The following is a 70,074-nucleotide window of genomic DNA, read 5'->3' as shown; positions in this document are numbered from 1 at the left end:
CCCGGCGGGGACAACCCTTTGTGGGGAGGGAAAATAGGTTTTGCTCCTGCTCTGAAAAGCGTGGGCAGGATCCGGCCCCCTCGAGCAGCGGGCTCCCAGCATCTTCAAACGGCGTCCATCGCACAACCTAGGGGTAGAGGGGGGACTTTTTCCCCCTAAGTCTCTTTCAAGCTGAATTTATGTTTGTGTGATGAAATGCCCCTCTGTGTTTAACATTCCCAATGATCATTTGTTTCCTTAGCTCCATTACTCCTTTATGAGAGCGCCTTTCGCCTGGGCATGTTTAATCATAACCGCTTACGCAATATTTTCTTTGGGATAGATTCACTCAACCTTATTACATATCAATTATTTCCTTACAACTTCGTTCCACACCAGCTGCTTTGTTATCTGGGCCTGCCACCCCCTACCGCCCCCCAACCCCCCGCGTGTGATGGGAAGGGAGGGAGACGTTTGTTTTTCCTAGGATAAAATACTGCTAATAATAATGCAGATTGAGTGGGGGGACGGGGTGGGGGACGAAGCCCCGCAGCCGGCCCGAGCTGCGTGCACGGTGCCGCCGGGGCTGCCGGTGGCACTTTTGGGACCGAGGAAGGGCGCACGGGGCCGCAGCCCCCTTCGTAGCTCCCGGACACCGCACTCGAGGTGGGCTGGGGGGGGTCTCCCATTCTCCTGCCTTCGCGCGAAGCTCCAAGGCGCTGCGCCGTGCTTCGCGCCCGATTTTGGAGCCGTTCCGCGCTGCCTTGCGCCTCCCAGGCTTCGTGCTGGCGAGCAGGAGAGACTTGCAGCTTTACAGCTCCCCAGAGTACTTTTATCCGTTCTCCTCCGACCGTCCTGCAGCCACGCGCCTGCAAAGGACATTTCGAGTCCATTTGAGCTCTCTTCCCACTCCCTTCTTGGGTTTGAAATATTTTCAGTGTAAGTTTTATCATGATTTTACATCGTAAACACACCGCCAGACTTGGCTTCTCTCTTGCTCCTCTTTCGCTGATTCGGAGCTCGTTGGCTTTCCACAAGCTCTGCCTTGGGGGATCCCCGGCCCGGCCCGGCTGTCCCCAGGGATGTGCAGAGGCTCCGGCCCCGGGGGGGGAGTCTTTCCTTCCGTGTCTGGTGGGGGGGGCACGAGGGAATATTCCCCACAGGGGGCACGGGCAGGGCTCAGTCCCTCATCTTCCACCACGACACCCATCCCCAGCAGCTCTCATCCCCCCCTCCTCTCTCTCCAACCCAAAATTCAAGGGGCAGCGTTTAGTTTGTCATCTATAGAATCTGCAACAAAATTTAGATTTTTTTTTCTCCTGTTTTTTTTTTTTTTTTTTTTTTTATCACTCTTTTTTTTCTTTTTTCAACCTCTCTCTGCTGCCAAAGAGCTCAAGACTCTTCGGTTAAGCAGTGCCTTTATAGGGGAAATATATATATTCCTTTACGTGAGCCATAAAGCTGTGATCAGGGCAGCACAAGGGGCCTGTGTGTGTCCAGCCATGAGCAAAGTGGGGGATACAGGGGTCTGGAACACGGCAGTATCCAGGGCCACGCAAGAGATGTTGGGGACCTGGGGGGTCAGCGCCACGTTTCCTGGCTCTGCAGGATGGTCTCTCCATCATCTTTACATACACACATGCATTTGTGAACAGATGACTTGGCACTGGCGAAAAACAATTAAAATAATGCCTCTGACTCTGGCCAGGCCTGTGTAAATATCTCACTCTCCCACATGCCCCCGTAGCTTTTCCTGATGCTGCGTTACTTGATCACAAATACATAATTTGTGAGAGTGTGTGTATACACAGAGCTGCTTTGATCTCTGCACAGGAGTGCCCCCCCCGTGCATTTGGAGGGACTGCTGCCCCGAGAACAAAAGCAGAGAATAAAAATGGTCAAATAACACATTTTCAAATGGGAAGCGTGTGTCGGTTTCCTCGAGTGGTTCTGGCATTTGGGGTTGGGGAGGGGAGGAAAAAAAAAAAAAAAAAAAAGAGGGACTTTATTGAACATATAAATTTAAATGTAGTTACTGCTAGCAGTTGCCTTATAAAAGGGGTCCATATAATCCACATCCATTTTTTTCCTGCAGTCCCCCGGCGCGTTTCCCAGCGCACCCGATCTCTTGGCAGGGCTGGCTGCGAGGAGAGGGATCGGCTGCGGCTGTGCAGGGGGAGATGTTTATTTTTCAGTCATTGTTGGCTCCCTCCCCTGGATTATTTTACTGCTGCAGATTTAAGCCCTCTACTTATTTTTGATTCTCTGGCAGCACTTTCTACGAGCGCTCCCAGCTCTGCGCTTTCTCCCTTTGCCGTGTCTCAGGGTGGTGAAATTACAGGGTATGAGGGAAATGTGTAAATTATAGGGTTTATTAAAATGTAGGCGAGCGCGGCTCTCTAGGCGAAACAGATGCAGGATGGCTTGAAGTCAGCCGGCCTGACAAACTGCAGAGCAGGGGAATCATTAGAGGGGCATTTCCCGCAGGGAGAGAGGAAGCGGCCCTGGGGTGGGGGGGAGGCTCTCCATAAGGGAGCCAGGTCCCCAAAGTGGGGCTGCACCCAGGTTTCTACCAACCGGTTGGATGGGGCCTCTGGGTGTGCATTCGCGGTGCCAGCACCCCGTGTCACCCCACTGCCAGTCCCACGGGGTCCCAGCAGTGCCTTCCCCCTCTTCTCCCCACCCGGCCTCATAGGCGATGATTTATTTAGGCTAATTCTCAGTTTAAATTTTGGCTTCTCCGATATTAACCTCAGCCACTTTTATGTTAGTTCTGAGGCTGATGAAGAGACTTCGGGAGGGCAGCAGAAAGCTCTCTGAAAGATCTCAGGGGCTTGGGTGCTGAGAAACCCTCTCCTGCAAACTGACAAGGAACGAGGCTGCAGTGACAGTAAAAAACGGTGAGAAAATCTACTGGGTGAGGTGGCTTTTGTGCTGCCCCAATTGCTTGAAGCCATTGCCATCCTGTGGAGGGCACAAAAGCCCATGGCAGGAGCGGGTCCATACTGTCACCATTCGGACCATCCTTCTCCTGCATCTTCAAAGCCCCACAGTGTAACAGGAAGGTGTCGTGGAGGTGACTTCTCAGCCTTGAGAACTGCTTCCTTCCATGCCTGAGGCTGCAGTGTCCCCATAGCAGTGTTTGCTTTCACAGAAAGCCATTAGGGGAGCAGGCTGTGTTGTGCTAGCTGCCCAGATTACGGTTTGGCATATGGCAGCAAGGATTAAAAGCAGGTAGCAAGCCAGGCTCAGGCTGCCGGGACATCCTCTGTGGATCCCCAATGGGCCAAGGTAAACAGTTGGAGCACTGCTAGCTGCATTATGCTGCACTCTCTCCTGGGTTTTACCTGCCCTGCCATGCTGAAGAAGCAGCACGTAGCCTCTGAGCTGCAGAAAATCAGACCAAACTGCGCATGGAAGGGTCTTGTCTGACTCCCACAGTGTCGATCTCTGTTGTAAAAGATCCGTATTGGGAATTTTGGAGATGCTGTCTCATCCTGATCTGATGTTTGATGCAATCGAGTCTTTTCACACCGTTCTTTTTTCAGTACATTTCAGGGCTGATGAGGTCTTTATTTGTTCATTTATTTTGTTTGTTTTGGAGGATGTCTGGTCTTGGCAAAGCAGCAAAAGCTGACAGAAAGGTTAACAAAGGAAAGCATTATTTCCTAATCCCTTCACACACTCCCGAAGCATCTGAGGCAACTAAAACTTGGTAATAAAATGGTAGTTAGTAGGCGCCCTCCTATAGCTATTCAGTTTGGGGATTTCAAGCAGCCTGTCGTTGGTTTAGCGTGATGTGTCTGACAGTGTGCAAGGTTTCCCTCCTCTCTTTCAGTCCTTCTTGCTGTAGAGCTCCTCCAACATTGCTCTCAGCCTGTAGGCTGAATGCTCTTCTAAATTCCAGCTGCTCTTCTTCCTTCTGCTTGGTTTCCAGGTAGTAGAGTTGTGTAGGATCACACAGCAAGCAGTCCTTCCCCACACTGGGAGTGGAAAAGGAGACAGGTCTGGGTCAGAGAGACTGGGAGAGCAGCTGGATTTTAAATAGCAAGGATGTGAAAGGGCTCAGACCAAATAGTGGGCAAGGGAAAAGAGGGCCCATCCATAGGGAGCAGGGCAGTGCCTCCCTGCCAAGCCCTGGTCCTGCTCTGGGGAAGTCCTCTCTACAGACAGACATAAGAACCATTGAGAGCTTCATGCTCCCATTTGGTGAGCTTCCCTAGCTAACACGCCTGTGAAAGACAAGCAGACTTGCAAATGAAGGACTGTCAGAACCAGCTCCCCAGTTCAGATTTCTCTCTTTTTCAGACTAGGAATGGGAGCAGAGAGAGGCTGGCTGGCGAATGCAGATGTGCCTAATGCGATGTGGAGAGAGTTTATGCACTCAACAGTCATATTCTCAGTGCAAATAGGGGTCTTTTGTGCTGTTTGATATTTCAGCAAAATCTTAAGAGGAAATGAAGCAAACCTGTCTGCATTTCCAGGGGGAAATGCTGCAGTGTGTGCTGGAATATCTCCCCCCTTTCCCTTGGACATCATGCCTCTTTTTACATTACTTTAGATTGTGGTACTGGATTCTCTGATTGCTACTCCTGGGATCCTGTTATCACTCCTAATAGGAATCCTTAATTGCTCTTACTGCTCTTTTTAAATGATTTTTTGAGACAGTGAGGGTGCCTCTCCTGCTTCTGGGGGAAGATCTTTGTGAAAAGTCTGCTCTTTGCCTCTCTGCTCCTCTTGACTGTATGTAACACTCTCAGTGCTCTGATTTCTGATACACACACAACGTGGTGAGCGCAATGCTGCTGCTTGGTGTGGAGAACCAAGGCAATGGAGTGGGTTCATGTGTTTGGAAACATGAGGACAGCAGGGCAGGCAGGAGCTATCATGTGTGAGGGTGATGAACAGAGCAGGGAGAGCAGCAGTACCAGGCTGGGAGGATGGAGGAAGGCAGGTGTCAAGTGCTGGCTCTCAGCTGCACACCGAGCTCGTGTTATTCCATGATCTAATGCCCAGGCCAGTCACCCCCTAGCACTGAGCATGGATGTTCCCCAACTAATGAACTAAACAAAGCAAAGGTGCGAGGTGAAGAGCCGTTGGTTAAAATTGTCCTGGTAGAGCTGTGGCTGCACTCGGAGGACGTGTAGGCAGTATTCCTGACTGATGTGACAGTCGAGAGAGGAGTGCACAGGGCTGGTTGTGTGCAGGAGGTGATGATAAAGCAGGCGAGACTCAGTGGGAGGGGATCCTGCCTTGCTACCGGGCAGGTCTGAGTTGCTGCTGTGGCACTGAAGTGGGCTTGGACAGTTGCCTGAGCTCTGCTTTGGCAGGCTGTTCTTCCTGCTGCAGACCCATCTATCAGGCTTTGTTTCCATCCCTGTTCCAGCTTTGCCCATCTGCATCACGTTCCAAGAGAAGAAGAAGGTCACGTACCCATCTGCGTGTTCTCTCTGATGCTGTCTGTCATGAAATGCATTGCGTCTCAGCTGCCATCCCACCAAGTCCACTTCGCTGCAGCGCTCTGTGGGTTTCAAGTGTCTCAGCAGCAGATCTGCTGTCACAACAGCTTTGTGCTTCTGCAGGACAGAGACAGCTCTGCCCAGCTCTCTTCCACTGGGCTGAGGTGAGCTCTGGGGGTGTGAGGTTTGCTGTCCCAGTGTAGAGCTGACACACGGACTAAGCATGAGTGCTAGATTTACAGCGGTGTGTATGCTGATACAGATATTCACCATATCCTTTCTGCCTAAAAACAACTCAGCCCGTTGTACCAATCCCTTCTGAAACCAGCAAGGTTTCTGCTTACTGCTGTGGCTTCAGTTCCTCTGACAGCCGCTTGGGACTTGATATCTATTTTATAGGCAAAGACAGAAAAGCCTGAAGGATTTTATTGTGTGACACGGGGAGGACGGATTGAGGTGGGAATCCTGAGAATTCCCAGCCAAGGATCGGAGGAGACGTAAATGAAGCGAGACCGGAGCAGGTTGTTTGGGTGGGGGGGCACTGCTGCTGGTGGGATAACAGCAAAAATGGTCCTGGCTTTTCCATTTGAAAGGAAGAGCAAGGATGTGGAAAGGGAAGAGGTATACGAGCCCACTGTGGGAGAGCAGAGGCTGAAAGGAGGCCCCAGCATGAATTCTTCCCTTCCCACTAACTTCGAGCGTTTTCTCTATTCTGTGCAGAACGTGATACTCTCTTAGGAGTGACCCCCCTGACCTCCCGCCTCCTGATAGGATGGCGAGTAAGTGAGTGCAAAATAAATGGCACCAAATAGACCTTTTCAAAGAGAACAGGGGAAATAAATCAGGTTATTCTGGTGCTGCATTGACAGCACGTCAAAACAACTCCCCAAAGCGTGAAACTTGGCTGGGGAATGGTAATTCCACTGCCATGATACTTACATGCCAGATGTATGGCTTATCATCGTGTCTGTCTGACTGTCTACCTGTCTGCCTACCTGCTGTTTCTGCACTATCCATTTTTAGGTGCAAATAAACTGTTTATGATCTTACCTCCGGATCTGGAGCAGTAAGGGGGATCTAAATGGATGAGAATTACCCAAGGAGGAAATTCTGCTAGCTTGCAGCAGTTGGTGAATCAGCAAAGCAAACTAATCTGCTGCTTGGTGCTATGTGGGATCTGTGGCTGAATTTTACTCACAGCAGAAGTTCTCTTCGAGCCATGTAGATGTAAGGGTGGGTAGAAGGTAGTAAAGCCCTAATGGGTGCTGCAAGCCTGAGCTGCTCCAGGCTAGTATCACCCAGAACAACTTCCCACCTTTCTGAAGAGCAGTGACAAGCAGATCTAGAGCTTGTCCTGCCAGAAAATGCATTGCATTGTACTCTGCTGAGACCCAGCCTGCATAACGCACGCCGAAAATCATGGCTCAGTAATTCCGCCAGGAAACGGAGAAATGAAATCCAAACACAGTGAACACCTCCAAAGCCTTCAGCACTGATCTGTGTTGATCAGTAAGAGCTGATGAACGAGGTGTAAGGAATAGGGCCGGGGAGCTCCACGCCCTCTCCTATGTGGTTCTCTGGACATACATGGCTGAACTTGCTGTGTGCAAGAGTTTGTGAGATCGAATGCATTTGTGTGGATTTCATGCTTGTGAGCTTCATGGTTACCCCAGTGTGTGCAGAATAAAGGAGGCTTAGAAATGCTGATGAAGTTAGTTAGTATGCTGGAACATTCCTGTAGATTTCTATAAGTTCAGGAAAAAAAAAAAAAACAAACTGTAAAAAGTTATATGTCCTAGTAATTTCCAGGGCTAACGGCTGAGCTCACTTCCAGTAGTGCAGCTGCTGTAAATTTAGACTAATTAGCAGTAGTCTGAGTAATTTGGGGAGTAGTAAATGTTTTGGCATTTGTATGCTTATTTGTTTTTCTCTTTGGAGGATTAGAGGGAATATATCTGTGCTGCACATTGGGGCTGAGAGAGGGAGACGGGGGCTCTGTTGCTCATTTCGGACCAGATTTCCTGGCTGTGCAGCTCATGTCGGAGGACACGGGGCTTAGAACATGGCCAAGGGCTTGAGTGCACACACCCCCTGGATCCCAGAGGAGTCTCAGCCGTTCTGTCCATCAGGTATTTGGTGTTGCTGAAGGCAGTCCCGAAGCCGTCTGGGCACTCTGTAGGAGTAGAGGTCTTAGGAGAATGATGTGCTATCAGTGAGTAGCAGAAACACCCAGATCAGGCAGGTGTGAGCTTCAACATGAAACTTCATACATAAAAATATTCTCTTTTCATATACTTTATGGAACAGGATTTTTACCTGCTTAAATTTAGACACTGAACGCCAGTTTGCCATGCAGGAAATCTGTCTGTCACCTTCAGCTCTTGGAAAAGACCAGTGCAACAGTAGCACCCGTTCTACTGTATGCCTAGGATTCTGCTGCATGAATACCTTAATGCTATAACCAAGAATGAACCATGTCCCCAAATACACATTGCACAGCAGGAAGCATGGAAGAATGCTTGGTTTCAAAAGTGTTGTGCTTAGCAAGGATGGATGTGCCCTTGTTGCCTGTTCTGTGGGAGCTCTGAAGACCTGCCCAAGCTCAGAACCATGGCAATATGCTCATTGTGTGCATTAGCCAGAGCTGACAGTTCAAAACAACTGGACAGTTCAGGCTGTTAGTCTAGGCTCTGTGTGCTCTATGTGGGTACATATGTAGGGTATGTAGGGTATTCAACTCTACCATTACAGGAAGTGTCTTTACACCCATTCTAGTCTCTCTGATTTGAGAGGGTTAAGCAACGGTCTGAATGTGTATCCAGTGAGGTGTGAAGGAGGGAAGGCCCTGCCCTCAGCCAGTAGCAAGGCAGGAGCAGAGCCCAGCTTTTGTAATTTCCCAGTCCCAGGGCTTCCACCTTGTTTATTATCCTAATGCCCCCCCATCACCTTGGTTTATAAGCACCCCCTTCAAATAAAAGGAAGGAGGGATGTCACATGTGACTGCTCTGTGTGAGACTGCCCTGCAGTTGGATGTCAGAGCCCTGCTACTGGAAGGTGAGGGAGGAGTGACAGCGCAGGGAGGGACCACCTGCCTCAGTGAGCAAAGGCACTCGCAATTACAGGTGACCATGCAATAGCTGCTTAATCCAGAGGGGTCCCCAGAACATCCACTGCGTGCACTACAGGCCATAAAACACTTCCCAACACCCTATAACAAATTTAAGACCGTTAGTACAAAAGACCAAAAGCCACAAAAACTCTAACATGCAGGAGAGATCAAGGGCACTGCCAGTGTCCCAGCTCCCAGCAGTAGCAGGGAAATTGTTAGGTGAAAATGTCCAGATGATCTTAGGAAGTGGACCATAGCCCACCCTATGGAGGAAAGCAAGAAAACCTCACCAGTCCCTGCCAAATCTGACCCGAGGGGAAATTCTTTCCTGAATACAGGCCAAAACTCAAAGTAATTGCACATGTAGTCTTTAAAAATGGATTTTATTTAGGAGAAACACATTGTCATCATCATCCCATAAACTGCGCCAAATGTGTGCTAGGAACTTCCCATAGAAGTAGAAATCGAAAGGTTATTTTATTTCATTTTGTTTTGCACTGCTATGAGTAAGGTGCCTGCCACTGTGACCTGGCTAGAGGTCCCTCTGCAGGCACCTCAGCTATCCGGCATCTCGAGCTGCTTTGTTTCCTTGCCAGGGTCCCTGGACAGCTATGATACATTGGATTTATGGCTTATAATCAGTCTCAGTCTCTTCTTTCCTTTTGAAAGGAAGACAAAGCTTTTTGGAGGGTTTACTTGAGGTCCTGGCCTGAGGAACCCTGCTCAGAGTTGGTACAACTGCTGTGGCTGATTTTGAATAATGCAGCTGCTCTCTGCCATCGCTGAAATGCTCTGTGATGCCCAGGGCTCGTAAAAGTGCTAAGTGCCACTTAAACCCAACTTGCGGATACTGAAGGACTTGTTCTCAGGGCAAATCTGCTTCTGTTTCCTGGAGTTCCAACCCAGTTTCTTTCTTTTCCTTCTCTTTGATATGACTTTCTGGCAGTAATTGCAGGGAGAGCTAGCTAGGCTGAAATTTAATCAGAAGCTGATGGATTTTTGAGCAGTTCCTAGAACATCTTACCCAAATGAGATGCTGCTGAGTCTCCAGCACTACTAATGAAGCCAGCTACGTGGTCTGGAGAGAGTCAAGAGTGAGGTTAGGAAGGGATGGATATATCTCTCTCAATCTTTTAGATCATACCATTTTACAAATGGTCCCACAATTCTTCAAAAAATGGCTCCAAACTTGTTCGATTTTTGAGTTTCCTAGCTCCTGGGCAACTATTTAGGCACAGTGGCCTTTAGCAGGTGTGGGGATCAGGATTGATGCACCCAGCCTTTGCTCAGAGCTCACCAGGGGACCGCCTGAGAGCATGGGGCATGTGCTGGTTCTGTAATAACAACACCTATGCAATAGAAAGTGTGCAGTCACCACCAAACCAGCTCAGGAGCAACCCAACAAGGTGAGCCACATCTCAGGGCTAAGGAAAGCCAGTGGGGACGTAGGAATCTCCACTCAACTGACAAGGAAGTGGACATCTAACTATTGATCCCATCCCATGATTGCATCATGACATCAGTGATATCCATGGGAGATGAATATTTCCAGTGCTGCAGGACACTCCCTGGTACAGCCGTGTAGCAAGAAGTTGTGGTCCCAGCTGGGGACTTCCATAGGATGAGGGTGCAACCTGCAGCTGCAGTGCTTGCCATTGGTGTGTGTCCTTCCTGCTCTGGCTGGTGTCCTCCTCTCTGCTTTGGCTTTGTCCCCAGAATGATGGCTCATGGGCAGTGCTGTCTGCAGTTTGTGATGCAGCATCTGATGCTCCTCCAAAATCTAGTGGCAGAGAGCCTGCTGAGAGCCAGGAGCAGCACAGCTTAGAGCTGGGACAAAGACAAGGACAACAGCGTGCCAGCCCTCCCAGCCCGCATCATCCATCCCTGCTCCCACTGGCTTCTCTCTCACCCAACCGGTTGGCAAAAATAAAAATGACAAGATTTAATGACAGTGAACCCATTACAGCTGAAGAGCCAAGTGTTGCTGAGAGAGTGTTGACATCAGTTTCTTTAATAGGAGAATTTTTTATATGTATGCATTTGGAAGGAACAGGTTAAAAACAAAAGTCAGCGTTAAGTAAAAATGTGTGTGAAAGAAATAAAAATAGCCCAGATTGGACTAGGAGAGGAGACGAGGGTGCACTATTTCCATTAAACGTGACATTTAAATGGAGGGCGAACCTGAAACTTTGACAGGACTGTGCACATCCCCTCAGAGCCATCTCCTGCAGAGTGATGGCTTTGCTCCCAATGGTTGCTTGCTAATTCACATGCTAATTCACAGTGTGGGGAATGTTTGATGGAAAGAGGGATGGTGGGGGTGAAGTTCTCGAACCTGACTCAGCTCATATAAAGAGCTCTGCTGATGGAGACTTGGTTAAAGGACCTTTTGGGAAGATCCACGAAGGCAGAATGAGCAGCAAGGATGGACTTGGAGCATGCTGTGTGTGCCCGCTCAATGTGCGGTATGGCCAGGCCTCCGCCTGTTCCCTTGGGCTTTGGGCTTGGATGTTCCCATAGAGCATCCAAGGGGAACCTGAGCTTCTACCCTCATATCACCTCAGTGAAATCATGCCTACAAAGTCACGGAATGACAAAATGGCAAAAAGCACAAGGACAGAATGTTCTGCACTTACTCGAGGGAAAAAGATGTGTATATAAAATAAGAACAAATAAAACACTCTCCTTCCTCCTTCCTGTGATTCTGAGCAGACAGTCTGAATCAATGTTCGGACTCCAAGGAGTGGGAGCATCCTACTGGTGCTGCTGGAGCGAGGCTGGCCAGGCAGCCCCCTGTGCTTCCAGCATCCCTGAACCAAGAGTGTCTGTAACCCCAACCCACAGGCTGGGCAGGGCCCTCGAGGGCATTAATAACCAGAGGAAAGGGTTCTGCTGCTCTGGCCAGAACAGGCCTCCTCACGCACTGAGCCCCACGCCAGTCGGAGGGGTCAAGCTAATGCTGACACTGGGCCCTTTGATTGTGCTTGATTCATGCGCATACGGCACTGGTAGGTCAGATGGGCCGTTAATCCCTCAGTTCCCTGCCCCCTTCCACAGGAAAGAAAAGGAAAATGAGAAATAAGTTTAGTGGGTGACTTCCCAGCTCACTTCAAGGCTTGTGGTGTGAGCTGCCCGCCAGGTCCGGGTAGGTAGGAATGAGTGCATTTCCTCTGTGCTCTGGGGTTACTGTTTTGTTTTGGGGTTGGTTTTTTTTTTTTTTTTTTTTTTTTTTTTGTTGTTGTTGTTGTTGTTGTTGTTGTTTGTTTTTGTTGGGGTTTTTTTGTTTTGTTTTGTTTTCCTGTTTGTTTTGTTTTGGTGGGTTTTTTTTGTGTGTGTGTTTTTGTTTTTGTAACATGAGAGGAAGAAAGTGGAGCTGCGAGCAGTGAACCAAGGGTGGTGATGCTGCTCTGGGCTGGGTAGCAGCTGTTGAGCCCTGTGGGGGTCCAGGGATGCCCTGGGATGCACAAACAGAAAACAAACTTCTATTAAATGGTCTATTTAATTTTGTATTTGAAGTGTCCGTTTAATTTTCAACTTGAATCTCTATTTCATCACCGCACCCGATCAGTCAGAGGGGATGGGGTCGCGCAAAAACGTGCATCCTTACCCTCTGTCCACACACAAGAGAGATCCTCAGCTCTGCTTGAAAGCGTTGGTTGTCGGGAAGGACCCAGCGAGCAGCTGATGCGCTCCCCCCACCACAGCACGGAGCGGCCTGGGGCTGAGGGGTGACGGTGGGGGAGGCAGCGGGCCGGGAAACTCCTCCGAGCGGGGATGGGAGCGGGGCCGACACCCCTCGGACGGCTGAAAATAGCCGCGCTCCGGGCTGGGAAAGCCTCAGTGGGCAAATGACCAATTAGGGAATCTTTGTCAGATTCGGGAAAGCCGAGATAAGTCTCTTTTATCAGCCTATAAAAATACCACTTTCACTTATCTGCAGCTACCTACGCCGCGCAGCTGCGGGAGGAGGGGAGAGGAGGGGTTACGGCCGGGCTCGGTGGCGAGTGGGGGTTGGAAAACCGTTTTCTGCTCCAGAAGGAGACTTCTTTCCTCCTTCTCCTTCTCCTCCTCCTCCCCACGGAGCGGGACCCGCGCCCGTGGGTCGGGGCCATGGGTCTCTGCCGAGGAGAACAAATCCCTTCCCATCCCCTTCCCGTGTTTCCCATCCCTGTCCTCGGCACGGGATGAACTCTTAGGGCAGGGCTGCGTGGTGCCGTGGCACCCACGGGCACGGGTGGAGACGGTGCGCGAGTGGGGACGCGCACGAATACAGCGATACAGCGTTGACCGGGCCCCACACTGTCGCCCATTTTTTTCTGTGTTTCCTACAAAAATTCAGACTCTGCACCCCGAGGACAAGGAATCACCCCCACCCTCCCCCCGTCTGTTCGGGCTCTCGCAGGATCGGGGCACGGATGACACGAACGCGTTCTGCATCTGTGCGAGATCTGCCCCGAACGCATCTCCGTCTGAATACCCGCACGCAAACAGAGGATCAAGACGTGGAGAGAGTGCTAACATGCATTCCTACTGTGGGAAAACATGCTGCACTTTGATTATTTTCTCTGTGGTTTCCAGTCTATTTGGGCTGTAAGAAAAAGATCAGATCAGCGTGAAGGGGGGAAAAAAAGGTCAGGCAAGTAAAGCCAAATCGATGCTTTCTAGGTTTTTTGGAGGAGAAAGTCGGTGGAGGCAAAATATTGGGGAAAACGCTGGGAAAACGACGGGTTTCACCCAGCCATCCTAAGCGGGCTTGCTCAGGTGGGGCCTCGGGTTGTGGGAGGCTCTCCCTCAGCCTTTGACCATCCGAAGTCGAGACCACACGACAGCCCTTGCTGCTTTTTAAATTCCTTTTAAAGGCAAAATAAGCAGATCTGGCTGGCACGGGCAAGGTGGGAGCCCCTCCACAAAGAACCCCGCGGTCACGAGTGGGGCTGTTTGCTTTAACCTTAACCAGTGGGGCTTGGAGGCAGACTGGGGTGAAGCGCTTCTCTTTGCAAGTGGGTACGCATAACTTGGAACAAAATATGTACATATACATATGTGTGTGTGCGTGTGTGTGTGTCTTCCTGTCCCCTTTCGAGGAATAAATGCCTTCCCCGCTGGTGCGGGACACGGAAGCTGGCAGCGAGGTGAGGCAGTGCGGGCAGTGTGGGGCACGGGGAAGGGCAGCCCTCAGGACAGCCTCTCTGGTCGGGCCGGTACCTTTCGCACAGATTTGCTGGAAAGGCTGGGAAATTCTTTTCCAAATATATCCCTGGAGCGCCCGTCTCCCCCCTCAGTCTCCCCCGGGTGCCCTTCCCCAGCCGCCGGCTCCCCTTGCAGGTGAGGAGGGATGCAGTGGGAGAGGTGACAGATGCAGCATCCCTACCCCGAACCGTACCCCGAAGCCCTGCTTCGACGGGAGGATAGCGCTATCCACGCAAAACACGCGTGGGATCTGCGGTTCCGTGCCCGGTTGCTAGGGGAGCAGCGTGGGGCCGGTTCCAGCGGTACAAGCAGGGAAGTGTTTGGGGTCTTCTGAGTGGGATAACGGGATGTTGTTGTCCCCGTGTTTGAAATTTCGGGTCCTTCTCCCCTGCTTTCACCTCCCGAAGGAGGGCACCATCCCCTCCTGTCCCGCTACCGAGACAGCAAGGAGAATCGAGAGATTCCTCATCTAAGCACTTGGCCTAGCCAAAAACCGGAGAGTTCCACCCAAAATGCCTTGGAGGAAAGAACTATGGTACTGCTGCCGAGAGGAAATGCCCAAAGGAAGCGCTCAGCTTCGGGATTTGGAGGGTCAGAGTTTTGGGGCGCTCGTTTCCCATAGCACTGCTGTCAGCCCGCAGAACTGATCTGGGATCCCTCGGGGTGGGGGCGAGGAGGAACAACGGGACACCTCCGCCGCTGGGGCAGCAGAGCCGGGACGGGGTTGGAACCCCTGCAGGCATCTGGGGTGGGGGTTCGCTCTCTGGGAGCCTTCAAAAGTCATTCTAACAGCGCGATTCGTTGCAATATATACATGTATATATATATATTCATTATGAAAGGCTCCGCCTGGGTTGTTTCTCCCCCATCACGTTTTTACAGTGAGATCAAGGACACGCTCGTTGCGTTGTGGTTGCAGATCCTTGTTTCTTTGGGTGTTTTTATTTCTTTTTAAATCTTTTTTTTTTTTCCCTCTTCTTCTTTTTTCCCCTCTTTTTATTTTATTTTTTTTTTCTGTTCGATTGTTTTATTTTCTCTTTTATTATTCTTTTTTTTTTTTTTTTCTTTTTTTTTTTCTTTTTGTTCTTTCTTTCCTTAACGCACTTCGGGGTAAAGCCGAAAGAAGTTCGCATTTCGCGCGGTGCAATTAAGGGAGAAGGAGCGAGATCTTGATTGCTTCTGCTCGTTGTGATCGCTTCGGAGGTGGGGGGGCGGGCGGGCGGGAATTGATTTTAGATTTCTCTTTTATGTCGGGTCTGGTTTCTGGTGATTAAATTTCTCTCTTATGTGGACTGAACCTACGGATAACTGATTAATAACATGCCACTTGGCGCCAACACGGGGTCTCGAGGCCTTTAATCGGCAAGATGCACAAGAGAACAGAGAGAAACACAGAGCAGGACAAACTCCACCAGCTCTTTCAGCCTGCTGTTCTCTGCCTCGGCGGAGGGTTTTTTTTTTTTTTTTTTTTTCATCTATTCAGTATTTCCTGCTAAACTCGTAAACTTTATTTGATTTACAGCTATTTCATGAACCTGCTTAAACTAACATGTGTTCCGTCTTGTCCAACTGAATCATAAAAAACAATCTTGGATCCAAACGAGATTTTTTTTTTTTTTTCCTTAAAGAAACGAGTTATTAATGACAGAAAATAGGCATTGTCTCAAGCGGCGCTGCTGTGGCCCCGGGTGCGGGTGGGGGGGATCCGGAGCCCGGACCCGCAGGTAACGCCCGGCTCTCTGCTCGGAGGATTTGGCACTGAAGTCGGAGCAGATTATTTTCCCTTAAATAAAATATTCTGTGGAAACGAATGGTTTCCAATCGCGTGGTGCCTAAAATGTGCTCCCGAAGGCAGGAGATCCGCTCCCTCAGCCCGCGGCCGCGCAGCCCAGCAGGTAAAAGCTCGTGTTCGCCTCCCAAAGAAAACAGAGGGGCACGGAACGAGCTCCGAGTGTTCTCTCAAAGCGCGTTTTTCTGTGCACGCAACTACGGCTCCGTTCAGACCGAACGAGACAAGCACGCATCCGTCTCGCTACACGTGGAACGGCTCTAATTCTTACAGCGACGTAGAGGTGCGCGTGCACGTGTCCTTGCGAGACACCAGCTTCACCAAACCCTGTGCCAACCAGAGCGGCTCTTTGCACCCGGATCTTCACCTCTGAAGGGATGAAAGTTCTAGGGAAAGCTCCGAGCATCTCCTCGCCCCGGCAGCAGAGCGCGGCCCGGCCTCACCGCCTGCAGCCCCTGGTTCTGCCCGTCCCAACCCCAACTCCCCTCCGCGCACACAGACGTACAGATACACACGTTTACCACGTTGGTCTCGTCCAACCTTTGCACAAAGGACAAGGGCACAGACCGGGGGGGAGTGCTCTTTTTTGGTGAACGGGAATGCCCCTTCCATCCTGTAGATATCTCTATTATTTTGCGCTTACCGTGAGCTAAAGAAAACAAACCAAACTTTTCAGGAGCAGTTTAGGTGAGACGTATAATGTGCATTTTCACCGTCAGAACAGAGCGTATTTCTAGGATGCCCGGGGCAGCCACATGGAGCCGGGTTACAGCCGCAGTCCGCGCCGCGGGGCTGGGAATGGGGCTGGGAACGGGGATTAAAATGGGGCTGGGAGAGAGACCCGAAATTCGTGAGGTTCTGTTAAGGTGAAGGATGCGTTCGTGACAGCTCTACCAGGCTTGTCTGCGTTTTTGCTTTGCGGGGCAGGGACGGGGGCCGGAGGAAGAAGAGGAACGTGGGAGAGGGGGGGAAAAGAAAAAAAAAAAAAAGAAAGGAAAAACGAGAAAAGGAAGGAAGACGAAGAGAAGGATTGGAAAGGGGGAAAATGAGAAAGAGAAAAAAATAGGAAGGAAGTCAGGGAGAGAGGAAGCGGGGCAGGGGGCTGCGCGGCGCTGGGGGTCGGCTCCTGCGGGCGGTGGTGGGGCCGCCTCGGGGCAAAGGAGGGGACAAATGAAAATCGCAGGTGTCCCTCGGGCAAAGGATGGGAGCAGCCACGCTGCTCGGGCCCCTTTGCCCACCCCGACCGCAGCTCAAGGTCGCTGCAAGATCACTGTCCTGGAAAGGCACGGGGCGCTGAAGACTTTCCCCCTCTTGCCCCCTTAGCTTTCTTCCCAGGGCGAGAGCGAGGCCTTATCTTCTTTTATTTTCTCCTTCGGCCCGAGATAAAGTCCTGATTGACACCCTGTTTGGCAATAGCAGATTAGCGGCTCTATTCTGGCATCAGTAACGCGCCCCGCTCCATCAGGAGCCATCGATTGGGGGCACGGAGCAAATCGTGGGGTACTCTGTGAGAAGGGAGAATGGAAAGGAAACCCAATGGCCCCTCGCCTGGGCAGCGCTGTGCCCAGAGGAAAAGCTGAGGAGGGGGCTTCGCAGCTCTGCCTCTGCCCGCTGCGTTTCCTTCCCGTCACTGCTTTTAAGTCCGCAGTTCGCCTGGGAAATGAATGGGCTGTGTGTGTGTGGGGTGGGGGGATGCGGGGTGTTTTTTAATTGCAAACTTTTTTTTTTTTTAAGTAACGAGAAGGGTGGGAAATAGGACCGAAACCGCAAACTTTTAAAGAAAAATGCTGTTCACCTGCAGCTGAGAAATGTAAAACAAAAAGCTCGACCCGGATATCTACACAGGAGGGGTAGAACTGTACTAAATGCGGGGCTTTAGCTATGGAAATACTGACACGAAGAGAACCGTATTGGCGTTATTTTGAGACAAATATATTTCCGATAAACCCACTGGTCGATACAGGGCGTCATTGCCCCGACTCTTTAAGGGGGGGAAAAAAAATAAAAGTGAATGGATGAAAGTATTTCCAGAGAGGATGATTATTTCATATACTTGGTGCGTATTTCTCCAAAGAGCGTGTGAGGCAAAAAAAAAAAAAAAAAAAAAAAAAAAAAAAAAAAAGAAAAAGAAAGAAAGAAAAAGGAAAAAGAAAAAAAAAAAGTTATATACGTATATTAAAAAAAAAATAGGGAAAAATTAATCGGAGAGAGTGGAAGAAAAATGCCTAAAAATTCAAGGAAAAAAAAAAAAAAAAAGAATATTCTTGCTACGGGGGAGTTAAATCTCTGGGAAGAAAAAAAAAAAAAAAAAAAAAAAGCTCCGGGCGGCGAGCACAGCGCTGCCGGCCCCGGGCGCGGTTTCTCTCCCGAGCAGCAGCGGCCGAACGCGGGGACCGATCGCTGTGCTACCGCCGACCCCAGAAGCGGTGTTTTAAAGGGTGTGTTCAGGGGTGGGGGGAGCGAGTTCACGCTCGACACTATTTCTTATTGCTGACATTTCGACCCCACTGCAAGCCGGCACCCCGGCCATCCCCCTCCCTCCACCTCTCCTGGGTAAAACCCGCAAGGAGAAACCTCCAGGGCAGCGAGCGGGCGGGGGGTTGCGGCCATGCGGCCCCACGGTGCGGGGGTTCCTCCGGGCAGGAAAGCTGGGGATGACCCTGCTGTCCGCATCGCAGCGAGGAGCCGCAGTCGCGCACCCCCCCGCGCACGCAGGTAAGTGGCCGCGGGGCGGGCGCCGCAGGATGCGATGCGGGAGCCTATGGAGTACGTTTGTACGCGGCCGTGCCTTTAGGTGTGCACGGGTTTGCACGCACCCGAGGGAGAGATCGGGCTCTAACGCCGTGTTGAAGGTGAGGGCGGATTTATGCCTGCGCGCACCCAAAATGTGGGCGTAAAGTATGGAGGAGGACGTAAGTAGCCACGGGTGTGTGTAACGGATGGGGCCCGTGTGCTGCTGTGCGAGTGTGCACGACCGTCTCGCTATTTGCACTCTCACGAAGTGCGCGTGTTTGTGATGCGCGCTCTACACGCAGAAGGACACGCCAACATTCACCCACCTCTGCAATTCCGCGCTGAGGCGCGCTCCACGCGCAGGGCACTCACACCGTTTGCACAAGGCATCGCGTGCACGCGCGCTGTTGCAATCTGCACGTGTTCTCACACTCATCTGCGCGCACCCGCCCACACGCACGTGTGTGGATTTCCCCGTGCTGGGTGCGTTCGGCTGCCCCAAAGCAGAGCAAAGAAAGCGTTGCGAAGTGCGCGGTCCTCCTTGGGCTATCGGGGAGCTATTGGGGAGCCACCCCCTAGCAGCATCCCGATGGGATTCGGGGTTTTGTTTTCTGTTTTGTGTGTGTGTGTGTTTTGTTTGTTTGTTTTTGGCTTTGGTTTTGCGGAGTGACATGGGGCTTCTCCTCTCCGCCCCCCCTTTGCCATCCTCGCTGCTGTCTTGTGCCGAGGCCTGGCTGTCTGCAGGGCTGGGAATGGGGCAGGGAGTGGCATGGGGGGAATGGTGGAAGGCAGGCAGCAAGGGGCACCCAGCCGGGCCTGTGCCAGGGGGGAAAGCTGCCCGCAGCCCCTCGGCCGGAGCCGCCTGGGGCCCTGCTGGGAACACTTACCCAGTCCTGCAGCAACTTCTCTCTCTTCCTTAGGTGATGCTCTTTCTTTCTCTCCCTATTTCTCCTCCTCCTCTTCTTCCTCCTCCTCTCTCTTTCTGTTGGAGGAAACAACGGTTGAGCATCTTTGGCGAAAACTCTGCCGCAAAACCCGCGCAGGTTGAGGGAGCGATGGGAGAGGGGAAGAGGGCGGTGGGAGCGGCGGCTCCTCTGCAGCCACTGACTGCACTCGGAGGCATTTGGGGATTTGAGGCTTTTCCTTCTTTCTTTTCTCTTATTTATTTATTTATTTATTTATTTTTAACTTGTCAATCTCGTCTGGCAAATAATGGCTTCGATTTCCTACTTTTTTTTTTTTTTTTTTTTTTTTTCCCCTTAATCAGAGCAAACAATTGGTTCCCGAAGCACACTTGAATCTGTGCAAATAACCAGGTTATCATTTACTATATATAGCCCAGAATGTGGTTGCTTCCAGAGGCGCCTGAGCATTCATTTGACAACTTTCTTTCCAACACTGTCGTTGTTATTATTATTATTATTATTATTAATTGATTTCCTAAAAAATTAAGCTAAGTAGTGTCAGTACCGCTGGATTAAGCGAGCTGCTCCTGGTGAGGCGGGAGCTTTTCTACTCGTTTCCCTCTTTTCCACTCCAAGAGCGGATTTTCCCGGAGTTTCCAGCGACTCCGTGCTCTCTTTGGTGATGCACACTCGTGCAGGACACACACTCCCTCACTCCCACGTATGTACGTGTGCCTGCCTTGTGTGATGGATTCGTGTCTATACGTACACGTGCAGAGGGTGAGCGCAGCCTCGGTGTATTTTGCATAGAGCCGAATGGTTTCTTTGGAGGAAAAAAAAAAAAAAGAAGAAGAAAAGAAAAAAAGAAAAAAGGAAAGGAAAAAAAAAAAAAACGAAAAAAAAACCACAGGAATCTCACTGATAGGGCTTTAAAAGAGGAGAATAATACAAATTAACCTTCCATTACTGCTGCAGTCAACCATGACAGAATAGGCCAGTTGCGTGGTTGGTGACGTCTCCGTGTCCTATAGGAGCAAAGCTCGTGAGATAGCAGCTATCGCCTTGAACTCTCTTTATTTTATTGGAGTATGGCTGGTAATAAACAGTAATATTTAATTTGTCTGAGACCACAAATCGGCTTCTAGCTGGAAGGCTCCCTCGTCTTGACATTACAGTCCTAGGGAGCCTGGGCTCGCGCTCCTTTTCCCAGCTTTTTTTTTTTTTTTTTTTTTTTTTTTTTTTTCCTTCTTCTTCACCCCCCAACCTGCGGACGGAAATAAATTCGATTTATTTGCATCGTTTTCAACTTGTCTTCGAGGTGTTTGCGAGCCTCTTTGGCGCTGCGGAGGTGAGTGCGCGACCCGCGCCAGTAGCGCTGCCCGGGCGACAGCCGCGCTCGAGGGCGATTCCGCAAACTTCGAGATTTCCACTTTTGCCTTCTTTTTGGCGAGGGGAGGGGAGGGTCGCGTTCTTCCTCACTACGAGCTGAGGGCAGCCTTGTTCCTCGATGCAGGCAAGCTTTTACCTCGTTGCTTGGATATATTTTAATGAAACAATAATAATAATTATTAATAATAATTCTCCTCTGGCTTGCTTTCAGCAGGGGAGCGTTCCCAACAGTCGCGTCCCCCCGCTTCGACCCGGCTTTCCCGCAGCCCGGCCGGGCTCTGCTGCTTGTATTCCCCTCTCCGTAGCGGTGGGAGGGCAGCCGGGGCCGTGCCCGCTCTCTCCAAGGCCGAGGCCGGAGCGGCCGCGGCACCGCGCGGAAGCACGGCGCGATTTGTTCGCTCGCTCGTTTGTTTGTGTTTGGAAGGGTTCCTCGGCTCTCTCCCCTCTAAAAATAACGAAAGACGGGACAAGCTTTGTTCTGTTTGTTTAAGTAGCGCTCGCTGGCTAATTCTCCGCGGCTACAAGTGCAGTTATTTTATTATTCTGATTTGCAACAGTTTACCGTTCGCTGTTTCTCCTCGGTAGAGCGCACCGGGGGGGGCCTTGGGAGATGCCAAGCTACACCCACACACACCCCCCCGGCCGCTCACCCCCCGGACTTTTCGCCCGCTGCTTTCTCCTGCAACTCGCAGACGCTGCGGCGTCCTCGAGCCCCTCGGAGCTGAGCAGCGCTGTGGCTCTGCTGAAACTTCCGCGAAATGCAAAAGGAACGGCCGAGAGGCAGAAAAGGGTTGAGGTTTGGGGAGAGTTGGGGGGGGGGGGGGGTTTGAGCAAAGGGGAGGGGGTGGAAGGAGAAGGAAGGTGGGCAGAGCAGATCTAAAACATGCCATTTATTCCGAGTCTTATCAAAAATCCGACTCGCCAATCTGGTTCTCTTCAGACTGCAGAATGCCACAGGAAGGCTGTTTACCCTGCGCTGACCTATTCAACTTTACCCTCAAAATAATACATTAAAAAGAGAGCGAGAAGAGAGAGGAGGAAGACGCAGATAAAGCCACGTCCCCGCTCCTCGCTGACGGTTTGATTATTTGAGCAGAGCGGAGGCTGAGGGGCTGCGTGCCCTGGCCGGGCAGCGAGGCGAGGGGTGGGGGAGAGGATGGAGAGAGGGGCTCGGGGGGACGACATGCACTGCAGGGTCCGCCTTGGTGGGTTCAGTCCCTCTCCGCCGTGTTCCATCCCTTTTCCCTGCTCATACGGAGGGTCCACTTGAAGGGGTCTCCCCCCCCCCCTTCCCCTTCTCCCCCTTCCCATAGATTTGTATTATTATTATTTTTTAAGGCCTATGTAAGCAAAGATAGAGATGGGTTCGCATCCACACCTCTGGGCAGCCTCTGAGGGCGGGGGGGGCTGGGGGGGGCGGGGGTGGTGTGAGGTTAGCGGAGCCAGCGATTTATTTAAAGGGGTGAGGGGGAAGGGGGATATTCCCAGGCGCTGAATTTTCTCTTTGGTTGGGAGAGATGGATGGAGGAGGGAGGGAAGGAGGTAAGGCAGAGGGGGAGGGCTGCTGGGGAGTTTGGCGATTGTCTTTGTGCCTTGTTCTTGTTTGCCGGCCAGAAAAATAGGCTGGAAAAGGAGGTTTGGGGGGGAGGGGGCGGGCGGGAGGGTTGGGTGAGGGAGTCTCTCCGGAGCAGGATCCCAGCTGGTTGGGCAGCGGGTCCCGGCACTTGGCGAGCGGAGCTGGACGGGCCCACGTCCCCTCCGCGCTCCGCTCCGCACCCCGCGCTCGGCTCCGCGCAGCCCCGCGGTAGCACTGCGCTGAGAACCTGCCCTGAGCGGTCGCTGCCAGCCCGCCCGGAACTTTTTTTCCCCATTTTCTTTTCGAAGGGGGTGCTGTTGGCTCTTTAGCCCTCTCCCCTCCCTTTTTTTTTTTTTTTTTTTTTTTTTTAATGATTACTTTTTTTTTATTTTGAGGGGGGAGTAGAAAGATTAGGGTGGGGAAAAGTGCATCTTCCAGATCAGGCTCAGAAAAGGGTGGGGGTGGGGGCTTTATCTTGGTCTCAGGATCCTTTCTGGTGCGTCTGACAACCTGGAAGTGTTTGGAGAGAGCAGGAGAGAGAGAGAGAGAGAGCGAGGCAGGCAGGCGGCTTGCGTTGGATAGAGCTTTTTCTTCCAGGCTGGGTTTTCACATGCTGATCCGCAAATAAATAAATAAAAGGAAATATGCACACGAGAAGCCTGATCCCATTGTAATTTCCATTGCCAAGGGGGAAAATATACACATATATATACATATGGAGATGCATTGATTGCATGGAATTCAACAAGCAAGGTAACAGCTCTTCCATTGCCATGTATGTCCGTCGGTGTCTGTAGTGCGTGTGCGCGTGTGCGACCGAGAGAGAGCGAAAGTGGCTGTCCGGGGTCATTGTTAGACACAAACTGTCTGTGCCGAGGAGCGGCGAGGCCTCGGGAGACGCGGGATGCGGGGGGGCCGCTCCGCAGGGCTCCACGGCGGTGTGCGGGGCCGGGGGGTGGGGGGGCGCGGGGAGCAGCGAGAGCAGCCTGGAACAAAAGGAGAGGGTGGGCTGGGTTTCCTTTTTTTTTTTTTTTTCTTTATATAGATATGTGTATTGCGAACCAGCTCGGTGCTACTTTAGCGAAGCGGGATGCGTTTTTCATACAGCCATCGCGGCCTGGTTCTGTCAAGCTCCATTTCTTCTCAGAAGCTCTTTAAAGGGGAAAAAAAAAATCAGCAGCCGTAGCTCGCCAATTGCTCTTAGTAGTTGGGTTCTTCTTCTTTTTTTTTTTTTTTTTTTTTTTCTTTCCACCGTCACCCCTCGGTTTATTATTATTTTTAATCTGCTTAATTATTCCCTGACCCGCCGACACGGGGAGAGGGGCTCGTCCCCTGCGCTGCCATATCTGGGTCCCTCTTTGTTTTAATAAACGTGCCTTTTCTCCCCCACCCGCCTCCTAACTTTGCCAGCTCAAGGGGAGGAATAGATCCTCGCTGGAGGAAGATCGATTCGAAATTGATAGCGAGGGTTTCCAAGGCTGTAGCAAAAAGGAGAGGGGAGAAGAAAAGGAAATAATAATTATGATAAAAACCTAAACAGCTCGAAAAAAAAGAGGAGGAGGGGAAGAGAAACCCCTTACGGTCTATGGCTCGGCAGCTGCGGGGCTGCACTCGATGTCCGCGGGTTCCCAGCCGCGCATTTTCCGCGCAGTCCCACCGGGCGCGGTTCTCCTGCCCCGCAGTGTGGGAAGGGAGCGCAGGAGAGGGGAGGGGGGGTGGGGACCCGGGGACGGGGGCCTTTCTGTCAATGATCTTTAGCTCCGGAGGTGTAGACCCGCAGTCCCTTTGCTTTTTGTCCTCTTAAATTATATATACGTGTATGTATACGTTACCCACCACTAGCAGGGAAGAGCATTTTCTCCCCCTCCTTTCCACTCCCAATTCTCCTCAGCATTTAAAGGAGAATTGCCTTTTTTATGTTTTCTTTTAAAGGCTTTTAAATATTGTTGCAGGGAGATGGAGGACTCATTTCAAACCGTTCTCGTGTACTTAAGACCAATATTGTCTCCATATGGCTGGCCTTTCAAAACCGAATCCTCTTCTTTGAAACACGCGAGAGAGATTTTTTAAAAGCTATTAAAACTCCTAACTCTTCAAAACAAACGAAAAAAAATACTTACAGATAATTGAACTGCTTTTATCTCTCTCTCTCTTACTTTTTTTTCCTGTTTGGAACTTTTACCAGTCCTGATAGAGCCCTCAAAGCTCCACCAAAACACCGCCTTTAAAACTCCTCTTGGTGCTCGCATCAGATGTAAGCGGCGGATTTCTCAGGCTCTGCCGGTGCAGTTTTCCTCCCGTTAGGGCTCAGCTCACTGCATGTGCAGTCCATGCGCACGTTACTTTGCACCATATCGGACTGATTCGCACTTTTTAGATGTTTTTAAATCGTCTCGTCCGTCCAATCCGACTTGATTTGCGACTATTCGGGACAGCGTTTTGAGTTTGGGGTTTTGGAGGATGGATAAAAGACTCGTTTTATTTTACTTTGGCGGAAAGGTCGCGCTTCACAGGGGTGCACGAAGTTGAATTTTCTTTGGAATTGGGGTTATATAAACGCCGTCACGTGGCGGAGGCATTCGCTTGCTGGAAAGCGGCTCCTACCTCTCGGGGAGGACGGGGGGATCTTTCAGCCTCCCCGGCCCAGAGAGCCCGATATCGGCCCTGGGGATGGGGAGGCCCAGCCCCCCCCCGGGACACCCCCACCTCGCGGCCACGCGTGTGCTGAGCGGCTCGGTCCCGCGGCAAGGTGCCCCGTGCGCGCTGCCGGGCGGACTGCGGGAAGGCGGCTGTTTACCTTGTCCAAAAGATGCATTTAATAATACCGCCTCCCCTCTCCCCATCCCCCACCCCAAATCCTATCATCCCTTGCGGGCTGCGATAATAAATAAAAGTCTTTATTTCTCCCTCTCCAAAAGTTAAAGGGCCTTGTCCTCTCCCCGGGCTGCTGGAAGTGAGTTGCGAGCAGCGCTGCTTCGCCCTCCCGCCCTGCCCAGCGCCGGGCTCAGCGCATGTGTATCGTTAATGTATATATATTTGATTGAGCGTCAGCCTTGACTTATGTGCCTCTTATCTCTGCTCTCTCCTCGATGTGTGCCTGCAGTGGGGGATTCGGCGAAGGAAGCTCGTAACATGGCGGACACCGAGGAAGGCTTCGGGCTCCCGAGCACGCCGGCTGACTCGGAGGCCAAGGAGCTGCAGGCTGAGGCCAAGCAGGACCCCCAGCTGGGGACCACCAGCAAGGCCCCCACCTCTCCGCAGGCAGCCTTCACCCAGCAGGTAAGGATCCGGCAGCAGCTCCCCTTCTCTTTCGTCCCCCTCTCTCCTTTTTTTTTTTTTTTTTTTTTTTTTTTTTTGCCAATTTTCTGCGTTTTCCCCCCGATCCCAGCTGTAGTTCTACTCCTGAGCTGGGCAGGAATGAGTCATTTTAGGCCTCACGGGAAGGAAAGCTCTCACCTGATGGTCAGGGCTGTGGGCTCTTTCCTGCTTTGCTGTTCTTTGCGGTGTGTTTGAGTGCTGGGGGGGCATGCAGGGAAAAATCGCAGTGAATGTCACAGGGAGGGACCCTTTTGTGCAAGGACAGGCACACACAGCCAGTGCTTGAGTGTAGAAATGCACATGCAGATGCAAGCTCAGACAGCTGTGTATTTGCTATGTGCCTGTGTGGATTGGTTTAAGACACGTATGAGCATATATACACATGAAAATGTACACGTGAACACACTGTGCCTGTGTACCCCGGCTACACACTGCTCTGCCCGCCATTGGGCTCCAGGGCACGCTGTGGGTGTCACGCGTGGGCAGCCCGCAGCCACTGGGGGGTTGGGCACAGCCGGGGTCCCCTCGCACATCCCCACCAACCCTCACCCGACGGACCCCCCCGAGTCGCGGTTACACACGTGGGCTCACCGGCAGGCCGCAGCAAACTGCTCTCCCCACGCTGCAGAGGAGGGCAGGGCCGGGCCAAGGAGCCGGGCTGCGGCAGCGCTCAGAGCTGGCCCCGGAGCTCGGTGCCGGGGTGTAGGGCTTCGCCAGGATCCTTAGGCGGCCGCAGGTAAATCCCTGGAAGGAGATCCCACGGCCGATGACTGCTCGGTTTTCGGTTCTGTTATCGTTAGGGGTGTACGTGTCCTCGGTTTGGGGGTTTTGTCAGGCTGTGGGTCTCCCTCCCGCCCCGCTCAGAGCGATGCCTCCGGACCGGGCTAACAAGGCGAGGACCGAAGGGTGCGAGGATTGGGCCCTAGCCTGCAAAAGCGGGTGTAAATCACTCATCAGAAGGATGTGAATCTCCTCCGGCCGCCTCCCGACCGCAGCAGGGGGGATTTCTCCCAGCCGGGCCCGGCCGTCCCGCTCCCGCAGCACCGGGGCCCGCAGGATCCGGCGCTGCCCGGGAAGCGTTCCCCGAACTCCGGCCCCGCCGCCCGGCTGCTTCCCTCTCTGGTTTTTCCTCCTCGGGGCTCGGTGCTCATGGCTCTGCCTTTCTGCTTTGCAGGGCATGGAGGGGATCAAAGTGTTTTTGCACGAGCGGGAGCTGTGGCTGAAATTTCACGAGGTGGGGACGGAGATGATCATAACAAAGGCTGGAAGGTAAGAAGCAGCCCCAGTGCAACGGGGGGAGGCGGCCGCACGCCCTTTGTGTCCGTGGGGCCGAATCCTCCTCCTCCGTCGGTGCTTGCGGGGAGAGTTTTGCACAAATACACACCCTGAGCTTCTCCACGCGTGCTCGTGTGCGTGGGGAGTGCGTGCCCACGGCGCAATGGAGGTGCCCGGCCTCAGCCCCGCTGCTGCCCCGGGTCTCCGTGACACCCCTGCGAGGATGGATTGAGAAGAAATTGTTTCTTCTGGCTCCTTTCTTAACCAGAACAGTTGGATCGTTAATCCCAATTTCAAGGCCTTTGGAAGCTTTCCAGTCAAGAGCCGAATTGCAGCCACTTGGCCAAAAGCTGACCTTGTTTAGAGCCGTTCGCTGGGCGATCTCGTTAATATTAACATTATTTTTAACTAAAGGAGCAGCTCTGTCCTTCCGCGATTTTGGAACGCAGTCCTTTTTTTTTTTTTTCTTTTTTTTTTCTTTTTTTTTTTTTTTTCTTCCAGACCCTTCTAATTTCTTACGCGCTCATTGAGGCCAATATAGGCGGAACACCCACACCATCCCATTTAAAAGTATATGTGGTCTTAAGCTACTGTTTATATACCGATAGCGTAACGGTTTAGATGCATAAATAGACGTGCCCGCAAATAAATAGCATGCGTGTCTAACCGCGTCCAGATACACATTTCTATATGTGTGCTCTCGCCTGCGTGGGTGTGTAGAAAAATATACAGCCTCGCAAATCCAACTTTATTGGGACTGTGCGTAATGGATTCCATGGCCGGCTCAGCAAACCCGATCCACAGATATTTGTGTGTGTACGCGGATGTACTGCAGTGCGTTTGAGGTTATTCAGCTTTATCCTTAATAGTAGCGTCTTTGAGGGCTGCTCATGGGAGATCCAGGGCAATGGTCACCTGCGAACTCGGGGCTCTTTTCGCTACGGTTTGAAACGAACTGCCGTATCTGGCGCTGCCCGAGGCTCGATCTGAAAAGGGAAACCCCTCCAGCAAAGAGAGAATGGCAGCGTTAGGAGGCGAGGGCACAGTAAGCAACGCCAAGTCAGACTTTCATTTTGCTCTGTCATCTGGTATTTGTTGTGGTCTTCCAAAATTTGCCTGGAGAGGGAGGAAAAAAAAAAAAATAGAGCTGGCTGCAGACAGCGCTGCGAGTGGGTCTGTCTCACTGTTCGCCTTGCTCTGCTGCTGGAAAGGGCGACCCTTGCGGGAAATGCGCGGCTGCGGAGCTGCTGGCAGCGTTGTCCTTCCGCCCCCAGACCCTGCGGGGACGCGGGCTGCGCGCTGCCTCCGCTCGGGGACACGGAAACTTCGCGAAGAAAAGCAGATTTTTTCTTTTTTCTTTTTTTTCCCCTCTCAGAAAGCAGCGCAAGGAGGAAGACGGACAAAAACCACCTTGCGGAGATTTCAAACAAATAGAGTAACGCATAGAAACGTCGTCTGGAGAGCTATAAAACCGACATTTATAGAGCGGGGTGTTTAGGGGAGAGCGCACGCAGCACCGGGGCAGGCACAGAATAGTTGTTCTTCATAGAATTCCTTATGCTCATTGCTGCAGAAGCCCGGGGTCGCGCCGTTGCCCATCAGGTGTTTGAGGTGGACGCGCAGATCCGTGTTCGGGTGGAATTTGGTTTCTTCTCCCTCGATCTACCCCCGTAACCCCCCATCAATCACCGGCTTCCCCCCCTTCATCTCTTACCACGTGAATTTACATACCGGCCCAGATGCCCTATCGCACAGATAAGAACCCGAGCCCCGGAGAAGTGCGCAGTATTTTTAGAGGTGTGGGGCTTTTTGTTTATGCGTGTTTTAAGTCAAGGGCTACGTTTTCATCTGCTTTATTTTTAAATATTTGGAAAGCTCAAACTAAAATAACATCAGTGTTTTAAGTCCCTGCCTTGCAGTAATGGAAACTATTTCGAAAAGCCGCTGTCCTCAGTGTGTATCCGCGTGCTTCCAAGTATTTGTCAGGTGTGTTTGCTGATGTCTCTGTATGCACGTCCTCGGTGCTACACCTGAGCGCGTGTGTTCCTTCAGCTTCTGGGAGAGGACAGGTTGATACACACGGGAGCTTTGGAGAAATGTGCACATTTAAAACGCGTATTTTTGCAGAAATATATATTTTTTCCTTTTTTTTTTTTTTTTTTTGGCTTATTTCCCCTGCTCTTCCAACAGTTTAAGCAAACAGGAAAGTCAGTTGCTTCCAAGGGATCTCGCGGCCAGATTTGTTTAATTTTTTTATTTTATTTTTTTTTTTTTTTAAATTGAAGCATTGGTGAAAGAAATGATAACAAATAGGCGAATTGAGGGGTAGGTGAAGAAACCAACCCATTGGGATCGTAACTACTATTCCGCCTCTTCAAGTCCCCAGTCCCCCCAGGTCCCCCTCCAGTCCCCCCCCGTACAGGATGTGCCCCCGCCTGGCTGCAGGGCCCCTCCACTTCTGATAAACCGCACACAACGCACAGATCCACCTTGGGAAACTTTCCCTTCTTCGCTTTTGTATTTAAGCACTTCTTTCTTTTATAGGCGTATGTTTCCCAGTTACAAAGTGAAGGTCACTGGACTCAATCCAAAAACGAAGTACATACTGTTGATGGATATTGTACCAGCGGATGACCACAGATACAAATTTGCAGATAATAAATGGTACGCACTCAGGGGGGGGAGGGAAGGGAGCGCTGATTCGTGTCGGGCTGCCCGATCCCGGGGCGGCATAGGGTGGGAGATGCTGCTGCTGGATGCTGGGCTGTACCTGAGGGTCTCGGGACGCACCTCTGGAGAACAACACAAAAAGAAAACAAACAAAAGAGAGAGCCAAATCTGTTGCAATTAGAGAACAGTGCCTGTAATCCTGCTTAACGGTGAGATCGTTGGCCATCCTGGTGCCAGTAGTTTAATTACCCTTCGGGCAGCAGCGTCTCCGGGCGGGGGAGATGCTGAAGGGTGGATACGCGGTGTTTCCTTTGCTCCTTGTTTGGGTGTCCGCAATTAGGAAGGAGGAAGGATGGGGTTAAATGGGGAAACGGCCACCTTGACGGGAAAAGTGCCAAAGATCTCCATTAATTCTCCGCGCACTGTGTGTGTCCGTAAACGTCTTTTTTTTTTTTTTTTTTTTTTTTTTCCGAAGACCGCCGGGCACCACGGTGCTGGGGGCAGGAGGGGGGACCCCACGGGTGGGAGCTCAGCGCCTCTGTCCCACGCAGGTCCGTGACCGGGAAGGCAGAGCCGGCCATGCCCGGCCGCCTCTACGTGCACCCCGACTCCCCCGCTACCGGAGCCCACTGGATGAGGCAGTTGGTTTCCTTCCAGAAGCTGAAGCTCACCAACAATCACCTCGATCCCTTCGGACATGTGAGTACCGTGCTGGGATAGGGCCGGGAGACGCGGATTTGTGCTTCACAGAGCGACCGTGGGATCCCACGCGCAATCGGGTCCCTACGAGTGGCATCGCATTGCCCGGAGCCACCGAACCTGTAGTCTAAATCCATTATCTGACTGGGGTATTATCTTCCCCCCTGGTAAGACGGGATGAGCCCCAGTGATGACCGCCTCCCCCCCCTCCCCCACCCCCCCCCCCAAAAAAAAAAAAAAGGATACGTAGCCCATGTTTTAAAGATCTATTTCACAGCACTGCGTGGGAATTGATTACAGACCGCAGTGCCTGGCTTCAGTGACACCTCAGCTACCTGGTTTTAACCCGAAGGGGGTCTGAAAGCCTTAAAATCTGCCCGTAGCTTCCATGAATTTGGCTAACAGGTAAAAATCAATCAGGCTTAATTATTGGAGGAAATAGGACCTACAACCACGTGGTTGAAAAGAAAAAAAGTAAAAGCCAAATCTCACCACCAACCATTGTTGGACCCAAGGGGCCGTGAAAACTTGTGTGAATTCTGCAGCCAGAAGCAGCCCACCTTCGGAGGTCTCCAAAGACATGGTTTTTTCTGAGCAAATGTATATATGCGTCTATGAATTATAAATATATATATCTATAAAAATATATATAATTACTTAAGCGAGTATATGAATCCAGATCCCACCATCCTTTTCCAAGAGCCCGTTTTTCTCCAGTCTCATTTCAACACTTCGGTTTCACTTTTTTTCCCCAAGCTTTTTTTTTTTTTTTTTTTTTTTCTTTTTTTCCTTCTTCTTCTTCCTTCTGTTTTCACTTTTTAACACTGAAAACCTCGTGTTCCTAAATCCTGTCCGGTGGGGGCGGGGAGTGGGAGGAAACCAGCCGAGCCCGCAGCGCACCTGAGCGCTGAGCATCGCTGTCCGAGCCGCGCTTTCCCTCTCCAATTCAGGGTTGGTTGGTTTATTTATTTACTATTTATTTTTTTCCTTTGGGACCCGAATTAAGACGCTTTGCAAGCGCTGCTGCTTTCGCTTATTATTATTATTATTTAATATAATTTTGTTTTGGAGGGGGGAGATTTTGGGGGGGGGATCCGGCCGGGTCCCGGGGCCAGGCATCTCCCGCTGCGAGCAGGCGGCTCTGGGGAGAAGTCCCTGCAAGCAGAGTCGGGCTGCTGGGTCAATAGGGACTTCAGAGGCGGAGCTGCACCGGGAGCCTCTCAATTAGAGTCGCGGTAATGAAATTAAAAACCATTAGATCGTTCACCGTTGATGTCTACGGCTTTCCCGGATGTCAAAGCAATTTGCCTAAACCCCCGGGAAGGGGGAGGCGGCGAGGCGGTCGGGGTCTGGCGTTGGGGCGCGCTGCGTCTCGCTGTCGCCAGGGTCCGGTCATTATCGGCGCGGGTCCCCCCCTCCCCCACCGTCCCCATCCCCGCCACTGTCCCCGGAGATTAACCCGGTACGGAGCAGGGGCCGCTTTTTATCTTGAGCGCAGCGCTTCCCTCCCCACCACCCTCCTGCCCCATCCTCTGCGGGTGGCATGGTGGGGGGGGCTGGACACACGAATTCCTCTGCTTCTCATCCCTTGCTTTGTTGGATTGCTGGGAAGATTGAGGTACCCTTGCTGGGGGTGCTGCAAGAGAAAGAGAGCCCCCTCCAGCTTTGGGAAATGTGTTAGGGGCCCTAATGGGCTCCTTGGCTGTGGCGGAATGCTTCTCTGGAGAGGTGTTTCCTCCTCCATCCTTTCTGAGGAGCTCTGATGTGGGAGAATCTTTTGGGGAAGGGACTGCAGTTCCCTCTCTGCCTCCTCTCTCCATGAGAAGGTTGCACGGGTTGGGAATGCACGGAGTTTTGCCCCCTCCATTCCCATGGCCTGTCCTCTCTTTCTCCCCATGCCCAGATCATCCTGAACTCCATGCACAAGTACCAGCCCCGGCTCCACATCGTGAAGGCAGATGAGAACAACGGCTTCGGCTCCAAGAACACAGCCTTCTGCACCCATGTCTTCCCAGAGACCGCCTTCATTGCTGTTACATCCTACCAAAACCACAAGGTGAGAGCTCGGCCGGGCCTTCGCACCAGCAAACTGTGTCTCCTCTTCCTCACTCCCTCCTGACACTGTTTCTTTTCGGGTCCTTCCCACCCCACCATCATCTCTCTCACCTCCCCACTTGCCACAGTCCTGGCTCCCTTCTGTTCCCCACACCCCTCCCCATCCGTCTAGATCTGTTCTGTCCCCATCCCCTCTGTTATTCCTGGCAGTACGCACAAAGTATCCAAAGAAGGGGCTCAAGGCGCGCCAAGGGGGAATGAGCTCAAACAGGATGGCTTGCTCAGAGTGAAGGCGACCAACCGAGGAAGTTGGTTTTATCTTCTTTCCCCACATCGGTCAAAGGCTGTAATCTGGTGCTGGAGAAGGGAGCTGGGCGCTCCCCTCTGTGGCCGGGGCTCTGATAACCCCAGCTGGCTGTGCTCTGTCCCTTTGTTTGGGGACGGCTCCGTCCCCACCAACCGAGGGCAGTGAGACCCTGGCAGGAAGGGAGGCTCTGAGGCTGGAGTCAGCTCCTGCCTGAGCAGAACAAAGCAAAAATGTGTGAAAATGTGTCAATTTAGGCTTCCTTGGGGTGCCCCCGAAAGGGCTCCCCTAATGGCATTGAAAGCAGGGTCTTTGTTTGGACTTGTGGGCAGGTAGAATGCCCCTCTTATGCTCAACTGAGTGAAAGCATTCTGTTATTTTTTCAAATGGAGAAAGGTCAGATAAGACCTTAGTTGAATTCTGGATGCTTTCCTGGAGATGTAACGGGGAAGCTCCTAAATGTGCGTGAAATGGTTGTGCTTCCTTCATCCATTGGTTGGCCAGGGAGCTGCAGAAAGCAGAAGCGGGCTGGAGAAGAAAGAGTGTTTCACCGTAACTAGGGAGAAAAGAAAATACTTCCCTGCCCTTTAAAATAGGAGCTGCTGGCACAGCCAGGACAAGCAGACTGGATCCAAGTTGAGCCCTCGCCAAATTATGCCTTAAATTATAACTCCGTTGTGGATGCTATAAAATCGAGTTTAACTTCTGCTTGATGGATTCGGAGAAAGAATATAATATTAATAGAACAGGGAGTTAATAAAACAGGACATACTGCTTGTTTTAAATGCATTTCCCTGTGAGAAAACAGGCCTGAATTTAATTGCTTTCCTTTGAAGAAAAATAGGACTGTTATGTGGGGGGGGGGGGGAATTACCACGCAAATAAAACAAAGCAAAGCAAAAACATGTAAGTACAGTAGTTTGGGAAAACTGCCATATTAGGAGGAGCGGGGATATTTGATTGTAAATCAACAACATCTGGTTGATAAGGAATGACATCTGCGTATCCGTCTCTGTCAAAACACACACACTGACGAGCGCATGAATCTCTACAGACGCACACGCGCTCGCATCCCTGCAGACACATGCACATGCACACAGACACCACTACATATTTTACACACCCCCTACACATTTTACATGCTCTCACATCCCTCCCCCCCCAGCACATGCATTCCTCTCCTTGCTTGCCTTGAGTCATTGGGGGAACGAGAAAAAGAATGGCTGTAGCCCCAAGATAAAGCCCCAATTGAGAAAGATAGGGCCATAAAAATAAACCAGGGAGTGATCTACCCTAAATGGCATCTCCCTCCAGGGAAGGGAATAAAATCTGCAGCTTGCCCCTGTGTCAAGGAGGCGCAGCACCAGGGTGCAGCTGGTGCTGGCAGTGTGGAATGGTGACGTCCATTGCGTGTAGGGCTGCTCTGTGGGCACAAGCCCCAGTTCTGCTGTCACAGCGGGGTGTTTTTGGGGCCAAGAGTGTTTTTGGGTTATGCTTCCTATTGCCATAAGTGATCGCAGGCTGTGTCTGTGGAGCTCAGCAAGGAGCTTTGATCTGGTTGTCCATCCTCGTGTGTCTCTGCGCACTACCTATTCTTACCCACTTACTGCCACCTCTCTCACTTCCATCCATCAGCCGTAGAGCACCCTTCACACAGATCCTCCTGTCCGTGCAATTACACACCATTATTACGCAGTGATTCCTTTTACATGCACAGTTTCATGCACAGGTGCACACACTAGCCTACACACGTGTGTGCTTTCAAAAACTAAGTCATGCTTGCATGATGTTGCAGCATGTAGTATTCCCTGCACGACTCATCCATAATCGCATGTGACTCGATGCTTACACAGCCCACAGAAATACCTGTCTGATTGCGGATCAGCCCGTTCATTTCAAGAGCACAGCTGCAATCCCAATACAGGCCTTGTGCTTATTTCCCCTGATATTTTAGGCAGCCTGCAAAGATATTTAAGCCCACTGGGCTCTCCCTCTCCCCAGCCTGCTCCCCAAAAGGAGGGCTCAGCTACGAGGAACGTTTTCGTTAATTTTTCAGTGGACTTGTCAGCAGCTGGCTCGGCCACCTCCCCCGTCACTGCAGCCCTGAAAAAAGACCCCAGAAATATCAAGGTGTTAAAATAGGTCACATGCGTATTTCATTTCCTTGCCATTTACACAATGGGTGCTTGCAATCAGGTTGATTCCCAAATATTAACTTCCCCTACAGTTAAGTACCATTTTGCTGTAGCTTAAATCATTGTGTTACTGGTTATTAAGTACTAGGTCTCTACTTAGGACCAGGAAATGAACCCTAATAGACAGAAATAATTAAGGTTCTGCCCTCTTGAGGGTTCTTTCAAAAGCAAGAATTCACAACAATTATTCTCATTAATTTTTACAACCTACTTTCCCTGTTAGCTGGACTTGGGCTTTATATTAGTTTTCTCTCCCTCAGGATATCCGGTTTTATGCTGATTTTTTCCCCCCAAGTTATTCATCATTCTCAGTAGCCCAAATTCCTTTTGGGTAACATAAGCACTAGCTGGGATGCTACAGGCACCACAGTGATGTGGACAACCAGGGAAGGCTCTCTGTTCTTTTGAGGAGGGCAGCTGCTGGGGCTCAGGATGCTTTATTTCAGAGATTGGCTCTCCTGGTTGGATTGCAGGGAACTATATCCATCTCTTCAGGATGCCAGAGGCTATGGATAGGTGGTGGTCCAGCTGGCATCCCATGGAGTGCCTCAATGTAGGGGCTGGGCCCACTCCTGTCCCCCAGCCTGTCCCTGCTCAGCCTGGGGCCCTTGGGGTTGTGCCTTCCCTCTCTGAGGGGACCCTGGGCACTACAGCTCTCCCCACTCTCACCCTCTCCCACCTCCTGACCCACCTCCTCCCCACCCAAGCACTGTGCATGGTCTGTCTCTTCTTCTGTCTTTTGTCCTTGCCTCCCAGTTCAGCCAGCAGCCTCCTCAATGGGCCCCTCTGTCTCATACCAGTAGCTCTGACCAGTCACTGGCTCACAGTCCCTCCTATTTCCTTCACTGCCCTCTGGGTTCAGCATTCTCTCCCCCCTGCCAGCCTTTCCCTTGGGCTCTGAGTCCCCGTTCCCCATCCAGCTGCTCTGCCTGCCCCAGCCAGATGCACACAGCCTCAGCAGCCACCTTGTCTTCATCCAGTCCTTCCATTCACACCACTCTGGTTTGGCTTTCTCCTCCATGCTGAGTTGGTTCCCACCTGGGGTACGTGACAGCACAGAAGAAAAAGGCTCTGTGCTTTCAAGCCTGGAGTCCAACCTCCTGGTTACTCCCAGCACCTGTGGGGATTTTCCAAAGTGTCCGGCTTTGGGATGGCTTTGCAATAGCCTCCAGAAGGTCAGAGCGGTGTGCTTCCCTTTGGCTATGGTGCTCAAAAATATGGGACTGGTTTCATTGATAGGAAAAGAACATAAACAGAAAGGAGACCAGAACGAACTGCTGGTGTGGGACACCTCAGCCCTAACAAAGTTTAACGATTAGAAACAATGGAGAGAAACCTTATCAATACAGAGTGGTAATTTGACCCTTGCTGCTCGTGAATCTAGAGACATAAACCTGTGTAAATACAAGGCTGGGCAAGAACGAAAAATGCAAAGATGGTGCATTTCTTCCACCTAACTAGATGCAAAGCTCAATTTTATCTTGCTGGAGTGAGAGATGCCGTTGGAAATGTCTCAGCAGACATGCTCTGTGGTCAGTTAGCCCAGAGAAAGGCGCGGAGGAGCGGCGCTGAGATTTCATTGGGAACTGTCGCTTCCCGTTAAAGTGAAGATGAACCCATAGGTCAGACAGGCACAGAGAAGTGCAGATTGGGAAGGCTGCACTGGGAAAGTGCTTGACACTCAGGGGTCTGCAACAGCACCAGCAATCAGAGGCTAGAACATAACTTTGCCATCAATTTCTTCTAGTAACAAATCAATAAACAAAACCCCATGTTTTTGTTGAATCCGTGCTGTGTGATTTAGCCCCAAGTGTTCCATCTTAATGACCTTGTGGGACGTGGCATTCATTTATTTATTTATTTTAAAATGATGTCACTGTCATTTGACTTTCTGACAGCTTTTTTGTCCCCACCCCCAACGAATTGCAGTCAATTAAACAGAGTTTTGCTGTGGCAAAACTGATCCAGAAGAAGGCAATTTCCACCCATTTGTTTGCTTTTCCACTTCTGAATAGTTTTGAAGTCAGACAAAAAGCAGCCAAACAAAATACCTTCCAGAGGCTGTTTTCTAAAGCAGATGCTCACCAGCTTGCTCTCTATTTTCTAATTTGTTTCACTTTTTTTTTTTTCTTCTAAAACTGTCTTAGACTCAATGCTAGGGCTGATGCCCCTAAGTGTTATCCAGAGAAACCTGTTGGAAACCCATCTGAAGACTGCCCACTACTGAGCTCAGGCCTAACTTGGAGCCTTCTGTACCCCAGAGCTCTTAGACCCCTCCAACGCAGCAGATCCTTTGTTTTAAGGTGTTCTCATTTCCAGGTGATCTACTTGGGGCTTTCTGCTAGCAATACGTACATTCATCCCATTGTTTCTAAGCATTCCCAAAGAGAGTTAGGAGGTTTCTCTACTAGTAAAGCAATGTTTTTGCAAGATGGAGGTCTTGTATGATATTTTGCTAACATTCTGTGGGGGACTGAAGGTTTGATTTGTCAAAAAGAGCAGTTAGCTGAGATGCTTAACTAAAGGGCTCCCATGTTGGTGTTTCCTTCTTCAGTGAACAGAGTGAATTTGGGCAATGCTGCCCACCCCAGAGCCCGCCTGCCCTCTAGCACTCCCCATCTCCTCCCTTGATTCCAGCAGGAACACTGGGAGCTGAGGTCCTCTGTGCAGGCTCCTTGGTTAAAGAGCCTTTGGTTAGGTTGGGATGAATCCGCGCCTTTGTACGGTTGTGTGCTGGTGCCAATACTGTAAATCCTCACTCCATGAAGGACTTCTCTTATGCAAGCAAATATTGCCATTGGGTTCGGCAAGTGAGGACAACCCGTACATTTAGTGCATTTCAGAATGCAGATTAAATGGAACCTTCCACAAGTTGAATAATGCCTATTATTCACTACAGAAGTGCCACCATCTCAGCGGTGGAAACTGATAGGCAGTTACTTTGCAACGTACACAGCTGCTTTCTAACAGTTTGGGGCTTTTAATTATGAAATATATCACTGGTTTACTGCTAGACAACAGCTCAAATAGCAGGTTGGTCCAAATGGGTTGTTTGTTCAGCCTCTGCTTTGAAATTGGAAATGCGTGACAAAAAAAAGCAGCGCTTGTTTATGTGGTGAATTAGGTCCTGACTTAATGTGAGTGCCTGTGGGGATGTGCATACGTGGGTGATGGGGGCTGTGTGAGATTTGGGATCAAATTAGGCAAAAAAAGTCAAGTAAACAACTAGCCTTTGGAAAAAATATGCTATACGATGAGAAAAAAACAAAATGAGCTGGTCGTGCAGACACCTGGCGGTGCTTGTTATTGACACTGGCAGGGCCAGATTTCTCTCTTTGAATTTTGGCAAAGAGATGGGTCCAGTTGTGCGTGCTCAGCTTGGTGAGCATGAACCTCTCTCTGTTCTCCCGCCATCAATCCCAAGCGCTTCCCTTCCCTTTGGCCCACCGGCAGTGCGAAGGAAGGATGGTGAGTGCACGAAGCTGCTCCAAGCTCAGGGCTCTCCTTGCTTCTGGCCCTGTGCTCGGACTGCCTGGCAGCGATGGAGAAAGGGAAGAAGGGAAACTGCAGCCTTTGCTGCCTATGTATTTGATATAACATAAGCTGAAGGTTGGTATGGGGATTTGCACAGAGGCTGGACCTCTCCTCTCCCTGCAAGGCTGGTGCTCCCTGGTTGCTGACCCTGGCTGCGTGCTGCAGACAGATTTGTTTCATACAGCAGTGAGTTTATGGCTGTATTTCTGTCAAGTGAGCCAAAACTCATGCTGCCATGCCACTTTGCCATGCCAACTCTGGAGGAGCAGCTGGTGCAGGCTGGCTTTCAGGGCAGCGCACACCTGATCTAGCCTGAGCTCCACTCTGCAGAGCCACCAAAGCACTTGTGGCAAATGTGGCACAGCAATGGGAACTAGTAAAAGATCAGCAGTGTGGTGGGGAGTGTTGCTGGCCAGATGATATCTGCTTTAACATCAGCCTGAGGGTGAGAAAACCTGTATATTTCCCTAAATCCTCAGGGGAGGTATCAGTAGGAGAGGACTGCATCTCTGTGAGCAACAGAGGTCGCTTGGATAGAGGGACATTCTCTATAGGTGATGCTTTAAATGTTTAAGTTTGATGTTGCAGGAAGACTGAAGTTAGGTGATTGAAGAAGATTCATGCTAGCTAACTTCAGATTCTCATAGTAGCCAACTAGGAGAGCAAAGCAGTCCCCCTTAATTCATTCTATAGTTAATTGGGAGATAAACATTCCTAATCTGTTGCTGCAAGTGTGCATCTGGGAGGGGAAGCATGTTAACTGCAGTGCTCTTGGAGTGCGAATAGCTGCTCGCTACCAGACAGAGTAACGAGACAGGGTGAGCCTTGGCTGAGTGGGCTCTAGGATTTGAGAGTTTTTGGTTATGGTTATGCACAGGTGAGATAATATCTGTTGGTGTCAGTGAAATTTGTTCGGGTAATGCCACCTTCATCACCAGCCCCTCTGCTCAGTACAGCCCTTTCTATCTCAGCTGTAAAAAGACGGTATGGATCTTTCAGAAAGCAGCTTTCCTCCAGTGAGAGTTGTGTGTGTTAGGTATGGGGCGAGCCTGAGGGAAATGAAAGGCAGGAGATACTATTCCAGTGGAGAGAGCTGGAGGACGCCCTGTCTGGAGTGCTCAGAGCTTGAGCTGAAGGATGACTTGAATTCCCCAAAGTGTCTTTCCCCCACCATCTTAACTGGCCTGGGTTTAATAAACAAAATCCCCTCTCTCCCTGACCATGCCTTGGACTTGCAATGAACCCATTGCTCTTCTTCCCTTTCAGATCACTCAGCTGAAGATTGAGAACAACCCCTTCGCAAAAGGTTTCCGCGGCAGCGATGACATGGAGCTCCACAGGATGTCCAGGATGCAGAGGTAATGCATGCCACCATCATGGGGATCTCCAGCCCCATGAGAGCTCTGGGCTCTGTTTTGTGTGTGACTGGTGGGTGAGTGAACAAGGATGTGGTGACAGTCCCTTCTCTGGCATCTTCTTGTGCCTTTTACCTCAAATTGGTGAACTACCATTCCAATGTGAGGCCAACATCCACAACTTTCCACTCCAGTTTTAATGCTTGTGTTGCAGAGGCAGGGTTTGGGCCACGGGAACACAGAGCTATTGCAGAAGAGTTGGAAGATATCTTCTTCCCAGCTGGTAGTGCTGTAGAGCCAAAAGCCTCAGCCTCGTTCTGAGAGCAGTTTTCTTAAGAGTTCTCCAAATGCCTCTGGAGACTTGGTGCATTGTGTTGGTTTCTGACGTTCAGAGGGTCTTAGGCAGAAAGGATGTGTTTTCCTGGTCAGCCCTGGATTCTCGAAGCAGGGGTATAGATATGGTGACTTCAGGGTGAAACAGGAAGCTGTTAGAAAATGTTGGGATCTTCAGGGCCAGGTGGTGGCTGAAGAGGTCTTTTTGGATCTCCGTTTTGGATGTAAATACGTAGGCTGAAACTTATGCCTAAATCCTGTTTAAAAATCCTGTTTAAAGTCCTTTTCTAAATGTCAGGCTCTGCTGGTAATTAACTTCATGCCTTTCACTCGACTTGGAACTTCATACATGTGTCAAGTTACTTCCTGGTGCAAATGTTTTGCAGGAACTTTGCCATACCCGTGATTACACCTAAGACAGATGTAGAGGCTCAATATAGCATTTTCTATCCAGGAGAGCAGGAGTGCTTTAGATCCCTTATTCTCTGGAAGCAGCAAAGCTGGCTTTGAGCGGAGGACTGTAGGGGCCATGCTGTTGCCTTCTGGAGGCATCCACCCATGGGCAGCCCAGGAACCTGGAGCTGATCCCTCCAGGCTGTAAGTGGTTGCTGCTGCCTTGGGAGCTGATGTTTATGCAGATCCACAAGTCGTACAGTTGCTGTATTTGGTGTCCCATAGATCTTACAGCCATGCTAAAGGAGGGCACCAGATGATGCCTGTAATCCTGCAAACCCAGAACCTTATTCAGTACACCCATAAGCTTACCCAAATGGAGCGGGCAAGTGTCTGCTTGCGTGCAACCATTCTCAGGATCAGATCAGAAAAAGCTTCTGTATATATATATATAAAGCACTTACTCTTCTAATTCCATGCCATCCTTGAAGGTGGTGTTCCCTCTGCACACCCTCTGCACAGATCCTATTGGCACAATGTCTCAATGTCTCAATATTCATTTATTTATTTATTATTCTGGGGGGTGCACTCAGTTGAAATAACTTTGCTCCCTCCCCCAGTGCCAGCCTTCCAACTTTTACTGGAACTTGAGTAATGATGTCCCGGCACCTTTTTTTTTTTTTGCTGCTAAACTACCCTTTCATTATGGCCAATGGGAAGATTTGAAGGTTTACATTCATTGTGGGGTTTCTGAAGGGAGGAGGGAGGAGGCAAAACAGTGAGGACTATTAGAAGGGCTTCATGACATATGAAGAGCATGGCACCTAGCCATGCTGAGCTTGTGCTAAAAATGGCTTGGCATTTTTCTGTGGGGCCTGTGGTCATACTCTGATACAGTGAACAGAAGCACTTGGAGTATATAAACACACATGCCCAGACCTGACATGGTGGAAAGGGTTAAAATCCACAGCCTTGACTTAATAGGACAATTTCTGATGCTTGTTTCCTTAATAACTTATCCTCTATACGGATTACACAGAAATAATTTTGTACCATTACAAAGATGTCATTTTTTTAACAAGAGAGCAGGCTTGGGTTATTATATTATGATGAAGACACACCCAGGGTTGTAAATACAGACAAATCAGAACTCACGTTTGTGGGCTTTTTCTGTATCGCAACCCATACAAAATGTATTAATATATCAAGACACGTCTTGATATATAAGTGATGTATAGATAGATAGTGATGTACAGAAAGATACATAAGTGATGTATACATGAGATAAATAACCATTCAGCACTGGGTATGTTAGAGAAGCTCAACCTACGTTTGGGGTTTTATGTTTCATATATAAATATATATTTAAGTACAATGTATGTGTGTATGCACACGTGTAGTGAGGCTGTTTTCTCCACTGGCTGGCAGATGTTGGTACATGGGCTTCGAGGGAGTGATGGCTGAGTGTGCTCTCAGAGAACATACTTTTAGGGCAGTTTCTTCATAACAGGGAAAAGAAGGTAGCTGGGAAAAAAAAACACGCTTTTACAAAACAGTGCACAGCCTTTAGTACTGGGAAGCGGTGACCTGACATTCATCAGGTCACTGATCATCTCATTAGGGGGTGTAGCCATGGAGGGAATGAATTTTTCATGCTGAGGAAAGCCTAAGCACCTTTGTTGTCTTAACTGTGTCCTAACTTCCAGTGCAGAGGGACATTTCATAGCCAAAAGCAGAGCTGAGAACCCTGCCAGCAGGCTGTGTGGGTTTGAGGGAAGCCATTCCAGCATGGTTGGAGTGCTCCCCTTCTCATCCCCATCACCTGCATGCCTTGGGGCAGTGTTGGAGAGAGGCCTGAGCCCTGAGATGTGCTCCCAGCACAGATCCTACTGTGTCTCTTGGGGCACGGACCCAGTGGCAGCTGAAGATACCATCCAGAAGCAGAGACCCCTGGCTGTGTTTCTGGGCTTTCTCTGTGCAAAAGGGGCTTCCAGAGAGCAGAACTGCTTTTGAGAAGGTGGTGACATGAGTGTCATGAGTGATATGGGTGTAGGTTGGGCTGAGGAACCCTTCCTGCCTTGCTTGTAGTCTGAACAATGTGCTTAGAGTAAACGTCTGCCTTTCAATAGCTGCAGTTATGAGAGAGGAGCTCCACCTGGACCTGAAGAGCTGTGGCTGTCAGCAAATGTGAGCACAGGACAAAGGCTGGCTTACTGGGTCCAACATTATTTTGCTCAGCTAAGGTCTTGCAGTGGTGTATAGCAGCTCTCAGTGATGCCAATTCCTCTGCTGAACACCTCCCTTTGGCAGATGGCAAGGGCTGGGGGAAGGAAGACAAAGTGGGGAAGGAAGACAACTTGTAGAGCCAAGTGTGAGCTCAGAGCCAGGTCTCAGGTGCCTTGTTGAGGGCTCTCCCTCCATCTCCATCTGCGCTGTGGCCAAGAAAGAGCAGCACGTTGTCTTGAGCCCCCCAGGGATGGGCATTCTGTGGGGCGGATGTGGATGTGTGTGAGCCCAGCCCTCTCCATGGCTCCTTTTTGCAAGACCTCCGTGGTGATTTTTCCCCCTCTGGTTTCCTAGAAGAAAAGTTAATAAGTCGGTGTAGGTAGAAAACTTCATTCAGGAGTGTTACTGAGCCTTTCAGCAGCAGATGATTTCATTCAGAACAAATAGCCTGGAGCTCGAGAGATCCCAATTCCAGCACAAACAGACTCCTGACACAAGTTCACTTCCCCCCTTTCTTTCCTGAGGCACGTGGGACCCCATAGCTGTTTCTCTGATGGGATAAGTGCGCTGGGACAACATTCTTTTTTTAACTCCCAATTTTTTTTTCCAAGCATGAAGTCAGTTTTTTTTTTTTTTTTTTTCTTTCCTGATTATTTTAGGAAAAAAAACAAAAAACCAAACCAAACCAAAAAAAAACAAAACAAAACAAAACATACTACAGGGAAATGCATAGGGAATATGTTATACTACATCTGCATCCTGTGGTCATGCTGCAATTGAAAGGCATAAATCAGGTGAATAGAACCACGTGGTTGTGGTGCTGGGAATATCAGGCGAACTAGTTCTTTCAGACCTGTTGCTGCACTGCAGAAATCCCTTCTGGCTAGTCTGCCTGTGCCAAAGGGAATTTGGTGCGGGAAGAAAGAGCAAAATGCACAGCAGAAATCCTCTCAGATGATGAGGTCTGCATTGCAGATGCCAGCGTAGGGCTTCACCCTTAACAATTTTCCATGCATGGCAGTCAGAGGAGCTGTGCTAATAGATTGTGGCTACAGAATGAGCTGGGAGATTGCATGCAATTTGTGGCTTTTATTTATCTTATTAATCTATAATTGCGAAGAGACAGAGGGGGAGAAGTGTCAGTGGGTCTGGGGCTAGGGCACTGTGACAGAGCAATTCCGTTCAACCCTTTAGCCAACTTTGCTGATCATTTGCAATTCCTGTTGTCTGCTGTGATCGCTATGGGTGCTGAAGAGCTTCTGGAAATCTCAACCCCTTGTTACCGTTCATTGGAATTGCTGCAATTAGTCCTGGAAGCTCCTCATTGGGAAAGCTTTTGAGTGGAAAGACAGTGAGGTGGAAGGGTGGCTCTCAGCCCCTGTGGTGGCTGCCCTGAGCTTTTTCTAAGTGAGGCCCAGAGCGATGCGCCCAGCGAGGGCAGAGCGGCAGCGTGATTCACAGATGTGGCTCAGTGCTAAGGATGTCTTTTCTCCATCAAGGACTTTGAGCCATAGCTTGCTTCCTTTGGCATCAATCGACAGTAATCTTTGGAACTATTCCAAATATTTCCTGGTGTAACTGAGAACAGAAACTGGGCCAGACTCACAGGATATACAAACAGTGCCATGATTCAGAACTGGTACAGCAGAGAAGATGCCTGCCTGTAGAGGAAATGGATGAGCCTTTAGGCTCTAAAAATGTGATATACCCCAACTTGCTGACATCGTGTTGGACTGATGGGCCCTGTTCTGTCTCCTGCAAGTAGGTCTCAGTCCACCACAAACAACCTCGTTCTCCTTGCATCTTCTCCTTGCATCTTTACATCCACTTTCATTTCCCATCTTCCATCACTGAAATCTCCCAAGGGCTACATACTGTCTGAAGCATTTTCTGTGCAAGGTTCAGGGTTGTAACATCTGTTGGAGAGATGATGTTTTCCTCCAGCAAACGTCCCTGAGGAAAGTTTCCTGGTCAAAACCCCGGTGGAAACCATAGTCTTGAGCTGAATTCTGCAGAATTTGATGAGATTCAGATGAAATCCAGAATAAGACTCTGCGGATTTCACTGGAGGGTATCCACCGTTCTTTTAAAGTGAGATATTCACAGGGTACTGCAATTTCTCCCACTGCTGGATCTGTTCAGCAGGACCCAATCTGCAGAAGTTCTGCCCAGCATCGATGTCTGCTGATGCTGCCTCTGACCAATGTCCATTTTCCTTACCCTCCCGAGTTCCTATTACACGAACAGCAGTATTTGTCTGTGGCACTCCAGCTTTTCATCTGCCTGAAGATGAGAGCTCTGGATTTCCAGCAATTTCTCTGTTGGTTCTTTGGGTTCATTGCAATGGGCTCTTTGTGCTACCCTGCTCAGTGAGTGACAGGGGCATTGGTATCTAACACAGATGTGCCCCCAAAACAGCTGTGTTGGTCCGCTTCACAAGTTGGTGAGGAGGTCTGGACATCTGATGTGTTGGTGGAGGCTGTTGCTGTGAACAGCCTTCCATATTTCTCTGGATATTTGGACTTATTCTAGTAGACATCCAGTCTGGGGCATTGTTTTCTGTGGGGCTGGCCTGCAGTCCCCATGCAGAGAGCAGTCATATTTGATCTGCGCTAAGACTGAAGGAAGTACTCAGTAGTCCCCCTCCCTCTAAGTCTGTCCTCTCACGCTGTAGATTATCCACCTCAGACTCTCCAGACAGTCTCCTGAGAGAGGTTTGGTTTTATTACAGTGTGTTGGAAATAAGCTGAAATGAATGCACAGTGACAATTGGCAATTGTTTGCTGGTATTTTTTTTTTCCTGGGAGATGTTATACTTATTGCAGTCACTTATATTCTCTTCCTCTCTATATCTTCTGTGGCTTACTTTCATTTCTTTCCTACTCTCAAATCTCAGCAGGAAGGACAAAAATTGGTGGCCTGGGTAATACAAAATCAAATAACTTTGAGTTGTATTTGCACATCTGGAGTAAGGATCTGATCCTGCATCACCGCATCCATCGGTGCTGAGTGGGTGACTTAAATTTTATGATGCTTTAGAAGGAGAGAAGAGGGATCCAGTATTGGCCACTGATACACCACAGGTCAGCCTAGAGGGTAGGAGCTGCCATCACAAAGAAGTTGTAGATGGTGCTGAGCCTACAGGTTCCAAAGGATAAATATGAAAACATGGCAGCAAACCATAGGGAAATCCTCTTCCATCTCATGTCTCATCCTGACCTCAAAGAAATATTGTAAAATCTTTGGGACCTAGTACTTAATGGCTATTTTGTGTTCTCATTACTGTTACTGCAACAGCTCTGAAAAGCCTGGTACCCATTGCTTTGTGGCAGAAATATCAGAAGAGCCATAGTAGAACCGTTTGCTTAGGGCCACCAGGGACTGGATGTTGCAACACAGAAGATTCCAAGTTATAAACTGAATTTACGGAGAGATTTTAAACTTCTTGTTTTTGTCTGCTAGCTATGTTTACTATGCAGTGACTTATAAATTAGGGAACTCCAAGTCTGCACATGAAAATATGTTGAAAATTCACTATTCTTTTGCAACACATTGATAAGCAGGAAAGTGAACTGGAAGATATACAGTTATCATTTTCTGTGAAGACATACATTTATCATTTTCCACAGGTTTTATTAGTGTGCGGAGGCCACACAGTTTTATGACTCTAAGATTACAAAACCTCCTTGAACTTCCTCCTCTGAATCCTTTCTAGATATGAATTGGTGGCGTAAGTGACCTCATCGTGTCCTGGTGAGGGTGTCATTTGGCCAGGGAAGGGGGAAGATGCCATGAGATGTGACAGTGGGAAGGATTTTGCTAATCTCACCTGGCAGAGCTCGTTTTGTGCCCTGCACAGCACTCCTGCTTCCTCCCAGTCCTTCTCTGCTGTTGTAATACACGAGCTTTGGTAACCAAATGTTCATTAGCAGTAACTTGAACTCAAAGTGTATCAGTCACATCTCTTCCCTTGCAAATTCTTTCCTGAACCAAAGTTTTTTGTTCTTCTAATTTTTTTTTTTTCTTCACTAAAATGTAGTTCATTAATGATCCCATATAGAACTGTTGCTCATGCTTGTTCAGGAACAGCAATCTCTCCATTGCTGTGCAGACAACCTCCTGTCTCACCACAGCAGTCAGTCTTCCCAGCTTCTCAGCCATTTTTTTGGACAGCAATAATTCTGGACACAGCAAGCATTGTGTGCCAGCAGTGAATGAAACCTTTAATTCTATTAAACTGTGGCCCAGGATTGCAACTGGCTATTCTGGGATTAGTAACTTTTAGGTATTCACTGGGAAAAAGAAGGAAGGAAGGAAGGAAGGAAGGAAGGAAGGAAGGAAGGAAGGAAGGAAGGAAGGAAGGAAGGAAGGAAGGAAGGAAGGAAGGAAGGAAGGAAGGAAGGAAGGAAGTGAGGGAGGGAGTGAGGAAGGAAGGAAGGAAGGAAGGAAGGAAGGAAGGAAGGAAGGAAGGAAGGAAGGAAGGAAGGAAGGAAGGAAGGAAGGAAGGAAGGAAGGAAGGAAGGAAGGAAGGAAGGAAGGAAGGAAGGGAGGGAGGGAGGGAAGGAGGGAGGAAGGGAGGAAAAGAAGGAAATGAAGGGAGGAAAAGAAGGAAAAGAAGGAAAAGAAGGAAGGGAAGAAAGAAAGAAGGAAAGAAAGAAAGAAGGATAGAAGGAAAGAAAGGATGGATTTTTAAAGACCAAAAGGCAGACTATAGTTGTGGCTGTGTATACTGTGTATTGTGTTCTTGGGAAATAGTACAAATGTTTCAAGATGACTGTAGTGCACCAAAGCAATTTCTTTCTTAGAACTCAGAGCTTGCAAGGAACAGAGAAATAGAAATACAGAGACAATTGCCTTTGACAGCAGGGAAAAAATAAAGCGAAAGGAAGAGAATATTTTTGATATTTAGTTTCCTGTCTCTCACTCCTCAAATTGTTAATTTTGGGGGCAAAAATAACACCCAGTGTGTTTGACTGAAATGGAAATATTTCTGTCTGAAGAGAAGTCCCTGGATCCTGGGAAGAGAAATGTGGTGTTTCCAACTGCTCTCCCTCCAGCACATGTCCTGCTATGCTATGGAGCACCATACTCCTCTGACAGCCACAGAAGCTGTGGTTTCCCTGGGAAAAGCAATTGGAAAGGAACCAGTGCTTAACTAGGGTGTGGGACCCTGACACCACCTCTGCCGGGTACTTTGGGGTAAAAATATTGCAGCTTAAGGCACATAGCTCCTTTAGAGATAGGAAATACCTTTTATTAATAAAAAACTATCAGCTCTCTGTAGTGACAGGGAAAACATTATAGGTGAGCAGCATCAGGGTGAGGGCTGCTTCTCTGTGTTATATGATCCTTTGCACAGCAAGAGCATGATGCAAGCGGAGGTCCCTGTGAACTCCTGTGAGAGGTTACTGGAAGAAACACCTGCAAAAGGGCATCCAATAGAGGCATCCAATATCTCCACCCCAGAAGGGAGAAACTGTGGCAGCATTCAGCTTTGCTGTCCTCCAAAAGAGCCACAGTAAACATGGTGTGACATCAGGCCACAGTGTGTCCCTCCTCTGTGGCAGCTCATAGGCACTCCATTGGGGAAACAAAAGGAGAACTGTGTCATTTTAGTCTGGGGAAGAGGAGGCTGAGAGGAGACCTTATTGCCCTCCTCAAATAGCTAAAAGGTGATTGCGGAGAGAGCAGAGTTTGTCTCTTCTTGCTGGTGACAGGTGACAGGACAAGGGGAAATGGCCTCAAGCTGTGCCAGGGGAGATTTAGGTTGGGTATCAGAAAGGGTGGTTAAGCATTGGAATAGGCTCCCCAGGGAGGTAGTTGAGTCACTGTCACTGGATGTGTTTTAAAACCATCTGCATGTGGTGCTCAGGGTCATGATTTAGCAGAGTGTTGTTAGAGTTAGGGTAGTATGGTCAGGTTGTGGTTGGACTCAGTGATCTCTAAGATCTTTCTCAACCTGAGCAAGTCTGTGATTCTATGTTTCTATGATATTTGGGAGAGATTTGTGAGCTGACGAAGAACGAATGAGTCAGTCCACATAGCAGTCTGATCAGGAAGCAGAGTCAGCTTTGGGCATCTTGTCTCCCTAAGGGAAATGTGAGGATGGCAGCTTTGGGCATTGTGCTGGTACCATTTCCATGAAGACCCACTTGTGAAGGTGGAGCATGGCAGAAGCAGACAGCTCAAAGCTATAATCTGGTAGGGCTGAGAGGCACAGTACTTAGGGGGTTTATTGGAAGGGAGGTCTGAAGGTAATAGCTCTTGACCTTCCAGCAGGAGCTCATGCAATAGAATCGTGGGTGCTAGCTGCCCACTGGTGAAGAGGTCTCCTGAAGCACACAGCACCTCCTGGCACCCATTACTGCCTTGTGTGCCCAAAGAATGAGTCCCCACTTCCTCCCACATTCCTACCAGCCCACCTCTCTTTTTGTTCACCATGCACAGCCTGAAATTCACTTTTAGGCAAAAAGCTGCATGATTGGTCAGCTGTGGGAAGGAGCTGCAGGGCTGGTGGAGTAAGAACCCCACCTTTGGTGTAGGCTTGGCAAGTCACCAGTGCCTGGGGTTTGGAAAACATTTGTGGCACAATGAGAAACACATTCACTTGGTTTTGAGCTCCTGGGTGAGTTTCCCCTCTGTAACAGCTCTGTTGCTAATGGTTCTGGAAGTCACCACAGCAGTGGTTTGGATGAAAGCTCCCTGCTGAGAGTAGGTTTATGTAATTGGTATTGTTAAATGTTGTAAATAAGTTCTGAGTTGTTGCTATGATAGGTCCTCTCTAAAAGGCCTAAGAGGAGATTCAGGGCTCCTCCTCCACACATATGTGGCCAGGCGAGCCCGTTCAAGATGGGATTGGAGGATCTACCCTTGGGCAGGTGAGCAGGGCACCTCTAAGCCGTCTTGCTGCAGAGGTTGTGGCTGCAAAGAGTGAAGTTGTATTGTGATCTGGGCTCTGGTTCAGACTGCTCTGAGCCCAGCAAGTCCTTGGATTCAGCAAGTGCCTGGCCATTGTGGAAGTGGAGGAGGTTAGTGTCTCACCTGAGGTCTCTGGTCTCTGAGCCCCCTACTCTTTCCTGTGAGAATAATCTTGTCCTGCCACATGTTGCCAATGTGCTTGGAGAAATGTCTCTAAAACATTGTATGCTCTTGTAGGAGAGGGATTTGGAGCCACTGTTGGCAAAGCACCATCGCTTCAAACCGGATTTCAAAACAAGGAAACAAACCACACTTTCCATCAGTGCTCACCCTCCTGGAGTGGCTTTGCTCAGGCAAATGGCTCCTCGTGATATTTTATTTCTCCGAGCACTCTGGGAGGGAGCTTGTTCTCTGGTCCAGAGATCCCCATTCAGGACAACCAGGCTGGAAGAGCCTGGGGAAAGGGAATGGGGACAGCAACCACACAGGGAAAAAGTAGACCTAAATATTTAATCCACCATCACATCAGCTTGATTCCCTGTAAGCAACTTGATGGAAATGAGCTTTTTATTTACATACATGCTCATGTATATGATATAAATAGGAAGTGATTCATAAATGCCATCATACTGTGTATGTATAAATCTTATGTATTTTGCTATGACTTCATATATCTATCTTAAGTGTGGGTAAAATAAAAGTGGTGAAGAGGCAAGAATACAAGGAGAAAGATACCGAAAGGAGAGCAAGAGGGGAGAGAATGCTGCAGTGACAACATGTGATGGGGCTGCAGTCTCCTGGGAGGGGCGCCTCTATTTCTCTGAAAGTCTCATCAACACCATGACGCTAATGTGCTGCCTTCATTTATTAATTCGCCAATTCTTTTTATTAATTGATTGCTTTTCTGCTTTTCTTTTTTGTTTGTTTGTTTGTTTGCTTTTAGTAAAGAGTACCCAGTTGTTCCCAGGAGCACAGTGAGACAGAAAGTGTCCTCCAATCACAGCCCCTTCAGTGGTGAGACCAGGGTCCTTTCCACCTCCTCCAACCTGGGCTCCCAGTACCAGTGTGAGAATGGGGTGTCAAGCACCTCCCAGGACCTGCTGCCACCTGCCAACCCCTACCCAATCTCCCAGGAGCACAGCCAGATCTACCACTGCACCAAGAGAAAAGGTCAGGCCTTCAATACTGCTGCTTGTGACTTTCCCCCTCCCTAGCATGACTTTGGCCATTACTTTGTAGCACTCTCTCACTGTGGGATGGGAGGCTCTGGCTTGCTTTGTGGTGCCTCTTGAAGATGGGCAAGGGCTGAGTGCTGTGCAATAGAAGCGGGGAGCAGCATGGAGTAGGGCTAGAAAACTCTTCTCACCTGTGGGATCCTGGATTCTTTCCTCTGGGAGCAGCTGCTGGCACCTTCCATCCGTGCTGAATCCACATTTGGCAAGATAGCTGGTGCTGGAGATAAAGTTGACTTATCTGTCTCTGTAGCCCTCAGTTAGGGTTAATCTCTGAGTGTAGATACCTTGACAGCTTGGATTTTGTGGTTTTTGTCTAAAAGTCTCACGGCTGGAAGACATTTGCCCATATGCAGAAAGCATTTCCACTTAAATGCTCAGTCTAATGAGCGGGGCATGGGATTGAAAATCATGATATCCATGTTCATTCCCCTCTGGCGTGACTGACCTGCTTTGACAGAGCTTGAGGGATCACACTGTGAGTACTTTACACTGACTGCTCAGCTCGTCCTGGCGTGAAGAGCCCGGGGTACCAGCAGGATAATTGTTCTCAGGCAGGAGCAGGCACTTTGTGGGCTCTCCCTTCCCCTCCCAGAGCAGTGGGTGTGCCCAGATGCAGAAATGCTTCAGGACTGGGAAAGCAAAAACATGAGATCAGGCCCAGACCCTCAGAGGAAAATAGGGAATTTCCAGGGCAGTGGTATGGGATAGGCAGGAGGTTGTGGCTGCCTACCCGGTTCACTTTTCTCCAGGATTTGGACTTGGTGCAAAGGAAAAGCCAAAAGGAGACAGCACGCACCACAGCATTTGGCTGCACGAAGTACTGCTCCAGCCTGGTAGCCTCTTCCTACAGCAGATATCTTCCTGCTTCCCTGCAGGGTCCTATCAGCAAGCCACATGCCATTATTTTTAGCATCCTAACCCCAGGGCACTGGGATGTGCAGTGCAGACTCAGGGTGAAAGTGGCAGATGCCAGGAAGTGCTGGCAGATGGGACAGCAGGGCAGTGGAAATAGAGGTCTCACCCTTGGTAAGTCCTCCAAGTATTGTAGCATTGCATCTGTGGACATACATGTATATATGCAAAACAAAAATTGTTGAGAAATCTTAATATTTTCATGTTGTGGAGCTGAGCCAAAGAGGGAGAAATGGAGGCATAATTTTCTGAGTCTTCCAGCTGGTGGGGTGACCCTGGTTCTCATACAGCCAGTATCCAAGCTGTGGGTAGAGAGTAAGGAACAGCAGTGCACTTCCAGAGTGTCCCCTGAGGTCCGAGTGAGCTGTATCACCCTTGCTCCCCCCATCCTGGTGTAGAATGATGGGTGCAAGCTGCTGGGACACGGGGGGACTGCCACTAAGCCTTATGGTGGAAATGGGACAAGAGATCACAGTGGCCCTTGGTGTCTCAGCCTGAGATCCAGCCTCGGTGCCCTGGGAGCTGAGCTTTTGACGTTCCTCTTCCCCTCCACTGAACATGAATAAAACAAGCTGGCCCAAATGGCAGCGGCCCTTCGGACAATCTGCATGTCCCTGCACCGCAGGGCAATTCATCATTTGCCTCCACATTGTAAAGTGATAAGGAATCAGCTGAGGTTTCCTTCCAGTTTTGGGATTCCCACTAAGTGGTGTCTCCATGGGTGGTTTCCCTCAATCCCTCAATTATCTCACTTCCTCTTATTGTCACAAAAGAGACGACTATCTGCCCCATAATAAGCTCCCCAGCCCCTTCTGGCCTGCGTGGCCCTTGCAGAAGTGCAGGAGACTGGCCAAGCGCGTCCTTGTCTGTAGGGCCGACGGCTCCTCATTATCTCCACGATGGCTTGAGTGGCACAAGCAGTTAAGGGCCTTTTATCAAAGCCGCCAAATGCTTTAATCAAAGAGAAGCAGCGTCCTGTCCGACACCACCGCCTTCTTCCCCAAGCTGTGTGTCTCAGGAGCCTGAGCCTCTGCTCCCCTTGCTGTGCTTTTTCCCCTCCCATGCATGCAGCAAATCGAAAACAGTCACGGGGCTTAAAGGAAAGAAACACAAAGTTAATGGGAAACAGAGAGCCAACGTCAGCTGCCAAGCAGCGCTTTGCAAAGTGAAATTAATTAAAACAACAACAACAACAAAAACTGAGGGATGAGCAATTCTTCTCAGATAAATCAGAACGTGATCCAAGGTTTCATCTCAAACTCAGGCTGAGCGTGGCACTTTCTTCTAGCGCTGAACAGGATCTGCATTAAACTAGGGGAACTAATCTTATCTATTATATTTATCTTCCTCTTGCAACATCTCCTCCTTCAGCGAAATACCAAACTCTTCCTCACACCTCTCCTACTTTCCTACTGCAGTCTCTCTGCATATATTTTAATAAGTCTTCTCATCGGAGAAAAAGTGTAGGTAGGAGTGTGTGCAGTTCCAATCAACTCCTCAAGCACTGGCTCTTCTTCAGTCAGGTTAGGATTTGTCTCCAGCAGATGATTTCCTTCTCATGAGGCTATGGTTATGGATAAGTGCTCCTAGGGGCAGAGGGCAATCTGGCTGTGTTCAAGACCAGCTGGTGTCTGTATCTTCTGCAGCAAATACCAGCCCCGCCTTCAAAGATAGGCTCTCGAATAGTGCTCCATCCAGCTTTGACATCCCATGGTGTTTCTTTGGAGCCCTTCTAATCAGGAGGGTGACTCTTCGTTTAGGCTTGGTAAAGAATGGGTCTGTTTGAGCAGCTAAATGGCACCTTATTCAACTTCTCCTTTCTCGGTGACTTGAGACCAAGATTTCACTCTGTGGTTGACAGTGTTGTTCTTAGCTGTCAAGTCAAGATGGATTCACTCTGTAGATCTGATATGGGGTTGCATTAGGGGAGAGCAGCAGGGATGTTATCTCTGAAGGCTCCTCTGTCTCAGGGAGCAGATCCCCTTCTGGGTGAGGAAGGAAGGACACATCCCAGAGCACCAATGTGGCAATTCCTGGTGCCTGGGTGGGAACGCGGGGTCAAGGCATTGGGAATGACCCCAGTATGATGTGACAGGTTGCTGCTCTAAGCACTTTTTGACCATGCTGAATGCTAGGGAATAGCAGTCCTGAAGGCTTGAATTGTCCTGTGTTGAATCCTAGCTCCAGACTGACATTGCCTATGGCATTTCACCTGGACTGCTCTGGGATGGATGGATGAACTCCACAACTGTATCCTCCTAAGCAGTGGCCTCATGTCTTGATGTGGATTTTTAGGTTGCAACAAAGATCTGTTAAATCTTTGCCTTTTCTCTAGTTTTTCTCCACTTCTTGCTGTCTCACTGCTGTGCTTGAGAAGCCCAAAAGGACTTGCCAGCAGGCAGCTGGCTTTCTGACTTTCGTTTTAGCCCCACATCCCAACTAGGGCATCAGGGCTTGTTTTCCCTTGTGTTATCCTCTCTCTCAGACTTCCTGTGAACTAAAAAGTCATCCCTCTAAACCTCTGCTCCCTCCCAGCCTTACACAATCCCAACCACTTGGCAGATTTCTGGGATGCTTGTGATGCTGAACAGGAGGCGACTGGAACAGCTTCTCCCGGGGGAGGTTATAAAAGTTGTCATGTTGGCACTCTGAGGGAGAAGAGGGATGCGGCAGAATCCACCGGCTCCAACCAGCAAGAACTGTGTCGTTCAGCCACTCAGCTTGGATGTGACCCTGCCCATGGGGAAGTATATATCACTCATCTTCTTCTTGTTCTGCTGAGGTTGGTGGAGATGCAGCAGTGCCTTTCTCCCTTTTCCTCAAGAACAGGCACTGTTAGGGTAGGCCGACCTTTTACCAAGCTGATTTCTCCCTCCTCACAGGGAGATGGGATTTCTTTCTCTTGGAGAAGCCGTAGGAACAGGGCTGAATAAAAGCCAGCTGTAGGATGACCTTCTTCTCATCCTGCCAGCATTTTAGGAGTTGCAATGAGTTGGTCAAGCCCTGAGCTACCTCACAGCCGGAGGTGTCTGCAGCCTGGGAGGATGCAGCAGATGTAGCTCGAAGCCTGGAGCAATTGGCTGCAGAGGAGCCTGCCTCCAGGGTAGGAGGTGTTCACGAGGCCAGTGGTGCTTCATGCAGATACTCCACTGCCTCACCAGGTGATTGATGCTTTCTGTGCCTCTGCAGGCAGTACCAGCCATTTACTGCCTTCAGCTTCTGGTGCTGTTTTTCTTTCTTTCTGCCCTGTATCCCTTTCTGTGTTCCCCTGCAGTGCAATGCAGCCACTGCAAGCAATGTGACTGCTAAAATAACTGCCATGGCCACAACACATCTTAGGTTTCATGTCCCAGGAAATATGACTTGTCTGCCCTTTAGGGATGCACGTTTTGGTTGAGTCCATCCTTCTCTTCTTTGACAGCCCTCGTTGGCTTTGTACATTTTGATTGGCTGTTCCCACTCATGTTAGATTCAGATGAGAAACCAGAATGGGCAAAACAACAGCATTAATGATAATCAGCCATTGTCTGTCCCTCATAAAATTGGGACAAACCTACTGTAATGTCTGGGAAGTGCGAGTGAGCTTTAAAAACTGAAACATTTGGGTCCCATTCTTCATTGTCCTTTATCCCATGGAGATGAGTGTCATGAATTAGAAAGGAGCAATCCTTTGCAGGGGATTTGCACAAGGGGAAGAGGTGGGCCCTGGGTACCCTGAAGTCCAGAGATTTTACATGTTTGCATTTCATTTTGGATAGATCTAATCCTGGAATTGGGAAAATTCTATTTAAAAAGTCATTTGTGTGGTATTTACAATCCAGCTGGAAGTAGTAAATACCGGAAATCTTGGAACTGCTTATGCTCTCATTCAAACTCCTTCATTAGATAGATCATCTAAGAGGGAGCCAGTTTCCACACATTCTGCAGGCTCCATTTTCCTTGGATCCACTTCTGGCAGCATCCCCTGCTTGGCAGAACCTTCTGCTGTTGGAGATTTGTGCAGTATCAAGGGGATGCTCACGAGAGCTGGTTGCCACCCCAGGCTTCCAAGAACAACAATGAACACAGAGGATGGCCAGCATCTCCCGAAGGTGTGCCACTGGGAAAAGGACAAGGGGGGCTGTTAGGGAACCAGCATCAAGAAGTAAAGGCAGAGCAGAGCAGGTTTCTCCACTATGCCCTGCTGAGAATGTGAGAGAACCTTCAGGAAGAGGGTTGTGGCCTGGGGACCCACTGTCCAGGTTCCAGAGCAGTTGGGTTGGCTCTGAGCTGCCCAGAATGGGGATGGCTCTTTTTTTAGCACTGTGAGAGGTGGAAAAGCAGTAGGAGGAAAAGCTGGAGGGCAGGCAGGCACTGTTAGGATGGGTTGTGATCCTCTGTTAACATCCTCTTTGGAGATAGGTGCAGTCCCCTCGAAGTCCTTAAGAACTACAATACCAGTGTCCCTCCTATTTCTGACATCAGTGAGCACGGGTCTAGAAAGAACAGCAGAGCACTTGCTGGAGCTCATAAAGAAGAGGAGGCAGCTGTAGGACTTCCACTCATGTGCTGGTTGTTTTTGTTTTCTTCTTTCCACCTGCAATGCATTCTGGAAGCAGACCTGTGGCTCTGCAGCCCTGCCTGGCTGTGCTGCAGCAGGGAGTGGAACGTCTGGGTTCAGTGGAAAAATCAGCAGCCTCAGGTTGTAAGTCAGGCACACTTCAGCACAATGGAAAAACAGGGTTTGACTGTTTTGAGCTTCATACTTAAAAAAATAAAATAAAATAAACAGTCAAACCCCAAGCCAGCGGCTTCTAACGCCAGCAGAGTAATGCGGTTTAATGCTGAAAATTTTATTAGCAGAACAATGCTTCATTTTACAAGACATTGTTTTTCCACCCCAGCGTTCTTATTACTCAGTGGTGGGTTAAGGATCCAAAGCTTTTAGGCTGTGTGTAGAAGCTAGCACTCCGGCTGGTACTGCAGATGTGCCTTTTGTGATGGACCACGCTCAGAACCAGGACTCACAGCTTTCGTCACCTTCACCTATGCAACAAACCCCATCAGAAGTGAGCGCAGTGATACACTGCTGCACCCACTTACCATTTTGGCTGTGCCAAAGATGCTGTTTCAATGCGTGGCTCTCCTGTCCTTTGGTGCCTATATGTGCTGGCTGCACTGGGCGGGCATTTGAGTGAGGTGATGGGTTATATTACAAGCAGAGCAGGTGCAGCTTCCAAGAGAAACATATGGCTGCTTACTGCGGTAAGGGTCAATTCTTGGTGGTATTCTTTCCAATTGTTATGCCTTTAGATGGAGTGCCAAGTTTTGCCCGCACCAGGAATCCTGCTCTTAGAGCAGGAGCACCAAGCTAACGTGGGTCAGAACAAGCTCTCCTCTCCTTGCCTCACTGACCTTAAAATCTCTCGGTGAAGCTCTTGTTCCTGGGAACTCTGCCATTCATTCCAGCAGAGCTGGATTTCATTTGATGACCCTGTGAATGAATAAATAAGTGCATATTCATTTATTCATTTTACTCCCCCTAGAGATTTCACCTACATTGTTTATCTCCTTCCTGCTGTTGGCACAGAGATGCTGCAGGAAACAAAGGGCTCTGCAAGCTGTGCCTTGTTTGGAGAAAAATTCACTTTTTCATTTTGCTTGGCCCCAGCACACAGCCCTGCATGGATTTATGTTCCCCTTGGCACAGCTGAAGGCTGGGGCTGTTAAATCTGATTGCCTCACCTCTGTCATAGCTGGTGCTCTCACAGTGGAGTTTTTATTGTATCACTTATCACAGAAGTGTATAATTGTATAAGCTTTTAATTAACAGTATCAGCTCTGGGAATGGGGATGTCTGTTAGGGTGCTGTGTCTGCAGGCAGGAGATGTGCTGGCAGCCAACGGAGAGGAGTCTGGTGTCATGGGGTATCACCAGAAATAATACTTCTCCAGATCCGTTCTGCAAATTACATTGCTTCTCCTCCCGGAGCTCCCAGCTAATCCCTCTCTCCCCAGCCCAGCAGGCACGATGAGCCGCTTCAGTGGGATCTGTTCAGAACAGTCCCAAGGAAGGGCTGTGACAGCACTGGGAGATGTGTCTGCAGCAGAGGGACTGGAGCTAGATGGCCGTTAGGGCACGTCTGCCTCAGCCTTGCGTGGGCTGTGCCCTTGGTAGAAGGAGGACGGTCCTGGCAGCCTGCAGAGAGGGAGGTTCAGCTGAGGGCATGGCATTGTTGTTTGCTAACAGGAGTTTTCTGTCCCAACAGATGAGGAATGTTCCACCACCGAGCATCCCTACAAGAAGCCCTACATGGAAACTTCACCGGCGGAAGAGGATCCTTTCTACAGGTCCAGTTACCCCCAGCAACAGGGACTGAACACTTCGTACAGGACTGAATCAGCCCAGCGCCAGGCATGTATGTACGCCAGCTCTGCTCCCCCCACGGACCCCGTGCCCAGCCTGGAAGACATCAGCTGTAACACGTGGCCCAGCGTGCCATCCTACAGCAGTTGCACAGTGTCTGCCATGCAACCCATGGACAGGTTACCCTACCAGCATTTCTCTGCCCACTTCACCTCAGGGCCTCTGATGCCCCGGCTCAGCAGCGTGGCCAACCACACGTCCCCCCAGATAGGAGACACCCATAGCATGTTCCAGCACCAGACCTCGGTTTCTCACCAGCCCATCGTGCGGCAGTGCGGACCTCAGACCGGCATCCAGTCTCCCCCCAGCAGCCTGCAGCCTGCAGAGTTCCTCTATTCCCACGGTGTGCCTCGAACCCTCTCGCCCCACCAGTACCACTCGGTGCACGGCGTGGGCATGGTGCCAGAGTGGAGCGAGAACAGCTAACGAGGCAGTCGATGGAAATGGGAAATAAATAAATAAATAAATAAAATAAGATAAAATAAAATAAATAAAAAAGCCGAGGGGAAAATAAAAAAAAAAAAAAAAGGGAAAAAAAAATCCAACACACCATCGTTAACAAAAATGAGAGCGTTTTGCAAGACTCCTTTAAGCGAATGTTCAGCACCAGCACTCGAGAGGGACAGACGCTGACCGTGCCAACGGTTGGAAGCACACATGGAGCACTCATTGGCCATGGCACGATGTGCCCCCCCTGGTGCTTTGGTTCTGAAGGCAAACCAGGGGAGTAGAGCGCTGACCCCCAGCCCGTGTCTCTGCCACAGCCCTCCCCTGCCCGGCCCTCCCCTGCTCCTCTCCTTCCCAAAGGGACATGTGACTCCTGCTGCCTTTCTCAACACGGCCAGAGTGCTGGGATGAAAACAACTATGATGTTACTTTTTTTTTTTTTTTTTTTTTTTTTTTTGTGGTGTTGATGTTGACAATGTTATATAATAAATAATAATATATATATACATTTTCTTTCCATTTTCTCAAAAAAAAAAAAAAAAAAGACAAAAAGACAAAAAGAATGAAAGAAAAAAAGACACCAGCCTTTTTTTTCTTTTTCTTCCTTTTTTTTTTTTTTTTTTTTTTTTTTTTAACCAAGGGTGGAATTTAGAGCAGTGTTCTTTTTATTTTTTTCCATTGATGTGGTCATCATCACTCTTCAATGGCAAAAAGGTGCTTTTATCCCACAAATAAGAAAGCCAGGCTACCTACCTCAGCTGGTGATTTACTGTGAGCGGGACCCTACTCCCCCAAAACATCACATCCCCAACACACAGCCAATGAGCAGCACCTCCCCATCGCTGCCAATCCCTCATCCCTCTCGCCTTCCCCATCATCTCCCATCTTCCATCTCCCATCTGCCCATCTCCCGGTCTCTCAGCCCACCAGCTGCCCCACAGACACCCTGGAAGGGTTTGGAAGGGCCCACAGCCTGGCTGCTGCTGGCGCACTACAGCTCATGGGAATGGGAGGAGGGGGAGGAGGGAAGGAGAGTGTGCAGGCAGAGAGAGGAGAAACAGCATTTGGAAAATCGATAACCATGATTATTTTATCAGAAATTCTTTCTCATCCTGTCTCTCTCTCAAAAAAAAAAAGAAAAAAAAAAAGAAAAAAAAAAAAAGAGAAGAGATACATGGCTGGGTATGCTGAGCTATTGAGTGTGTTTTAACAAAGCAAGAAATGGACATGGCAGGCCAAGGGGGGTGGAGGCAAGAAGAATAGGAAAAGCAAATTCATGTAATGTCTGTGCAGGGCTCTTCAGGTGTAACATTTCCTGGTACAGTTTATTTATGGAGGTTGGAGTAAGTCCTCCTGTGTTACAAAGCCAGTAAAGCGGCTGACTCATAGGATTCAGTTTATTGAAACTGAAGTTTGCTTTCTCTTCTTTTCTTCTTTTTCCCCTTCCTCTCCAAGCTGTGCCTGCACTCTATAATTCATATATATTTTTAATTAAAAGTAATTCTAACCAACAGAAGAGCTATACCTGTGTGTCAGCAAAGTAGAACATGGGTGTGAGTGCACAGAAAGGCGTGTAAGTGTGGGAGGGACCCCAGACAGATACCCTCACCGTGCATCTTGACTTAGCTATGCTCTCCTACTCTTTTGTGGAAGTTTATATCTAATAAACACCACATGCTACAAAGTACAAGGGACCTGCCCACCTTTTTTTTTTTCCTTTTCTTTTTTTTTTTTTTTCCCCTATTCTTTTTGCTTGATACTCAGAAGTTTGATTTTCATTTCTTTCTGGTGGACCAGCTACACCACCCCAATGCCTTTAGGCAGCAGAGGGCTGAACTTGCTGGGTCCAGTGCAGTGTGGTTTGCCTCTACAGCTCTGTGTGGGCCTGTGGGCCTTTCCCACCCAACAGTCTCCCCTTGTCAGCCCTAAGGCTCTCAGGGTTGCTTTCCAAGCAAGGAAGATTAGGAGCAGCCTTGGAAAGCCAGCTGGGTGTGTGAACCTTATGGAGGTGGAGCTGAACCTCTTGCCATGCAGGTGGGGATATCTGGCCTGGGGGAGGAATTTGGGGCTGCCTCCCAACTTCAGCAAAAAAGGGGAGGTTACTGTGTTCTTCATGAGTGGGAGAAAGATGAGATAACAGCTAGAGAAAGAGATTGCACTGAAATAGGCTGCACACAAGAGGTCCAGATGTGCCCACACCAGCAGGATTGTTGGTAAGGTACTGGGGACACCTTGCTGAGGGGCAGAATGTGAGCAGGGACAGATGGTGCTCCCACCCAGTTATCCCCACTGCAGGCAGGACTTGGGGAACGGCACCCATTGGGGCTGCCCTGGTGATGGCTGCAGTGCACCTCTACCTGCTCTCTGCTTTCACTGCCTCTGCACGCAAGAAGTGAGTGGCACTCGTTGGTGTTGATGGGGCATGCAGAGTCAATAAGCAGTGCTATGCCCCCGTGGGAGCTTGCACTGGGCAGCAGCAGAAGGAGATGCAAGTATTGTATAGTCTGGGCATGGCTGGGATCTGGAGCTACACACAGAGCTGCCTGTCTCCATGGGGCCACCCTCAGGGAACTGCTCAAATGTTGTGCTGCTCCGTAAATCATAAGCTGTTCCTCCAGAATTTGCAGTTACCCAAGATTAATGATGGAGTAAATTGAATTTTGAGTTAAGGAATAAGAAATTGCACCATATTTAGCTGTCAATTACATTGTACTTTCCAGGCTTCATCATCCCACTGCTAATCATGTAATCATCTAATCACTTTATGGCAATTTACATGTAATTAAATGGCCAGTGGTTATGAAGTAAGGAGAGAGGTCTTACCAGAAACGTGTGCCATGCATCTCAAAGAATGCTAAGGAAACTGAACCCATATGGTAAAATATTTCTCAAACTTTGGAGGAAAAGCTTTCAACTTTACTAACCTCCTCCACATCCCGAGTTACCTTTTTGGCTCTTCAGGGAGCTGCGTGGGTATGAGGAGCAAGGGTCATCCATGGGAACAATCACAGTGGCAAAACCAGAAACCTGGGGTGGGTGGGAGGACACAGCAGTGCTTTCTGCTCCTGTTGAGTAGGTTACTGGGTGAAGCTCAGTACGGCACAGCATGGAGCAGGCTCAGTGGCACCACAAGAGCACAGCCTGCTATTCAATCTGAGTGAGTAGGGCTGCAATGATGAGACTGTGTAAAAGAAAAAAAGTGATGCCTGAAAGTCTTGCGGTGAGTCCCAGACTAGGTTTGAACGTGCCTTGCTTGTGCTGGGCCTGGAGAAATGAATGTCCTCCCAGCTCATTAGCTGAAGGGATTTCCCTCGTTTCTCTTCTTAAGGACTTAATCTTCAACAGAATCATGGCAATGATGATACAAGAGCTAGGGAGAAATTACACGCAAGTGAATGTCATTGAAAGAACTAAACTCTAATCAGAGCTAAGCTGACAATTCAGCAACACTGAAACATACCCTAGTGTGGTATGGGGGAGTGTGTATAGCCATCACAAGCCAACCTCTTGCAGGCAGGGTGGAGCTGGATGATCCTTAAGGTCCCTTCCCATCCAAGCCATTCCATGATTCTACAGTTCCAGAATTCCCTTTTTGCCTACAAGTTCCAGCTGTCATCAAACACACTTCAGAGCTGCCTTGTGGCTTCGCCATAAGCACTACTGAGGGTACCTCTGCTGCGGGCTTGGGGACAGAGAGGGTGGAATATGGCCATAAGGTTTAGTGGGCATAGCTGTGATGAGTTGATGGTTGGATTACATGATCTTAGTGGTCTTTTCCAACCTTAATGATTCTATGATTCTCTGAAGAGCCCTGGAGATCTGGACTTGCTGGTGCCTCTTCCTGGCAAAGCACCCAGATGGTGCCCCCAATGGTGTCCCCAAGAGAGGAGAGCCCTGGGCACTGAGAATGGTGTGATGGGTGCAGGAGGTGGTGGTGGCCCATAACCATGTTGGGACGATGGCCTTCAGGCTGCCTTGGCAGCACGGAAAGCAGCCATGAAACATTCCTAGGCAGAAAAACAGAGCTTTCTGTATGAACCATAATAAATAAATGCAGGCTGTGCAATTCCTTCAACCAGAGGAAGAGAGAGAGAAACCCAACCTCTGCTCAAAACATCTTTTAAGGAGCGAACGCCAACGTGCAGGCTGTGGTCACAGACGTTGTTTTTGCAGCTGCCTGCCTCGGCTAAACCACTCTGCAGTCACCATCGTTTTTACCTAGGGAAGCTGCAGATGCCCTGAGCGGGCTAATAGAGACCTCTTTGTTTGCCCCTATCAGCTTGTTTCAACTTTGGGCAGCAAGGACAAGGGCTGTTAGCAGGAGCTGGCTTTTCATGTGGAACTTGCAGGTCCTGGAAGCCTGACATGGTTGAGGTTCCTGCTGGGGGTGAGGCCACCTGAGTGGGGCAGAGGCACTGTGAGGCCTTTCCCACCGCCCCAGACAGAAAACAGCCCTGTGCTTCTGGGCTTGGCGAAGAAAACAGTCCAAAGCCTCAGGATTCTTGCCCATAAATCCAACCCACAATACCATAGATTTGTATGGTGCTGCCAACTTCGACAATTTTATGCTGAGTCCTGTGTGATTTGCAGTGTTTTTTATTTTAATTTTTTTCTCTTTTTAAGTTTCCAGTTCCTGGAGCCCTGTGATTATATGAAATTCTCAAGGGATGCTGAGGGCTATTATATTTTTTTTCCCCCCTTTTTCTGCTCAGTTTTAGGCTGCATAATAATAATGGAAATTTTACCGGGGAGGAAAGTGAGGCAGAAAAGAAGCAGCTTGTCTGGAGTTGGGATGAGGATTCATCACCAGACAAAAATATTTTGCTTTCTATTTTTTTGGTACGTGCTCTCCCTGGAAAAGTGAATGCTTTTGCTGCATTTTTTTGGGTGGTTTTTTTTTCTTTTTTTTTTTTTTTTTTTCTGGACTAATAAAGTCTTTAAAGCTTGAAGTGAATGGAAAATGTTCAGAAAGTGGCCTGAATAAATTTCTGCCCCTAGGAAAAAAAAAAAAAAAAAGAAAAAAAAAAAAAGAGAAGAATATTTTGTTTATATTTAGGACCTTTTCTGAAATTCCAATGGAAATTTTTTCCACCCACATTCCATTCAGAATGAAACTGTGACGTAATTCAGCAGGAAGCCCCATGCTCAGCATGGGCTTCCTTTGGCGAATCATAGAATCACAGAATCCTAGAATGGCCTGGGTTGCAAAGGAGCACAGTGCTCATCCAGCTCCAACCTCCTGCTGTGTGCAGGTCACCAGCCAGCAGCCCAGGCTGCCCAGAGCCACATCCAGCCTGGCCTTGAATGCCTGCAGGGATGGGGCATCCACAGCCTCTTTGGGCAACCTGTGCCAGTGCCTCACCACACTCTAGGTGAAAAACTTCCTCCTAATATCCAACCTAAACCTCCCCTGTCTCAGTTTAAAACCATTCCCCCTTGTCCTATCACCATCCACCCTTGTGAACAACTGTTCCCCCTCCTGTTTGTATTCTCCCTTCAAGTATTGGAAGGCCTCTGCCTTCATGGCTGCTGCTGCCTGTGCATCTCCTGCCCTGCTGAGATCCATCACATGGGCAAGCCGTTGTGCCATGGTGGTGGAGGGCAGAGGCGCTGCTGGGAAGCACACTTCCAGGCTGAGTAAAGCAACAAGGCTGCAATATGGAGATGGAAATCAATCCCTACGAAGGGGGTCCAAGCAACCTCCCTGGGGCTATGTGATTGTGTGTGGGAAGAAGCTGGCCTCTGCTTCAGCCCTGAAAAATGGCTAGTAACCTGCCTTGAAGCCAAACAAAAACACTGCCTGAATTATGGATGGAAAGTGCAGACCTAGAGTGGAGGAGGAGCACATGGCACGCTCTTTAATAGAAAGGGACTGAGAGCTCCAGTAGTACAGTTGTAAATGCTGGTGTTTGAGATGCTTCTGTTGCCTAAGGCTGAACATGTATATTATTATTTTTATTATCATGATAATAATAACATATTGCAGCTCTTCATCTGCTCTGTGTGATCTGGCACATGGAGAACAAGTTTAGAGTGCATGTCTGTAGCACAGAGAGGCTCTGTGCAGTTCCAATATCCCCATCTTTATCCCAGGGTACTGCAAGTCTCCAGCTTTGCACTTCAGCTCCTTCACAGCATTGGGCTGCAATGAATCTGGAACTTATTTTTGTACTTGGGGTTTTTGATGCAATGTTCTTGTTGAGAGGAAACCAGGTGATCACAATGGAGTATTATTTCCTCTTTCTGTTGTCTAGACTTGTGGTTTATCCCTATGACCAGTGAGACTGGAGGCAGCACTGTAGGCAGTACATGAGTGCTGTGCAGAGGAAAGGAGTCACTCCCCTGGATGTACAGCTGAGGGTGCAGATAATCCTTGCTGTGGGGACACATAGCTGGCTCTGTTTGACTTCTTTGCCAGAATGCCCAGGTTGTTGTCTGCAAAGCTGCTTGCCCCTTCTCATGGGCAGCTCATCCCAGAGGCTAGGCTTCACTTCTGCCTTTGTCGAGCTGCATAATATTCCTGCCACCCCAGTTTTATAGTGGGAACCCTCTGAGCAGCTGCCCTGCTGCTCCCATGAATTGCTTGCTCCCTCTTTCATATAATCTGGGAGCTCTGCCCCATTTTTCTGGTCATCAGTAGTGGTGCCCACGAACTCTGGTGCCAGTTCTGGCCCTCAAAGGATGCCAACATCTGGACTTCTTGCATCATTTGCACCTGATGACGCTGCCACATTTCTACCCACCTTGCTGCCCACTTATCCAGTCCATAACTTGTCAATTGAGCTGAGAGAATACTATAGGAGACTTCCAAAGCCTTAGATAAGCCAGGATTTGTGTGCACTTCTCCAGTGTTTCTTTGCCTATAGGAGGGCAGATCCCTCTATCCCATCTCTCTTGAGATCATCAGTTGCAGGTCCTTACATTCATCAGAAGCATGGTTTGGGAGATCACCCAAGGGTTTCCATCTCAAGATCTCTGTAAACCTTAAGGTGTCTGCATGCACCTTCTTTATCAGAGCTTTTAATTAGAAACACAGCAGCCTGCTGCAGCACAGCCTGGCTTTTGTGGGGTGCATACCTGGGGAAAGGAAGCCTAGCTGGTTGAAAAGCTGGACTAGCATGATGTATTTGCTGCTGTTCAAATTGTGCTGGCTACCCTGCCTGAGTCTGGTGCTTGGCGTGCCCAGGCAGGGATTGAGAGGTGATTCCAGACTTGGAGAGCTTTTAATTTAAGGCAATGGGTCAATGGACCACGGCCGGTCCACAATGCTGTAAGGCAGTCTGGAGCTGGTCAGTGAGTTATGAGTGTGTGTGTGAACCCAGACGCTTTAACAGCCTCGCTGAGTGATAGGCACCAGTATTGCTATTGGGCTGATGCCAGTCAAGGTGGTGATGACAAACCCAGCTTGGCAGTGACTTCAGCACTTGCCTGTGTGGGGAGCAAATAATAAAACCCTGTTCTGGGTCGTTTCCAAGTATCTTCCATGGAGATTGTGCAGCTGGGAAGGAGGCAGCAGCGCACAGCAATGGCATGGTCTGCAGATCTGGCTGCTCTGCATTACTGGGTGACCTTCAAACATTTCAGAAAGGAAATTAAGTAGCACTACTGGACCCATGCAGATAATTTCTTTTTTTTTTTTTTTTTTTTTTTTTTTTGGTGTACTAAATCAGCACCAAAGCACTGCTTATGCATGGGTGACATCATTTGCTTAGCTTCCAGAGAAATAATTGTACTTTCTCCTTCATTTTTAAACATCTCACCTGAAACAATAAAATATGTTCCTATGCTTTATTAAGCATCACCTTGAATAGGAGACATCCAGGCTTGTTAAACATGGACATAGTTTTTTGCTGCTGGGATGGGAGAGGAGGGCAGCTCTTATAGCAGTTGCTCAATGCTTTTTTTAGAATTTGATCTAATCTGCCTTTTGAGGGGATAAAAGGCACCCCCAAAATATTGCTCAGCTCCAATCAGTACTCAAAAGAAGAATGAAGTACTGCAAAGTCAGCATCAGTAACAAAAAAGGCCACCTCATTCCTAGTTCTACACTAGGACTAATGACACTAAAATGAAAATCCAAAAACAAGCTTTAAATGTTTTCCTAATGCACATCTTTCAGCCAGCGCACTTCCAATCATGACAACATTTGAAGATGTGCACTGGTGAGGAAGCGAGCTCTTGCACTGAGCAGGCTCTTCACTCAGGGCATCGCTGATCCTTATGGGGAATTATTTGTAATGGCAGTTTGCTCAGATTTTACATAGCTGTTAATAAAGTCTGGGAAATCTGTGCGTGGTATCTCCTTTCTCATCTGACTGGGGCAGCTTTTAGGACAACTTTAACAACCTGATCAGTTGTTGATGGATAGGGTAAGAGCCCCTCAGTTCATTTACTGTGTTCAGCCCATGGACACACGACTGTGTCTCTTCCCAGGGAATGGACTTCCAAGGGCAGAAGTGGCCCCGCGTCTGAGAGGAGCAGGTAGCTATATATAACCTACACCAGGGCGTCAGCCAAAGCCAAGTCTGGAGACTTCGTGAGCCAGGAAAAGTTGAACAGGTACTACAGAAAAAGTGAAACAGTTTGAGGCAGTTTTCAAGCTCAGTGCCTTCTTCCTGGGGACCCTCAGCAGCAACCCACCTGAATTTTTCAGTCATATCTCTTTGTTGAAAGTGGTTCGATTTGGTTAAAGGAGTTGAAAGGTTCCCAGGAGGCAACATCTATTGCTTGGTTTGGCACATTTCATTGGGAAATTCAGCTGCAGAAGATTGTCTGGACCAGCTGACCCCCAACCAAAAGGCTGTACCCCAGCAGTGGGGTTACTGTTGGAGATCCAGTGGGGATATTCCCATGGGCAGGGTATGTGTGTGCCCTTGTAGGGTCAGGCTGGAAGTGTGTATTTTGAACTTAAGCCATCCTGGTGAAATTTGCTCTTCTGGAACTTACTGCTGAAATCTTATGCTGTTGAGAGTCCATCCTCAGGGAGGACACATGGGGTAACCGGGGGTGAGTTATTTCCCTATTAATTCATTATAATGAAGTACAGTCGTGCCCCAGACATGACTTGTGCCATCCATTGCCCACACTGTTTGGAATTCAATCAAAGATGCAATGCTTGCCATATGACGAAAATAGAGGCCCCTCCAATCCCCCCCTTCCCTTCCCTCCCAGTTCCCCCCACACCTTGTACTTTATTAATGAAAATCAAATGTTTTCTTCACTTCAGAATGACCCCAGCACCTGGCAATACAGGTGGGGAGATGTTCCCTGGTATCTCAACCTTTCCAAAGTGCTGCTGTTTGGGACAAGTAGGTAGCTTCTGCGTGACGTGGCCCTGAGCTGTCCTCTGCGCCGATTGCTCATGCTAGTGCCAAAGCGTCTCTTTAACAGTGTCAGTGATGGCCATGACCTTTTGGTTGAGACAGTGCTGGAGTTAAGCAGTGCTCTTCCACACCAGGAATAATGGAGCTGGGAGATTTGACAGTGCTCCCTCTCCATCCTCCTCCTCCCTTCTGCCTTTAGATGGGACGGAAAAATCTTCAGGCTACCTGCCTCCATTTCTTGAAGCAAGCGAGATGAGGGGGAAATGGAGGAAAGCCCCTTACATCGCTGTAACTTTTTGAGACATAAAAGCTTTTCTTTGAGAGCAAATCTTTTTTTCCTTGTGGCATTAGGGCTAAAGAAATTCCTAGGAAAATAATTTGTCAAGGCCCTGACTGATCAAAGACACATATAAAAGGACCCTTTTTTTAAAGGGGAAAAAATCCCCCTCCAAGCTCAGAATGAATTGGCAATTCATTTACCGACTGTCAGATAAAGTAGCTCAATCCCTATCACGTCTTTAGCTGGAGCTGTGGCCAGAAGGAAGCAATTCTCGGCCCACTGTGTGTACATGTTTGGGGGTATGTTAGTGATTAGGGTATTCCTGCCTGGGGGATGCAGAAAGATATGACTCAGATTTGCAAAAGAGCCATAAATCTCCCTCTTTTTATTCAAAATGTGTGTTTTATGGCCATTTCCTGGCCAATTTCTGCCTTGAATAAATATGTAACATATCTCTGTGTGTATAGTTTTTAGGTCCAAACTTTGGGCTTCCTCTCAAGAGTGAGCCGTCTGCTAAGGAACAGTTTGAACACAATTCTGTGCTGTTCCTTCCTTCCCAGAAAAATCCTTCATTGAGTTTTAACAAGCTGAAAGTTGTCCCTGTGGCACCTGCACCTGCTTGTCTATGGTGACCTGGGATAGGACTGGAAGGGAAGACCCCAAAGGACCCTAAAGGTGATCCAGCTCCCAAGACTGGATCAGTGAGACTGAAAACTGGGATTTGAACCCAAAGGCTCAGAAGGATTTTGGTAATCCCAGGCATGAGCTCTCCCTCACACAGCAGTGCATTTGGATGTCAGCAGCAAGCGAAGCTCCAAAGCTCAGTAGATGCTGTGCTCACACCCCATAGCTGCGCTGATGCTCACCAGGAGCTGGGCTTGCTGTTCTGCAGGAGTCCACTTGTCTCTGCAGCTGGAATTACATCTGGCTCCTGGTCTGTAGGGGACACTGTGCTTTCAGCTGATGGTTTCTGTGGGACTGCACCCATCTCAAGAACAGCATCATCCACATGCTCTCCACTACTTATCCCCCCATCCCACATCCTTTCCAGCCACCATGGTGTGTCCCAGTTTACTGCTCCCACATGCTCTTTTCTACCTCTGTTTCCCAGTGTCATGTCTGGATGATATCAAAAGTACAGCATGGTGCCGGAGAAAAGGGCAGGAGTAGATGGACAGCAACACAGGAGGAAGCAGGCAGGGATATTCCTCGGATCTTGGGTCCTGAGTGTGGGCTGCACAAGTAGGAATGCCCAATTGCTTTCATCATGTTGTCTTTTGGCATTGATGGATTGTAATTTTTTTATTGAAGTGTGTTGATGCATATGAGAAATGGAACAGGAAGAGGTTGTGTCATCTACTCTTCTCCACATTTAGTGAGCCTGAGACCCAGGAAGAAGGAAGAACAACAGGAACAGCTCTGATCTTGGAGGGAAATATCAAAGCTTTCCATCAGCATTCTGTTCTTGTGTGTCACACAGAAAGCAGATTCCTCTCAGTAAAACAACAGGAAAAACCATCCTTTTGCAAGGAAAGCAGTAAAAGTTTAGGGTCTGGAATTGTTGGTATTTTATTTTTAGCTCTTCCTTCTAATCCCTTAAGCCTGTAGTTCCTTTCTGCTTCCTTTTCCCCAAAACCAGAAGCTGCAATCATTTGGCCCTGCTTCAAAGTCTCAAAGCCAACGGCACAGCTCCCAGATCCCAACCAGAGAAGTCTGGTAGGGGCCTGAAGTTTATCTCACAGAAGGCAGTTGTTGCACTTGGTGGGAATCATGCCACTAACCCCGAGGAGACTTTTTTTTACCGTGCCCTTAAACATGCCAGCATTGTATCCTGAGCCTACATGTTGTGTAAAAATAACACGAGATGTTGCAAGGAACAACCTCCAAAAGTTTCCTAAACTTTGGTCCAAGATTAAAACTGATCTCACACAAAAGCAGTGTGATACCTTGAGTAAAGAATCGAGCAAGGAAAAGGTGGCAGAGGGGTGGCTGGAGGTCCTGGGAGTTTCTCCTGAAGGCAGATGGCATGGGGCAGAATCATCCATGGGAGTGGAAGCCACGTGTGTAC

General features: G+C 49.3%; 1 protein-coding gene across 7 annotated transcripts; it reads left to right on the top strand.

The window, feature by feature from the left end:
- The first annotated feature begins 17,907 nt into the window (after window positions 1-17,907).
- TBX5 (T-box transcription factor 5) lies at window positions 17,908-58,907 on the top strand. Of its 7 annotated transcripts, XM_052689825.1 has the most exons (11): window positions 20,127-20,512; window positions 21,494-21,631; window positions 22,818-22,882; window positions 25,233-25,408; window positions 26,622-26,716; window positions 29,267-29,386; window positions 29,944-30,091; window positions 31,995-32,147; window positions 39,446-39,537; window positions 50,348-50,574; window positions 57,799-58,907. In XM_052689825.1, exons 3-11 carry the CDS (start codon window positions 22,864-22,866, stop codon window positions 58,380-58,382), a joined length of 1,614 nt encoding a protein of 537 aa, XP_052545785.1. In that variant the 5' UTR covers window positions 20,127-20,512; window positions 21,494-21,631; window positions 22,818-22,863; the 3' UTR covers window positions 58,383-58,907. The 7 variants fall into 7 exon arrangements, with proteins under 7 accessions (XP_052545782.1, XP_052545785.1, XP_052545789.1 ...); XM_052689823.1 differs by lacking the exon at window positions 20,127-20,512 and having other exon boundaries at window positions 21,396-21,631; XM_052689822.1 differs by lacking the exons at window positions 20,127-20,512; window positions 21,494-21,631; window positions 22,818-22,882 and adding an exon at window positions 17,908-18,241.
- The last annotated feature ends 11,167 nt before the right edge of the window (window positions 58,908-70,074 follow it).

This window comes from Tympanuchus pallidicinctus, unplaced genomic scaffold, assembly GCF_026119805.1.
Source record: "Tympanuchus pallidicinctus isolate F22 unplaced genomic scaffold, pur_lepc_1.0 scaffold25, whole genome shotgun sequence".
In the NCBI taxonomy this organism is placed as follows: domain Eukaryota; kingdom Metazoa; phylum Chordata; class Aves; order Galliformes; family Phasianidae; genus Tympanuchus; species Tympanuchus pallidicinctus.
Note: the sequence above shows the minus strand (reverse complement) of the source record. Positions and strands in the feature narration are given on the sequence as shown.

What these genes read in the sequence shown, in the direction of transcription:
- TBX5 (XM_052689822.1), top strand. Translation starts at nt 18,181, where the DNA reads ATGACCCTGCTGTCCGCATCGCAGCGAGGAGCCGCAGTCGCGCACCCC. An exon ending in GCACCCCCCCGCGCACGCAG is followed by an intron (nt 18,242 to 25,232) that starts GTAAGTGGCCGC and finishes GTGTGCCTGCAG; the next exon opens with TGGGGGATTCGGCGAAGGAA. An exon ending in ATCATAACAAAGGCTGGAAG is followed by an intron (nt 26,717 to 29,266) that starts GTAAGAAGCAGC and finishes TTTCTTTTATAG; the next exon opens with GCGTATGTTTCCCAGTTACA.